We start from the raw sequence: 72,089 nt of genomic DNA, 5'->3' as shown, positions 1-72,089 counted from the left end.
GAAACCATCAACTCTCTTATTTTCATGAGCTTAATCTCGAGCACTTATCCATTCTCGTCACCTTCTTACTTGTCCTTTCTCATCCTTACTCCTGTCATAAAACTTCGTCACTTTACTATACTTTAGCTTGCGACCTCTACGTATCTATTTATACTATTCGCAACTTTCTTTCAACTTGCTTGCACCATGGATTTTCTTATGTTATTCCAGAACATCAAGTGAGACATCACATTATCTCAAACTCTTCTTTACTCTTTTAGCTAAACCTCTCGATATTTAAAAACCATAGGTTGGAATATATGCCACAGACGACGACGCTATCATTCCTGGATACTGAATCCTAGTGCTTCTAGCCTTTTATCCGAAGCATGAACTAGTCTCAACCTTCTGCTTTTGAGTATCTTGTACGTTATTCACCTTTACCATACTTACCTTAAAATCTCGCATCGTATCTTTTATCTCTTTCATGACCTCCCTTCCACATAGGTATAATTCATGTCCATAACTTGAAGCTCTATTATAACACTTGCACCTCTGGTGCCTATACAATCCTGTGGAAGCTTTATACTGACTTCTGATGAGGCTGGTACTCTTCTAACTAGCTTTATCGTAGAGCCGTTATAGAATATGGTTGTTGTACTATCTGTCTTGTACCTATAATATTAAGAGTGATTCTGCAATATTCTCAACCACGATTTCTATAATTTTCTGGGTCCAATTTTCAGACTCCTGGTTTACTTCGTTAATGTAACTCTTTAGTTTCCTCCTCCTTCTGATCAGCCTTTATGTAGGCTTAAGCTATCTTCCGATCTGCGACTCATGGTATTAGTTATTACTTTAGCCTTTCATGGATGCTATGGAATATCCATGATATAATCTTCTAACAATTCAATCCTTTGTCTATGACCTGGGCTCAATTCTTTCTTTTAACTTATACCGGAATCTTCTACGGCTGTATATGATGCATGTATAAAACTCCAAACTCTTAAGTGCGTTCATAACGTAACTAACTCTGGATCATGAATCGAATAATTCTTTTTGTTCTATCTCAGGTTTCTTCAAACGTAAGCAATTACTTTTTCTGGTCTTTCTGCCCCCTTTTTGCGTGCATACTTAGCTTATCTTGGTGCTCATGCATATTGGAATTCCATACAACTCATATGATCTTGAATATCACTTCTGATTTTACTCCCCGTTCATTAGCCACAATAGGTGTCATTTTCTTATGGAGTGCATACAATGTTGTTGTAAGACTGCTGTTATAAGACAATTTCCTCCTTAGGTCACCCAGCTTAGGTTGAAGCCTTCTTCCTTATTTCCTCAACTAGTCTTTTGTTGTAGTACTTAGAGAGAACCCTTGACTCTTGTAAAGCTGTGAGCTTATTACAGACCTTTTGATGTCCTTCCTTGCCTATAATTATCTGTAGTTGCTTACCTCCACGCCCTTGTGCTTGTAGGGTTGCTTCTAAACTGATATTTTGACTGTCTTCCCAGTGGCTTTCTCTTTTATTTCAGTAATACTCATATGGTACCTTTAACTACCCCAACTCCTATCTGAATATTTCTCAAGGATCACGATGTCATATCTGCGAGACTGAATTCACCATATTGGGTTTTACTATGTTTATCTTGGACGATCTACTAACTCGTCTGTAACCTCCTGTTTAGCCATAACTAGGCTCTTCCTAAATCAATTACTGACTACTCGTTGGCCCATTCTCATATCAATATTCCGCGTAATCTTTCTTGGGTTATTTCCTTTGTCTTAACTTATCTCTCGCAATGGCTCCTTATTAATCACTAACATCTCGGGCAGGAACCCTTACTTCCCCTCCTTGACGTCGTGTTTGCATAATGCTCTGGCATCGTAGCATATCTGTAGGCTTTGAATAAGTGCAATCTCATCCCTTTTTCATTATATCGCATTCTTCCTTTACCATTCCATAATTACTAGAATCACTTAATTCTGACTTAATGCCACCTCACTCCACATTCCCCCCTTTAGGGAAGTACTAATATTTAGCACTACAACGATCTACCTATAGATGTTTTACCTCTTCATCATTGGCGTCTTCTCGCATTATCGATAACCCTTACTCGCCTTGCGGTAATCTTTCTGTACCAAGGATAACGAAATTCCTTATTCGCGAGAGTGGCACTTAGTGTAACTGGCACACATAGTCCCTTAAGCTTAACTTTGCTCACATTTCTTGCGTTAGGGAGGCGTCTTCCTGAATGACCATTCTCTGAATTTCTCATGAATCTTCTTCTGCTGTCTATTCTATTATCGCCGAAACAAAATCTGAAACTCTCATAATGCCGAGTATTATCCAATCACTCAGTCCCTAATTCACCTTTAGTTTATCTTGTTCATCAGCCCATACTGATTTCTATTACTCTGGAGTCTAACTTTTCCTTTCGGTAGTTATGTTGGAGTCACGAACTTATTTCTCGAAGTGAGGATATGACTTTACGGTCTATACTCTTTTGTTGTCTCAAGGCCTGTCACCTCTCATCTTTTCCTTCACTTGACTATAGACTCTATAATACTGTCATCTTTTTGCCCTACCATTGTCATCCATGTATCACATCTTACTCTTAATACTTCATTAGCTCTCTTCTTATTTCCTGCTAACATTTCTATCTATCACTTTATTCTGAAAACTTCAACAAGATATTCTTTTTCTTTTAGCTCCCCTTTGCTCCATCCGCTGGCTTTTCGGGTTGCCTAGCATTATCTCTCTACTAGGGACGGGAGTCATACTAAGATAATATTTATCCTTTCCAAACTTCCAGTGCCGGTAGCACTCATATCTAGCTGTACTATTTTAGAGTGCACCATCTAGGTGTCTTACAAAGGGATCCATTACCACGTTTGCACTATCCTTCGGAAATGTCAACTAATTCTACCAATCCATCCCCTATTTTGGGTTACTCTAATCCCAGCCGGATCCTGATAACCCGTCCTTCTCTTAAACTATATCTATTAGCTCCCATAGGGCATAACTGAGATCGGTATGGCCGATTGTACGTACATCTGTCACTGTTGAAGGTAACTCAAAATGCTTATATCTCCCTTCTTGAATGGTAAATAATGATAATCTTTATTAACTGGGTACTTCGTACCCTCCTTCACCTTGCTTCTTTTACTTGCTGAAACTTGTGTTTACCTTCCGATTCTGTTATTCCTTTTAACCGTAAGAGTGGATAAGTATTATTGCTTTAAAACTCCTTGTCAAGAACCTTACACCTTTTAGTACACGTATGGTCTGCTGAAGATCTCACATTTACTCATCATAAGCATAATGCAAAAATCGAGTTCCTTTGACTCAACACTTCCACGGCTATATCTCCTACCGACCATCTTTCTGAATGTAGGCATCGTTGTATTACGAATAAGATAGAGTTTAGGAAAATGACTTCTTACAACTGAGCTCTACCACACGATCTAGAGTGACAGTCCTAAATGCCCTGTAGCCTCCTGCTTATAAGTGTGGTGCAGGACACACCCATAAACAAGACTCTACTAGACATGGCTTGTAGACTCCCTAGGACAGAATTTCTCTGATACCACTTTTGTCACGACCCAAACCGATAGGCCGCAACGGGCACCCAGTACCTTACTCAACCGAGTACCAACGTAACATATCTTTCTTATTACATCATCATATATGCATGACATACGGGTCTAATAGGCCAACATGATCATTTATAAACTCAAAACATAGGCCGGCAAGACCATACAAGTATTCGTATACATGACATCTGTCTACAAGCCTCTAAGAGTACATAAGTGTCATAAAGGTCGTGACTGAGCCTCGCCATACCAATCCATACATGTCCTAATTATACTGACCAAATAAGCAACTCCGGAGCAATGGAGCGCACCAACATCTTCCGCTGAGCTGATAGCCTACTTGGAGGACTCTCGACTTGTCTATCGGGACCTGCGGGCATGAAACACAGCATCCCCATGCTAAAGGGACGTCAATACAAATAATATACCGAGTATGTAAGGAATGAAAATCAGTAAATAATAGACATGAGTGAAACATGGAGTAAAAGACTCGACATGTAAGTCGGAATAACTCTGTAAATCATGCAATACTCATAGTGTCATGCATATGCGTATGAACGTCATGTCGTGCATAGGTACATGTGTTCATAACATCATCAAGCCTCTGAGGGCATCCCGTCATATCATCTCGTCATTTTAGGCAAAATCATCAACGTATACCAGTTGATCAGGTGGTGGTGCGTATATAACGCCGTAACCTTTTTTCATATCCCATATACATATAATATACACATATATATGCGTATATAACGACATCTGATCATGGGTCAATGTACATGTATAAATGCATGAAATGCATAAGAAATACGTTAATAAGATTTCTCGGAGTATCATAAAAATCAATATGACCTTCGGATAAACTTTATCAAATACATATTTTTCTGAGACCCATGAACAGACGATAGAACAATGAAACATATGGGAATTCAAGAACATAGGCATCTCTAATACTTCTATGATAAGAGTCATTTATGGGAATTGTGCATTTGCTCGTTTCGTTTGTGTCGTATAGATCATACCAAAAGAAACAAGGGATAGCCTTAACATACCTGAGTCGATTCTCTTGCCAATCCCTCTAACACACGTCAATTGCGACAATACGTAACGGCAAGATCAGAGTAGGAAAAAGTCCGTATGATATTCTTGAGAAAAATTGCACCGTACTCCATTATAATTGCAAAATCTCACTTTGATTTGAATTGTTGAAGATCTGATCTTACATAGGTGACTTAGGTTCGTGACTTATATTTGTAATATACAAACACTTATGTTTAAATGTATGTAAGAATGGGTATTTTGACTTATGTTTCTTAAGGGATGGTTATGACTCACGTACATGTGTCATTCCTTTATTAAAATGGAAATGACTTACTTCTTTAAGACTTGCCACCTATAGTGACTTATGAGTCACGATTTTTGAGTTAGTTTGCTGCCACGTGGGGATATTTTATCTCGACCACATTCTTTAATTAATCACCCATAACTCCTTAATTAACTAGGTAATGTCCCATTATCGAATAATTAATCAATTATCCACATAATTAAGAATTATCTCAAATTACTTAAAATATTACTCATTTTTAGCATACCTTATACACCTCACTATCATGGCCATGTGGTACCTTGTAAGGTACTAGTCCATAAATACCGGGTATTTTAGTTCGGGCCATATTTAATCACAAAATGTCAAACTTCGACGAAATTTATTTTTTTCGATTTGCTTACCCTCTCACCTTCACCAATTTACTCATCACTTGTTTAAAATAGCATAATGCTTATAATCACAAAATAATTTTATTCTCGAACTTGCGTCGATTAACCTATGACGAAACTTTAACATTCAAAAATACGATATGTAACATCTCATTTTCGAGCTTCCATTAATTTATTTATGGCATACTTTCATGTACGAAAATATGGGGTGTAATACGCACTTCCCACAGCTCAGCGCTGAACTTACACTCCAGGTATTCCGTCTTCGTCCTACTTAGCTTGAAACCCTTAGACTCAAGAGCCTGTCTCCAAACCTCCAGCCTCTCGTTAACACCGGCTCGCGACTCATCAATCAAAACTATGTCATCGGCGAATAGCATGCACCATGGCACCTCCCCTTGAATATGGTGTGTTAACGCGTCGATCACCGGGGTGAATAAGAACGGACTGAGCGCAGAACCTTGGTGTAACCCCACTACAACCGAAAAATACTCAGAGTCGCCTCCTCCTGTCCTAACCCGAGTCTTAGCCCCATCATACATGTTCTTAATCTCCATAATGTAGGGAACCGACACACATTTTGCCTCCAGGCATCTCCAGAGAACTTCTCTAGGAACCTTGTAATACGTTTTCTCTAGGTCAATAAAGACCATGTGCAGATCCATCTTTCTCTCTCTGTACAGTTCCACCAACCTCCTAACAAGGTGTATAGCTTTTGTAGTCGAACGACCCGGCATGAACCCGAACTGGTTGCTAAATACAGACACTGACATCCTCACCCTCGCTTTAACCACCCTCTCCCACACTTTCATGGTATGACTCAGTAATTTGATACCCCTATAATTGTTACAACTCTGGATATCACCTTTGTTCTTATACAATGGGACCGCCGTACTCCACCTTCACTCATCCGGCATCCTCTTTGCCTTAAAAATAATATTAAACAACCTAGTCAACCACTCCAAACCTACTCTCCCTACACACTTCCAAAATTCTACCGAAATCTCGTCTGGCCCGGTCGCTCTACCCCTACTCATCTTATGCATAGCTCCCACGACCTCTTCAACCTCGATACGCCTGCAGTACCCAAAGTCACGGTGACTCTCAGAATGCTCCAATTCGCCCATCACAATATCCCGATCCCTTTCTTCATTTAGAAGTTTATGAAAGTAAGTCTGTCATCTCATCTTAATATGTGCATCTTCCATCAATACTCTACCATCTTTTTCCTTGATGCATCTCACTTGGTCCAAATCCCGAGCCTTCCTCTCTCTCAACTTGTTGTTGTTGTTGTTTTTCGGGAGACGACAATCAGAGGCTTTGTGTCAAGCTTTTCGGCAATTGTAGCAGTTGCCATTGAATTTTTTCTTGTTCTGCTCCTTAGTCTATCCAGAAGACCTCTTTCTCTTCTTACTTTTTGGAGCAGTCTCCTCAACGATATTAGCTCCCATAATCGTTGAATTTTCACGAGACTTCTTCTCGGCTATTTTATTGTCTTCCTCAATCTTGAGACGAATCACAAGATCTTCCAACTTCATTTCTTTGCGCTTGTGCTTTAGATAGTTTTTGAAATCTCTTCACGAAAGAGGAAGTTTTTCAATCATTGCAGCCACTTGATATGCTTCATTCACTACCATACCTTCAGCAATAAGGTCGTGAAAACAAGTTGAAGCTCTTGAACTTGGGTTCCAACGGTTTTGCTGTCTATCATTTTATAGTCTAAAAAATTGGCAATCACAAACTTTTTCAAGCATGCATCTTCAGTCTTATACTTCTTCTCAAGTGTGTCCCATAATTCTTTCGAAGTTTTCATAGCATTGTAGACATTGTACAAGTCATCATCCAAAGCACTTAGGATGTAGCCTTTGCAAAGAAAGTTTGTCTGTTTCCACGCCTCAACAATCATATACTTCTCATTGTCCGGCATGTAGGCGACATGCACTAGAGGGTCTTCACTGGTGAACTTCTACATACCAAGCGTGGTAAGCCAGAAAAATACCCTTTGCTGCCATCCTTAGAAGCTGGCTCCAGAAAATTTCCTCGATTTTTCAGTCGGTGGCACACCAGTTCGGCTTGACGAGGCTATCGTCATTGCCACAACAGTCGCAGAAGGATTTTCATTATCAATTGCCATTTCTCACTGTCAAAAATAGAAGAGTTCAATTAATGGCAAAAAATAGTACAGTAAACAGTACTGTAATTAATGATAAAAATGTCACGAACCAAAATCCTAACCTGTCGTGATGACGCCTATCTCAATACTAGGCAAGCCGACACCATCAATAACCCATGATTTCCTTTAAGTTTGAAAATATAATATTTAAACACAATCCAAAAATCTCGCAAATATCGATACAAACACTCCCAAAACCTGATGTCACTGAGTACATGAGCATCTATACATTATAAGTCTGGAAAACACGATGTATAATGATTTGAGACCAAATACAATAAATAAGAGGATAGGGAAGGAGAGAGAAGGTCTGCGAAACATGACAGCTACCTTTGAATCTCCGAAAAATCAACTATGTGAAAGAATCAACACCCCTTGTGTCCGAAATAACATGGATGTGCACACGAAGTACAGTGTATAGTATGAGTACCACCAACTCAGCAAGTAACAATAATAAATAAGGAACTGAAAGTAGTGACGAGCTTCTCAGCTAAGTCCAAATACAATACTTTCCAACATAAAAGGGTAGGCATGCTTTCTAGTTCACCATTTAAAACTCCACAGTAATTTCATATCAAATTTGACTGAAACAGAAAATAATATTTTTCCAAAATTTCCAAAATAGTGATATATAACAGCTGAAGTGCAGCAAAAATGAAATCATTGCATCCTCCTAGAATAACAGTCACTCGGTCCTCACATTCATTCCAACCTCACAGTCACTCTTTCCTCAAAGTCACTCATTCCTCACAATCACTTATTCCTCTCAATCACTCAGCACTCGGCACTCGCACTCGCACTCAGTAGGTACATGCGCTCACTAGGTGTGTATAGACTCCGGAGGGGCTCCTTAAGCCCAAGCGCTATATCAAGCCAATCATGGCATATAACAATGAAATATGCTGCGGCGCGCAGCTCGATCCCATAAATATCCTTACAATTAGGCCCTCGGCCTCACTCAGTCATCAAACTCTCTAGTCTCTCGGGCTCAATATGTCATGAAAATCAGCCCAAAAATGATAATATGATGTATCAATAAATAGCAACAGAGATTGAAATATGATATGAAATGAATGAACATGACTGAGTGTGAAATTACAATTTGAACATATAATTCAACCATAGAAATGACCCCAGTGGGTACCAATAATAACAGCATATGTCTAAGCATGATTTTTAATACGAGTCTTAGCTCAATTTTCTCTAACACGTAGAGAATATACGGATATCAACAGATTATTCAACTACACAGTTTCATAGAATTTGACCAAGTCACAATTCCTACGGTGCACGCCCACACGCCCGTCACCTAGCATGTGTGTCACCTCAAAACCAATCATATAACACATAATCCGGGGTTTCATACCCTCAAGAACAAATTTAGAACTGTTACTTACCTCAAACTGTGTAATTCTTTATTCTACAATGCCTTTGCCTCGCGAATCGGCCTCCAAACGCCTCGAATCTAGCCACAAATAATCCGATTCAGTCAATAAAAATTATAGCAATTAATTCCATATGAAAATACAAATTTTCCATCAAAATCCAAAATTTTACCCAAAAATTGCCTGTGAGGCCCACGTCTCGAAATCCTACAAAAGTTACAAAATTCAAAAGCCCATTCAAACATGAGTCTACCCATATTAATTTTATCTAATTCTGACATCAACTCGAACCTCAAATCTCAAATTAAATCAAGAGGGTTTTCTAAATTTTTTAACTTAATTCACCAATTAAATGATAGAATCAAAGGAATAATCATGGAAATTAACCAAAACTAGATAGGAATCACTTTTCTCAAATACCCACGCAAGAATCTCGCCAAAAATTGCCTTTTACCGAGCTCCCAATTCGATTTTGTGTGATGAACTCAAAGACCCAATTTTGGAACTTTTAATTCTGCCCAGATATGCCTTCATCGCGAACGCGACCTCACCCTCGCGTTCGCATAGAACAATCTATCCGCCCCTCGAATTAACCCTTTGTGAACGCGTCCCAAGCCTCGCGAACGCGAAGCTTCGCTGACCCCTCCCTTCGCGAACGCGACAACCCCTACGCGAACGCGAAGGCCAACTGCATGGGGTCCCCAACTACCTTCTCTCTTCTTTGCGAACGCGTTTTCCTTCTTGCGTTTGTGATGCTTTCTCAGTCCAAACCTTCAAATCACATCAAATAACGCTAAAACCATGAATCGTACCCCAATTCAAGCCTAATGAACTTTGAAACTTTCAATTTCTACAAACGACGCCGGAACCTATTAAATCACGTACGATTGACCTCAAAATTTACACACAAGTCATAAATGACATAATAGACCTATTCAAATTTCCAGAATCGGATTCCGACCCCGGTATCAAAAAGTCAACCCCCCGGTCAAACTTCCCAAAAATTTAACTTTTGCCATTTCAAGCTTAATTCCACTCCGGACTTCCAAATAATTTTTCGGACATGCTCCTAAGTCCAAAATCACCATACAGAGCTATTAGAATCATCAGAATTCAAATCCGAGGTCGTTTACACATAAATCAATATCCTGTCAATGTTTTCCAACTTAAGTTTTCAATTATGAGACTAACTGTCTCATTTCACTCCGAAATTCTTCCGGACCCAAACCAACTAACCCGGTAAGTCATAAAATAACGGTAAAGCATAACTTGAGCAGTAAATAGGAGAACATGGTTATAATACTCAAAACGACCGACCGGGTCATTACATTCTCCTCCTCTTAAACAAACGTTCGACCCCGAACGAGTTTAGAATCATACTTGGAGTCTCAAATAGGTATGGATATTTGCTCCGCATCTCCTGTTCAATCTCCCAAGTAGCTTCTCCGACGGGATGGCCTCTCCATTGTACCTTCACTGATGCTATGTTCTTTGACCTCAACTTTCGAACCTGCCGGCCTAAAATAACCACCGACTCCACATCATAAGTCAAATTACCGTACAACTGCACTGTACTAAAATCCAATATATGAGACGGATCCACGACATACTTTCGGAGCACGGATACATAGAACACTGGATGAACACCTGATAGACTATGTGGCAAAGCAAGTTCATAAGCCACCTCTCCAATCTTCTTAAGTACCTCAAAAAGGCCCAATATACCGAGGGCTCAACTTTCCCTTCTTCCCGAACCTCAACACACCCTTCATAGGTGAAATCTTGAGCAGAACCTTCTCTCCAACCATGTAAGCAACATTACGGACCTTCTTGTTGGCATAACTCTTCTATCTAGACTGCGCCGTGCGAAGCCGCTCCTGAATCAATTTAGCCTTCTCTAAAGCATCCTGAACCAAGTCAGTACCCAATAGCCTAGCCTCACACGGCTCAAACCAACCCACCGGAGACCGACACTGTCTCCCATATAAAGCCTCATACAAAGCCATCTGAATGCTCTATTGGTAGTTGTTGTTGTAAGCAAACTCTATGAGTGGTAGAAATTGATCCCAAGAACCCCCCAAAATCAATGACGCAAGCACGTAGCATATCCTCAAATATCTGAATAGTGTGCTCGGATTGTCCTTCCGTCTGAGAGTGAAATGTTGTATTCAACTGAAGCTGTGTGCCCAATTCTCGCGACACTGCTCTCCAAAACTGTGGTGTAAAATGCGTGCCCCGATCTGAAATGATGGACACTGGCACACCGTGTAGGCGAACAATCTCGTGGATATAAATCTCAGCTAACCGCTCCGAAGAATAATTACTACCAACTAGAATAAAATGCGCGGATTTGGCCAACCGATCCACAATCACCCAAACAACATCAAACTTCCTCAAGGTCCGTTGAAGCCCAACTACAAAGTCCATGGTAATACACTCCCATTTCCACTCCGGAATTTCAAGTCTCGGAAGAAATCCTCCCGGTCTCTTATGCTCGTACTTCACTTGTTGACAATTTAAACACCGAGCTACAAACCCAACTATATCTTTCTTCATGCGCCTCCACCAATAGTGCTGCCTCAAATCCTGATACATCTTCGCGACACCTAGATGAATGGAGTACCACGAACAGTGAGCTTTCTGGAGAATCAACTTACGCAAACCATCTATATTAGGCACACATAGCCTGCCCTGCATCCGTAATACACCGCCATCCCCAATAGTGACTTTCTTGGCATCCTCGTGCTGAACCGTGTCCTTAAGGACAAGGAAATGGGGGTCATCATACTGACGTTCTCTGATACGATCATAAAGAGAAGACTGAGAAACCACACAAGCCAAAACTCGATTTGGCTCCGAAACATCCAATCTAACAAACTGGTTAGCCAAGGCTTGAACATCCAAGGCTAAAGGCCTTTCTGCTACCGGTAAGTATGCTAAGCTGCCCAAACTCTCTGCATTATGACTCAAGGCATCGGCCACTACATTGGCCTTTCCGGGATGATAGAGAATTGTGATATCATAATCCTTAAGCAACTCCAATCACCTTCGCTGCCACAAATTAAGATCCTTCTGTTTAAACAAATATTGTAGACTCTGATGATCGGTATATACCTCACAATGGACATAGTACAAGTAATGCCTCCAAATTTTCAAGGCATGAACAATAGCTTCTAACTCAAGGTCGTGGACCGGATAATTCTTCTCATGTACCTTCAATTGTCTGGACGCATAGGTAATCACCCTATCGTCTTGCATCAACATTGCGCCGAGACCAATACGTGACGCGTCACAATACACAGTATAAGGCCCTAAACCTATAGGCAACACCAATACTGGAGTTGTAGTCAAAGTTGTCTTGAGCTTCTGAAAGCTCTCTTCATACTCATCCGACCACCTGAACGGAGCACCTTTCTAGGTCAATTTGGTCAAAGGCGATGCAATAGATGAGAAACCCTCCACAAAGCAACGATAATAATCGGCCAAGCCGAGAAAACTCTGAATCTCAGTAGCTGAAGATGGCCTACGCCAGCTCTGAACTGCCTCTATTTTCTTCGGATCCACCTTAATTCTTTCACTGGACACTATGTATCCCAAGAATGCCACCGAACTAAGCCAGAATTCACACTTAGAGAATTTGGCATATAATTTCTCCTTTCTCAGCCTATGCAATACAATACACAAGTGTTGTGCATGCTCCTCCTGGCTACGTGAGTACACCAGGATATCATCAATAAATACCACGACAAATGAATCAAGATATGGCTGGAATACACTATTCATCAAGTGTATAAATGTTGTTGGGGCATTGGTTAACCTGAAAGACATCACAAGAAATTCATAGTGGCCATAACGAGTCCTGAATGTCGTCTTTAGAATATCTGAATCCCGAATTTTCAACTGGTGATACCCATATCTCAAATCAATTTTGGATAACACCCTCGCTCCCTGAAGCTGGTCAAATAAATCATCAATAAGCGGCAAAGGACATTCATTCTTGATTGTAACTTTGTTCAGCTGCCTGTAATTGATGCACGTCCTCATAGTACCATCTTTCTTTATCACAAACAAAATCGGTGCACCCCAAGGCGGCACACTAGTCCTAATATACCCCTTATCAAGAAGTTCTTGAAGTTGCTCTTTTAATTCTTTTAACTCAGCTGGTGCCATACGATACGGAGGAATAGAAATGTAATGAGTGCCCGGCACCAAGTCAATACCGAAATCAATATCCCTGTCAGGTGGCATACCTGGCAGGTATGCATGAAATATATCCGAAAAGTCTCGCACGACCGGTACTGAATCAATAGTAGGAGTATCTGCATCAACATCTCTTACAAAGGCCAAATATGACAAACACCCCTTCCCAACCATACATTGGGCTTTCAAATAAGAAATTACCCTGCTGGGAACATAATCTAGAGAACCTCTCCATTCGACCTTCGGCAACCCTGGCATTGCTAATGTCACAGTTTTTGCGTGACAGTCCAGAATAGCATAACATGGAGACAACCAATCCATACCCAAAATTACATCGAAATCAACCATACTGAGCAATAAAAGATCAACTATAGTCTCCAGCCCCCCAATAGTTACCACACACGACCGATACATACGGTCCACAGTAATAGTATTGCCCATCGGCGTAGATATACGAACAGGTGAAACAAAGGACTCACGGGGCATATCCAAATAATAAGCAAAATATGATGATACATATGAATAAGTGGAACCAGGGTCAAATAATATAGAAGCCTCCATGTGGCACACTGAAACGGTACCTGTGATTACTGCATCTGAAGCAACAATATCTGGCCTGGCAGGAAAAGCATAGAATCGGGCCTGACCACCACCTGATCGGCATCTCCCTCTTGGGTGACCCCTAGCTAACTGACCCCCACCCCGAGCTGGCTGGGCGGGTGGCGAACTAACTGGTGCTGAAGTCGTAGTTTGACTCCTCTGTTGCACTGGACCTCCCGAGCGATGAGGACATTGTCTCCACATATGCCCAAATTCCCCGCACTTAAAGCAACTCCTCGGTACTGGTGGTGATGCGGACTGAATCGGGCCCCGAGAACCAGAATAACTTCTATAATCACCCGGTGCAAATGATCCCTGAACTGAAGGGGCACGGGATGAACTCTGGGCTGGAAGGGCACTGAGAGATGACTGACCCTGATGAGAACTATATGAACCATGGCCGGATGATGCACCACGGTGAACTGGACGACCCGTCTAAGCGTGTCTGTAAGGATGACCCCTGTCGCGGTAAAACTGACCCCCTGAAGGAACACCGCTGAAATCACCTGGTCCACGAGGCCTCTTGGCCTCCCTCTCTCCATGCTCCTGGCTACGGACCATCTCTATCTGCCGAGCAATGTCAACTACCTCGTCAAAAGTAGCACCAGGTACCCTCTCCCGAGTCATAAGTAACCATAATTGATATGTGAGGCCATCAATGAACATCCTAATCCTCTCCCTATCAGAGGAAACCAACCAAACTGCGTGACGAGCCAACTCAAAAAATCTCATCTCGTACTGCGTCACAGACATGCCATCCTGATGTAACTGCTCAAACTGTATGCGCAGCTCCTCTCTGCGAGACTGTGGCACAAACTTCTCCAAAAGGAGAATGAAGAACTCTTGCCATGTAAGTGGCACTGCACCGACCGACCTGCATCTCTCGTAAGCCTCCCACCAACTGAAGGCAGCCCCAGAAAACTGAAAAGTAGTGAACGAGGCCCCACTGGTCTCCAGAATACCCGTTGTCCGAAGCATTCGCTAAAGCTTATCCAGAAAATCCTGAGCATCCTCTGACTCAGCACCGCTAAATGATGGAGGTTGAAGCCTCCCAAATCTCTCAAGTCTCCTCTGCTCATCATCTTCCATAACTGGAACTACCGGGGCCTGAGCAGCTGCAACCATCTGGGATGGTAGTGCCCCCGGTATCTGAAGTCCCCGTATTACCTGATCTGGAGTAAGGGCAATAGGGGTATGAGTACCTCCCCCGGCCTGAGAAGTGGCAGGTGCGGCCAGCAAGGCCAGTACAAACTGTCAATATCTGGGCCAACGCCTTTTAAAGTCCTGGAATAACAATAGGCACAGCTGGTGCCTAAGCTGGACCTGTCGGCTCCGCTGTATCTGGAATCTGAACCTGAGCTGGAGCAACTGGTAGTGCTACAGGTGTTGCTCCAACTATTGTATGAGCTACACCTCGACCTCTACCTCGGCCCTGGCCTCTACCACGACCCCGACCTCTCGTGGACCTAACTGGTCGGACTGGTGGCTGACCGTCTGATTCGGTAGTACGTGTCCTCACCATCTACAAGAGAATAAAATAACAGAAATTTAGTTTTCGGAATCAACAAATTCACACAATGGAATGCAAGAAGGTGAAATTTTCCTAAGGGTTCGGCAGCCTCTCGAAGATAAGTACAGACGTCTCCGTACCGATCCGCAAGACTCTACTAAACCTGCTCATGATTCGTAAGACATATATAACTTAGGCTCTAATACCAACATGTCACGACCCAAAATCCTAATCTGTCGTGGTGGCGCCTATCTCAATACTAGGCAAGCCGACACCATCAATAATCCACGATTTCCTTTAAATTTGAAAATATAATGCTTAAACACAATCCAAAATTTTTGCAAATACCGATACAAACACTCCCAAAACCTGATGTCACTGAGTACATGAGTATCTATACATTACAAGTCTGGAAAACACGATTTATAATGATTTGAGACCAAATACAGTAAACAAGAGAATAGGAAAGAAGAGACAAGGTCTACGAAACATGGCAGCTACCTCTGAATCTCCGAAAAATCAACTATGTGAAAGAATCAACACCCCCTGTGCCCGGAATCACCTGGATCTGCACACGAAGTGCAGGATGTAGTATGAGTACAACCAACTCAGTAAGTAACAATAATAAATAAGGAACTGAAAGTAGTGACGAGCTTCTCAGCTAAGTCCAAATACAGTACTTTCCAACATAAAATGGTAGGCATGCTTTCTAGTTCAACATTTAAAACTTCACAGTAATTTCATATCAAATTTGACTGAAACAGAAAATAATATTTTTCCGAAATTTCCAAAATAGTGATATATGAAAACTGAAGTGCAGCAATAATGAAATCAATGCATCCTCTCAGAATAACAGTCACTCGGTCCTCCCATTCACCCCAATCTCACAGTCAATCTTTCCTCACAGTCACTTATTCCTCTCAATCACTCAACACTCGGCACTCGCACTCGCACTCAGTAGGTACATGCGCTCACTGGGGGTGTGTACATACTCTGGAGGGGCTCCTTCAACCCAAACGCTATATCAAGCCAATCATGGTATATAACAATGAAACATGTTGCGGCGCGCAACTCAATCCCATAAATATCCTCACAATTAGGCCCTCGGCCTCACTCAGTCATCAACCTCTCCAGTCTCTCGGGCTCAAGATGTCATGAAAATCAACCCAAAAATAATAATATGATGTATCAATAAATAGCAACAGAGATTGAAATATGATATGAAATGAATGAACATGACTGAGTGTGAAATTACAATTTGAACATATAATTCAACCATAGAAATGACCTCAGTGGGTACCAATAATAACAACATATGTCTAAGCATGATTTTTAATACGAGTCTCAGCTCAATTTTCTCTAACACGTAGAGAATATACGGATATCAACAGATTATTCAACTACACAGTTCCATAGAATTTGACCAAGTCACAATTCCTACGGTGCACGCCCACACGCCCGTCACCTAGCATGTGTGTCACCTAAAAATCAATCACATAACACATAATCCGGGGTTTCATACCCTCAAGAACAAATTTAGAACTGTTACTTACCTCAAACCGTGTAATTCTTTATTCTGCAATGCCTTTGCCTCGCGAATCGACCTCCAAACGCCTCGAATCTAGCCACAAATAATCCGATTCAGTCAATAAAAATTATAGCAATTAATTCCATCTGAAAATACAAATTTTTCATAAAAATCCGAAAATTCACCCAAAAATCGCCCATGGGGCCCACGTCTCGGAACCCGACAAAAGTTACAAAATCCGAAGCCCATTCAACCACGAGTCTATCCATACCAATTTTACCTAATTCCGACATTAACTCGACCCTTAAATCTTCAAATTAAACCAAGAGGGTTTTCTAAATTTTTCAACTTCATTCACCAATTAAATGATGGAATCAAAGGCATAATCATGGAAATTAACCAAAACTAGATAGGAATCACTTACCCCAAACATCCACGCAAGAATCTCTCCCAATTCGATTTTGTGTTATGAACTCAAAGCCCCCGTTTTGGAACTTTTAATTCTGCTCAGATATGCCTTCATCGCGAACGCGACCTCACCCTCGCGTTCGCGTAGAACAATCTGACTGCCCCTCGAATTAACCCTTTGCGAACGCGTCCCTAGCCTCGCAAACGCGAAGCTTCGCTGACCCCTCCCTTCGTGAATGCGACAACCCTACACGAACGTGAAGGCCAAATGCACGGGGTCCCCAGCTGCCTTCTCTCTTCTTCGCGGACGCATCTGGCTACTCACGTTCGCGATGCTTTCTCAGTTCAAACCTTCAAATCACAACAAACAACGCTAAAATCACCAATCATACCCCAATTCAAGCCTAATGAACTTTAAAACTTCCAATTTCTACAAACGACGCCGAAACCTATCAAATCATGTCCGATTGACCTCAAAATTTGCACACAAGTCATAAATGACATAACAAACCTATTCAAATTTCCAGAATCGGATTCCGACCTCGATATCAAAAGTCAAACCCCCGGTCAAACTTCTCAAAAATTAACTCTTGTCATTTTAAGCCTAATTACACTATGAACTTCCAAATAATTTTTTGGACACGCTCCTAAGTCCAAAATCACCATACGGAGCTATTGGAATCATCAGAATTCAAATTCGAGGTCGTTTACACATAAATCAACATCCGGTCAACTTTTTCCAACTTAAGTTTTCAATTATGAGACTAAGTGTCTCATTTCACTCCGAAATCCTTTCGGACCCGACCAAACTAACCCGGTAAGTCATAAAATAACTGTAAAGCATGACTTGAGCAGTAAATAGGGGAATGAGGTTATAATACTTAAAAAGACCGGCCGAGCCGTTACAAAACAGTACGTATAATAAATATAAAACTGAAGTTTTTATATACTGTTTCACAGAAAACGATGAAGTTTTTATGTTCTTCAAATCGTTTCTCAATTTTAATACTCCGATGAAGTTTTTATATCTTCAAATCAGAATAGAAAAATTTAGAAGGAGTAGAAGACCACACAAGTTTTAATCTCTAAAAACAGAATACCGATTATAATATAAGAAATAATTTTCTTACGATTGTTAGCCAATCTGTATTAATATAATGAATAATGAAACAGTAAACTTTCTGAAACAGAAAGTTAGTAGCAACAGAATGTCGAAATAATATTTGAAAATAATTTTGGAATAAATCGAGCCCACTGAATGCACAGTGTGTCCTTAAGGAAATTATTCCCCTAAAGTACCCGAGGTGCCGGAATATTATCCTCCCAGGATAGAACGGTTTTAACTCACCAGTGTATTGGTACCAAAAACTCTGATGAACTTCGAACAACTCAATGGTTGTAAAACACACTGGAAAATTTTGTGCAGAAAAAGAAGAAATAATATTCCGGGAAAAAAGGATTTAAAATAATCCGAAAAAAGAAACGGACCGGGTCGCGTCGCGGGTCCTGGGTTATTTCGGGTTGAATTTTCGTTAATTAATTAAATAATTGAAAGAAATTTTGTCTAAAAAGATTAATCAATCAATCTTTGACCAAACCCGAAGCCGAGCGAGCAACGACGACGACAGCGCGAGGCTTACTTTCTTTCCAACCCATTTAACACCAAGAGAAGTGTTTTCTCAATATAAGTGCATTCACTTTTCTTTGCACCACCAATGAGGGACACTTGCTCTTTCCAAAGCAAAATGGAACTCACTTTCCCTCCACTTTCTTCCCTCTATTTTTCATTCACCAATCTTTTAATCCCAACAAGATATGGGCAGACCCTAAGCCCAGAAGCGTTTGCTCAAACATTATATTTGTGTCAAAAATTTATTAAATTTGTACAAAAAATAAATTTACAACTCAAATATTATTTCGTCGTTCTAAAATCCATAACTTTAAAATCTCGACCTCTACTCACTTAAGTATTTCCTTTTGTATTCGCATTTTATGGGAACTTGTTTTACCTTTCTTGCTTTTTCTTAATTCGAACTTTAATTCGGAAAAACTGTAGTTATACTCTTAGCATAATCAAAACACTTTGTAAATGGACGATTAAGCAACCTCAAATCTTCCTTTCTGTACTTAAGTAAGCTTTCAGGTTATTTTAGCTCTTTTTTGTCAATTACAACCTCCCAATTTAAAAAAAAAAAAATCAATTTATTACGTTTTAATTTCAAATTAGTTAGACTTGTCATACGAACTCTATGTATTCGTTTATGTTATAGTATTAAAGTCCAATTTATTCAAATACCATATAATTCATCTTCAAGAAAATTTGGAATTATCTAATATCAAAGGTTCTCATAGTTACTCGTACAAACATATGCGAAGAAAAATGTTAATTAGGCCTGCTCTTAATTAGGGATGGGACAATGAAGCATGGCGATTGGCGTCGTGGCGAGTGGGTCGGTTCGGGCCTGCGGGCTAAGAGGGTTGGGACCATTAGGACCATTAGAGGTGAGCTCGTGCTGGTCTCGTGGGCCGGTTCTTAACTAGGAATCGTTAGGACCGAACCCGTTTGGCTATTGGCGGGCCAAACGGGCCAATGGTTTTTTTTTTTTAAATAGTCGTTTGGCTTTTGAAAAAAAAAGCTGTTAGGGGTTTAAAAAATAGTCGTTGGCTATTTAAAAAATAGCCTTTTAACCCCCCTAACTTAGTTTTAACCCCTTTTTATAATTACACTTTTTTTTTTTTTTCTGTTTTCAACTATAAATACTCCCTCATTCTTTCATTTTCTACAAAATTAATATCAATCTATCATAATTTCTCTATAATTTTCTTTTATACTTGCTATTATTGCTTACTTTATTCCAAAAAATAGTCAAAAGATATTGAGGTTGTTACAATTTGTGAAGGTGGTGGTATTAACACCTTGTTGTGTTCATTCCATAGGAGGGAGAAAGAATAAGAAAGATATTGCCATGTTTTTTATTGCTATAATAAAATTACAAGGCATTGCTTTGAATATCTTTTTACAATTGTTTTGTCTTTAAATTTGAATTAAAAAATTAGGTCATAATAAATTTACAAGACATTGCCTTAGATATTTTTTTAAGATCTTTTTGTCTCTAATTTCTATTAATTTTTTTTAAAATCACTACTTAGTCGTTGGGCCCACTTAGCCCACGGGGCCGACTCGCTTAGCCCGGAATCGTGAGTTCGCGGGCCCGATTCCGGATCGGTTCCTACAAAAAGACCGTTTAGCCTGTTTATTTAAGGCCCGGGACCGACCCGGGACCGCGGCCCACTTGCCACCCCTAGCGTTTGTACGTAGCAAGTAGGGGTGGCAAACATGCGGGTCGGATCGGATATGAGACATGTCAAAAACGGGTAATAAAAAAATAGATAAATTATCCGGCCTGACCCATATTTAATACGGATAAAAAATAGGTTAACCGACGGGTAATATGGGTCATGACTTTTTGAATATGATCACTTTTGGGAGAATTCCTAGTCTCTCAAACTTGAGGAACCCCCAATTTGAGGCTTTACAAATGTAAAAGTTAAACCCATTAGTTATCCAATGGTTATCCATTAATTATTCATTTTTTAAATGGATAGTATGGTTCTTATCCATATTTGACCCGTTTTTAAAAAGTTCATTATCCAACCCACTTTTTAATGAATAATATGGGTGGTTAATTATTTTCTTTTAACCATTTTGCCACCCCTAATAGCAAGGACATGGATTTTCTAAGAAGCTCATTAATTGAAGCATGGTGATTATTTACTAGTGTCTTGCCGACACGTGAATGATAACAAATTTAGTCACACTGATCAGTATATACATTAAATTATATTAATTTATCTTCGGAAATAGATTATAGTTAACTTTCAAATACTATCTTTTAACATCGATTTCACATTCTCCTCTCTTTTTTCAACTTCAATCAATGTCCAAACGCCTAGTATTTTATGATTTTGGACAATATTTAAATTGAAGTTGAAAAAGTTTGTGTATTTGTGAAAGTTCTAAGTTCAAAATTTGAAAATCACATTAGTCATTAGGGAATTTACAATTGAAACTAATTCCAATTCACTTTTTTTATCAATTATTTGATCTTGACATTACTTAATTTTTAAAAGTGATTATTAACCTTCATTTTTTGGCTACGTTTTTAATAGCATCTCCAAGTGTGTATTTTTGTTTAATCTTTCTTTTCACAGTTATTGTTGATGATGAAGACTAAAAGTGCTTACTTTTGGCAACTTTAAGGGATCAAACCTGCTCAAGAGTATATATAAGGGACTATTTTATACCATTCCCAAAGGTAAGGGACCATTTTTGTATATTGTTCTGCAAAAAAATAGTAAAGATATCTACTGCAAAACCCCCAAAATTTGAAAAGACCCGGCAGCAATTCTTGAATTCAAAATTTGAGTAAAGCAAGCAAACAACAAGGAGACGCCAATTAGCCATGGATTTGGATGATTGGGAATTGAGCGTAGAGGAACTGGACAATCTCGAAAGAGATGCCCTAAAACAAATAGCTGAGCGCAACGCATCTTCTTCTGCTGCTACTACTAGTGCCGCTTCTCTGCAATCTACATTCCCTTCTGCTTTTCCAGCTACATATAAAAGAGTCAGTTTCATTTCTACTTCGTTTTTAATCAATACCCATTTGGGAATTTTTCCGCCTTTGTTTGATTTTAATTTCTGCTAGGCATTTCTTCAAGCACATTATCTGCACCCTTTAAAATATATTTGTGATTTCTTTTGCTGCTGCTACTAGTGCCGCTTCTCTACAATCTACACTCCCTTCTACGTTTCCAGCTACATATAAAAGAGTCAGTTTCATTTCTACTTCGTTTTTAATCAATACCCAATTGGGAATTTTCACCTTTGTTTGATTTTAATTTCTGCTAGGCATTTCTTCAAGCACATTATCTGCACCCTGTAAAGTATATTTGTGATTTCTGTGGGTGATACGATTCAAGTTGATTTTATTTTCAGAATTAAACCAACTAAATAAATTGTTTGCTCGGGGTTTCTTCCTGTCTTTCATACTGTTGCAGCCCTAAAATTAAAGGGATTTATAAAAAAAATGGTTACTCCACTAATTGTATGTGCTGAATTGTGTGACCAGATCATCTAAAAGCTTAAGCGGCTAGATACACCACTCATTTATTTAATTAGTTAGGTCCTTTTTTTATGAGGTGTCCGGTGCACCTCGACTATTCCGTAGGGCACCTGCTACCTCCGACCAACGTAGGCCGGGCAACTCATTCCATCAAGGCTTAAGAAGACGCGAAGAAATCACCTAGCGCTTCTTTTGCCTTCACTTGGATTTGAATCTCCTCCCACTTTATTGACTTAATTAGTTGTCTTAAACACGCACAGATGAGGAATTGATTCTTTTTGATGGGCCAAGAATGTGAAGACCTTTTTTTTGAAGGGTGGTTGTGAGACTTTAACTCGGGACTTCTGGAAGCTCTATTACCATATTTAACTGTGAAATGCTTTACTAGAGGGCACATCTCTTACTTAATTATGTCTTCAATAGTTTTAGTATTTTGGGCATAATTGTTGCTATAACACCGCACCTCTCAACAAAATATTTGTACAGGCTTTGCTTGACCAAGGAAAAGAATGAGACCTGCAATGTGTTTTTGGTCTACTCCAGCTATGGTGTTAAGGTTTTAGATTGAATAAGACTGTTTGACTCATTAGGTTACAGATATTTGCATGTTTTAGTCTGTGTTTTCTTGCATCTTTGGAGAATTTAGCTGTGCTGTCCATGTTATGTAACTGTCTGTATATGTGCATTGCTGGTGAGCCTTTAGCTAAAACGGTTGCTTAATATCATTGGTGTTCTGGTGATTTTTCTTGACATTATTTGTATATTTTGCCAACTAAATTGTTAGTATTTCTTTTTTGATAGTAACTAACTTATTAGAATCAGCAGACTTAACGAGAGACAAGACACAATACAACAACAACAAACCCAGTGATTTCCCACAAGTGGGGTCTGAGGAGAGTAAGATGTACGCGGCCTTACACCCTTACCCCTACCCTGGAAGGGCAGAGAGGCTGTTTCCGATAGACCCTCGACCGGAAAAAGGATGAAAAAAAGTAATGGCAACAAGTAAGAACAACAACAAGACAAGACACAATAGAAGAAAAATATTTATATAGGCGATAGCGATACCAATTAGTTGGGAATATTTTTTAATCATTTTGATACATCTATGTTAGGTCCTATACTTTCTAGGAGTCTTTTAGCTCTATTAGAGATTCTTATGCCAGTAGGAAATCTAGAGAATTTCTAGTACTTCTCAATTTTTTTTTATTTTTTTTTTGTATGATGGCCTGTGATGTATTTTAATGGGAAATATGATTAGTGAGAATTCATATAGCCTACTCAACTTGTTTGCAACTTAGTAGTAGTAGTTGTAACTGAATTAATAGCTTATTGGGTACTCCCCGTTACTGCCTTTTTCTGTTGCAGGAAGAATCGTCATCTGCTGCACCTACAATAAAGCCTTCATCAGGGGAAGATAAGGTCTCTGGTGAGTGTTTTGCATCTCCCATCTTAAGGTGGTTATATCTGATTTTCAGATATTCCTGACTCCTGTATGCCTGTCCTCCAAACACCCTTGACAAAACAAAGGAAAAAGCTCTGCTGGAAATTCTGGGCCTCATGATGCCAATCATGTGAAACAGCTAAAAGAAAAGCGCTATGTTAAATTTTTCCTTCATGCAAGTGGAAATATTGCAGCAAAGTTTTCATATGACCAGGTAGCTGTTGGCCTACTTGCATCATGTCATTCTGATTTCCTTTTTGGCTTTTTGATACAACGTGGATCTTATCTTTACCAGATACTTGTTGAAGCTTGCCGTAAAATCCCTAAAGCCAGTTGGAGTGCTAAAGAGAGGTATTCTTGACCCATTTCCTTTTCCTTTCAAATATTTTTTTTCCTTTTCTTTTCAAATATAGTCGAATCAGGCAACGAAACTGCTGCTACGCAATACCCCCTCCCCACAACAACAACACCTCAGTCCCAAGCTAATTGGAGTTGGCAACACCAATCCTCATTTCCAATAAACCCCGAAAAAGAGGAGATATGGGAATTAAAAGTCTAAAAGTAACAAAAATCACTCCTGTTCTCTGCGACTAGATTTCACCCAAGTAGACAAACTGATAGCAAATGACATTTCAATTGTATCCTTTTCTCTCATGACCAAAGACAACCATTGTGTGGATGTCAAATATATTTGTATTCTGTGTTACCAAAAGAAAGGGAAAATGGAAAAATGTTTTCTTTTCCTTGGAAGAACTATTCTCTTATCTCTTGAACAACACCATCCTTATCACTCACATTTTTTTCTTTTTGTTGGAGATATAATTAAGTAAATAAAAGCATACCCTCTCTAAGCGCTTAAGCTTTTAGCTGAGATGATTATACAATTCAACATGTTATTAGAGCAGGCAGAGGTCTTGAGTGCGAGTCTCACCGCCAGCCATAATCAAAAAGAATTTTCATGTGCTCATGAAAAACGATCAGGCCCACACGTGAGGGGGTGTGTTGGAGATTTAATTAAATAATTAAAAGTGTACTCTCTCTAACAGCTTAAACTTTTAGCTAAGATGGTCACACAATTTAGCACTTTTCTTTTTGGCTCTGTTGTGTTATCAACCGTTAGATTGTCAGTTGGCCAAGTATCTTAAATCATGTTGGCCAGGGTTGATTTCGAAATTCAAATGCAGTGAGTCCCTCTATATATATTGTGAGAAGGCACGGGAGAAAATATGTTATTGATATTGGATGATAAATACAATATAAGAGGTCCCTATTTATAGCTATACACTACAAGGAGATATTACTCCTCTTCCAATGTGGGACAAGACTACACTATACATATCTATAAACTAACACTCCCCCTCAAGCCGGTGCATACACATCATATGTACCGAGCTTGTTACACATGTAACTAATACGAGAACCAGTAAGAGACTTAGTGAAAATATCTGCTAGTTGATCATTCGACTTTACAAACTTTGTAACAATATCTCCTGAAAGTATTTTTTCTCTGACAAAGTGACAGTCGATATTAATGTGTTTAGTCCTCTCATGGAACACCGGATTTGATGCAATATGAAGAGCAGCTTGGTTATCACACACTAGTTCCATCTTGCTGATTTCTCCGAACTTTAACTCCTTGAGCAACTGCTCGACCCAAACTAACTCACACGTCGCCATAGCCATGGCCCGATATTCGGCTTCGGCGCTAGATCGAGCAACTACATTCTGTTTCTTGCTCTTCCACGAGACCAAATTACCTCATACTAGAACACAATATCCAGACGTAGAACGTCTATCAAAAGGTGATCCTGCCCAATCAGCATCTGTGTACCCAACAATCTGATCGTGGCCTTGATCCTCGAATAGTAATCCTTTGCCTGGAGCTGACTTTATATACCGAAGAATGCGAACAACTGCATCCCAGTGACTATCACAGGGAGAATCCATAAACTGACTTACAACACTCACCGGAAAAGAAATGTCAGGTCTAGTCACTGTGAGGTAATTCAATTTGCCAACCAACCTCCTATATCTCGTAGGGTCTCTAAAAGGCTCCCCTGTCCAGACAGAAGCTTAGCATTCAGATCCATAAGAGAGTCAATAGGTTTGCAACCCATCATTCCAGTCTTCTCAAGAATGTCTAAGGCATACTTCCGCTGTGAAATAACAATACCTGAGCTAGACTGAGCGACCTCAATACCTAGAAAATACTTCAATCTGCCCAGATCCTTAGTCTGGAAGTGCTGAAAGAGATGTTGCTTCAGATTAGTAATACCATCCTGATCATTACCAGTAATAACAATATCATCAACATAAACCACTAGATAAATACACAGATTAGGAGCAGAATGCCGATAAAACACACAGTGATCAGCCTCACTACGAGTCATGCCGAACTCTTGAATAATTGTGCTGAACTTACCAAACCAAGCTCGAGGGGACTGTTTCAAACCATATAGTGACTTGCGCAATCTGCACACACAACCATTAAACCCCCCCTGAGCAACAAAACCAGGTGGTTGCTCCATATAAACTTCTTCCTCAAGATCACCGTGGAGAAAAGCATTCTTAATGTCTAACTGATAAAGAGGCCAATGACGTACAACAGCCATGGACAAAAAGAGACGAACAGATGCTACTTTAGCCACGAGAGAGAAAGTATCACTATAATATTAGGAGCAGAATGCCGATTTTTAGCTAAGATGGTCACACAATTTAACACTTTTTTTTTGGCTCTGTTGTGTTATCAACCCTTAGATTGTCAGTTGGCCAAGTATCTTAAATCATGTTGGCCAGGGTTGATTTCGAAATTCAAATGCAGTGAGTCCCTCTATATATATGTTGCAGGTTATGGATGTTTCCTTTGTCATCGTTGTCCATAGCAGAAAAAGTTCTTCGTGAAATTTCAGGCTCCAATTTGGAGGTGAGGAGTTGAAAATTCTTTTGCTCTCCTCATATCACTTTCCCAACTTCTGATGAGAATACAATAAAAATTAGGAGTTAGCTTTGGTGGACCTTGTGCATATGTTTTTTTCCATAGAATCGGGTACTTAAATATCTTGAATCTTCTTTGGCTCCATTTAATTAAGCTAATGTTGGTTCATCTTTAACATGTAAGTTGGAGAATTTAGATCCTCTGGTACAATGTGCCGTTGCTGCTGCTTCTACGATGCCTGACCTTCGAGGTAAATTTATCACTGCTGCTCTGCTAGACTACTGCCATGGAGATTCCATGGCGATGCTTATCATGAAATAGATTATCAAGAAATAACAGAAATGAGTTGGATTTTTAATGCAATTTTCTATTAGGTGCTTGCTTTGAGATTATTGTGCAGAGTAGATAGTAAATTCAAGAATTAGACAATGTTTAAGTTGAACAGCTGGTTCAACGCCACCTTGAACAAATTCTTTTATGCTGGTTCTTGTGTCATTTTAGGCCCATGTATTGCCGTCAATACCTATTAGACATTCATTTCTCATGGTATGTATTGAATTTGAGCATCCAATCCAAAATCTTAAGGCAATGGGTGGAGTATGTCAAGACCTTTATACACCTTTGTGATCCCTTACCCAATTAATTTGAGACAATTATGTAACTGAACACCTTTCCACATATACTGACTTTTGGGTTTACAGGTGAAATTTAACAAGACTTACGAGTGTGAGAAATGGCTTAGCACACATTTTTGTACCGCGTGAAAGAATATGAATATCTAATCCAATATCTGAATGCAACGAGTCGAATAGTCTTAGTCCTTCATAAACACCTTTGGTAGCTCTTATACAATTCGTATTAGAAGGGTCATGTTAGCATATTTTCTGTCTATTTCCTAGAATTGATAGGACATCTTATCCTCATCTATGTAGCACCTGCTTTTGTATATCAATAAAACATTCATTTTGTATAAAAGAGCAGTTCGTCTAGCTTTGTATGCATATTTAGTTTTTCTCTTTTCACCAGATCATTATGAATTTATTCCAAATAATATTGAATCAAAGCTGATGCCTTTTCAGCGTGAAGGGGTCAGGTATGTTATACAAAGTTTTTGAGCTTTTCCTTTATTAGTCAATTTGATCTGTAGGAAGGGCATGCTGTTCTTTGTTCTTTGACTAAAAAAGGAGGTATAACATTTTTCTGTTTAGATTTGCATTACAGCATGGAGGGCGTATCCTATTGGCCGATGAGATGGGACTTGGAAAGACTCTTCAGGTTTTGGCTAAAACTATGTCAAATTGAATGTTAGTTTAGAGTCATTTACCTGCTACATGCTGATATTTTCATATAACAGCAATATCAAGTTAGTAGTAAATTTAATGGTTATTCATTCAGGGTACAGCATTTTACTGGTTATGGTATTGTATTTTTTTTTTCCTATGATGTCATACTTTAGGCCCTAAGTTCTAGCTTGATAGCTTGTTAGCTTGTTGAGTTATTAATTGTCCGGCATGGATGATATAAAGGGTTCTAATGGACCCCACCTTGCCTTAAAAATTGGTTTGGACGTTCATATTCTTTTACATAGTAACAGAGCCAACCTATGGTAAGCCGTTCTCGTACCTGTAAGGCCGTGTTAAAAATCACGCGTAAACCCCAAAATGAGGTTATAAGCGCTGGAGGGTTGAATTGTTTAAGGGCTTCCAAAATGGTTTATAAAGGTCTTGGACCAATGCACCCATTGTCTTAAGGTTTTGGGTTTAATGCTTATATTCTTTCATATATCTAATAATATTTAATTCCGGTGGGGTATTGGTTTTATTGGTATCCTTACGTCCGTATGAGCATTTGCATTACATTTATCAAACAATAAGAGATACCTTATGATGCCACAACTGCATCCGTATAACTAGATCTAACTCCACAACCGCTACTGCAATCATTATCGTATAGTAATAGTTAAATAATTTAGCTTTTCAACCAATTTCATTATCTTCCAGGATTATCTAGCAGATCATCTTAATCAAGAACTGATTTTATCTTCCGATCCACCAGAGTGTTTAGGGTTTCAAGATCAAACTTTATCCTTTGTATAAGATTTCCTATGAGCAATATTTGCAAAAGCGCATAATTTGTCGAAGCATAACGAGTCAATGGGTCGCTTTTTAGGATTAGACCTGTGTGCTTTAGCGAAGTGACTGTTTCAGGCTCAAAAGCACAATGTCATGGCATCAAATATGTGCGTGTTGAACTGTTGGAAAAAAAATTCTCTTTTAAAGAAAAAATAGTGAATAGGACGAGAATTTACTCAAATTTGAGTCAACAATTGTGGCTCATCTGCAAGCTTCGACATTCATGTACTTCTTCTTCTACTGCTGCTATTTATATTTGGATTTCCGCTTTAGTTCTCCTGTCTTTGGGTTATGATTATGTTGTTATTTTGCTCCTTCCTTCTATTAGTACTTATTTATACACAATAAGATAATTCTGTGGATTGTTTAACTTAAAAATAGTACCACTTGGCTTCTCGTTTAAACCCTCATCTGGAAGTAAAATTAAAAGGCATTTGGTATTAGTGAATTTCAGCACATTGTAGGCCCAAGAATCCTAAAATAGGGCCACGATGAAATAACATTGTGAAGAAAAATTGGAAGGCTTTTCAGCATTAGAGAAATTCAGCTCATTGTAGGCCCAAGTAGGAAACAAACCTTTTAACTCTTTCCTAGTGCAATTGAAGTGTCACCTTCCTCCTGTTGCTTGTAATGCATTGTTCTTGGTAATATTTCTATTTCTATCTGAGAAAAAAGGAAATAGCAAATAAGAGCTTTACAAAATTATGGTTACCTAGGTCTTACTCTTACCTATAGATATCTTCTGCCAGAAGACTCCAAAACGTCGCCATCTATCGCTGTTTCAATATGTTGTCCCTGTTTTAAAATATCTATTGCCGTTGTGTAATGACTAGTCAGACCTTGTTCTTGCATTACAACCCAAAATCACTTTGTCAGATCTTTTTTTGCCTTCAACTATGAACTTAAGCTGATTGAGAGTCAGTGTTGACAGTTGATAGCCGACCTAAATATGCCTTATCAAAAGTGATCATTTTTGTTTCTCTCAACTATATTTGACATAGATGATTTTTGATTTTCAGCTAGCATGTGTTTTACACACCTCAATCCGTAACTGATACGCATAATTATATGACCAAATGTGTGACATACTTATAATCAAGTTTTTTTTTGGTTGGGATTTTCTTTGACATGGATCTTTGGTTGCCCTATCTCTATGTATCATACATGCTTTATTTCTTTTCACATTTGCAGGCTATCGCTGTGGTTTCATGCATCCGCGAATCATGGCCAGTTCTTGTTCTTGCTCCATCTTCCTTACGGCTTCACTGGGCTTCTGTAAGTCATGGTAATTTTTGTGTATTATCAGGAGTTTTTGCCTTACACTCACTGTTTTTGGTGCTTAATGCAGATGATTCAACAGTGGCTGGATATTCCATCATCGGAAATACTTGTATGGTTCAATAACTTTTTTCCTTTTTTTCTTTTATAGAGAAGTAAGTTGCTGATGATTGGGCTGTGAAATTTGGAACAGTAAGAATGAAATTAATGTTTCTTGATGTTTAGCATTGTTCGATAGCTTGAGATCTAAATATGATGATTTCACAAATATGTATAGTAGTATCATGTCGGTTGCTGCCTTAGTATTTTACAATTCAATTTGTGGAGTTGGTTATACTTCAAATTTAGCTCTATGCACTCCTTGTTTTTACATGAAAGAATTCACCCGAGCTCTTAAATCCTCAATTTCACTTCAAGTAGAAGTTTCACATTTTTGGATATTACACAAGGAAATAAGGTGTAAATATCATAATAAAGTTAATTTAGTCTGGTATTATAGATATTTACTATATTGCACTAGATTTTGGGATAATTAAAGATGTTAGATAATTAGTATTTCTTGTTCCTGTACTTAAAATTTGAACTTTCTTCATATATGATTAAATTGGTTAATCACTTAAAGAGAAGTTGTATTTACTAGACAACAACTATGCCTCAATCCCAACCAAGTTGGGGTCGGCAAGCTGTAATTACTAGAAAATGAAAAAAAATCATAAAGGTTTTTGGTGAAAGTCAAGGATGGGCCCGAGGTGCCAATCTGAAAAATTAATGTTGGTTAACCTAATTAATATGGTTTAATTTGTTGTATTTCCGCCTAATAATTTGAGTATTCCTTTGTATTCTTAAAATCAAGTTATACACAAATTAGTTCTCTTCATCAATAAATCTGACATTGTTCCTCATTTCTCAAACTTTCATCATAAAAACTATTCTGTGAACTGGCTTTGCTTTTTCTACCTCACTCCATAGCTTTTTGATTCAACTTTCAAATTACTTTGTAAATATTTCTACTGCAGTTTCTTGTTAATGGATACTGAATAAAATACCCTCAACAATAAGTAAAAGAAAGCTTTCAAATTACTCTGGCCAAATTTCACGAATCTCTATCGCTGAGGCAACAACAGTGGCCAAAGGGTTTCCACGTGGAAGACAATGGCTCGCAGGGTCAGACCCCCATGTTTGGTTCTCCATTTCCAGCAATAGCCATGCTCTCCCCTTTTTTTGACACCTACTTTCAGTTCAATCTCCTCTGTGAATCAGTAGTCAGTGATCTGGACTGCAGACTTCATCAATGCTTTCTTCATTTGGTATTAAGAGCAATCTTTTGTCTTGGCAAATTTCTGTAAGGCCATAGGTGCCTTCTGTTCTTTTAAGTTCATTCTACAAACTGGACTGCAAATATCATTGTTCCCTCCAATAGAAATATTTGTCGTGCCCTATCTTCTTTGTCTACCACAATGTTATAGAAGTAAGAAGGCTAGTTTCTAATGGGCCATCTTTTTAACTCTGGTTCAAAATTTTCTAATGTTGCACCTTAAATTATCGCAGAATCTAATTATGTTACTGCCTACTTTGAGGTAACGTATGAGAAGCTTTTCATTGCTATTTAATTACTAGGTTAGTATAAGTTGATTAACATTTCTATGTTTACGTGCAGTGGAACCTTAAAGAGAAAGTGCCTCTAGAGAGTGCATTCAATGTAATGTTACAAACAAGTTGCATTTCAAGTTCCCAGATAATTAATATTTTTCTATTACACAGGTGGTTTTATCTCAATGGGGTGGTTCAAATAAGGCAGGATTTAAAATAGTGCCTTCAAACACTAAGAAGTCCGTTCACCTTGATGGTGTGTTCAACATAGTATCGTACGACATAGTCCCTAAGCTTCAAGATCCACTTATGGCATCAACTTTTAAGGTAAGTCCAGTACATTATCTACAGGATCTGACATCTGCTGTAATTCAATTCCCTAATACCTGAACAATATGAATCCTTAGTAACTTATCTTTTGATGGACCTTGACGCTATACTCGACATGGCTCTGTATATGTGAGTGATATAACATGACTGAAAAGTTAAAACACCTTTTTTTGTTATCTGGATTTTATTCCATTCTTATTTGCTTGGATACCCTTTTGTTATATAACGGTTGCACACCAGTTGAAATAAATTGCCGTTTCATTTGCTAAGATAATGCTCTATAAAGTGTATTAGAGGTGGCTCCTCTTTATGATCTGTGGAGTACTTAGAGGAAATGACAGATGGCTTCTTGAAGGGCTGAAAAACCTATCCAGGAAATCAATGAACCTTTCTGTTATCTGGATTTTCTTCCATTCTTATTTGCTTGGATACACTTTTATTTGCTTCAACGAGAATACTTAATTGGTTCACTTTCTTGTGCTGCTTTTATACCTTTCTTTTAACAACTTTGAAAATTTTTGAGCTATCGAAAAGACAATTCGAAAAGAATGATAGGAAATACAAGAGGCTTAAGATCTTCAGTCTTTGGATGTTGATACTTCTCTAACCTCTTGATTATTGTGTTTATAACTTTATATTAAGTGCTTTGTGTTGGATATCCCCTAATGGTTGGCATTTTCATGCTACTTAATGACTGTTATCCGTGATGATATGTTTATTCAGGTTGTTATTGCAGATGAATCACACTTCTTGAAAAATGCCCAAGCAAAAAGAACCGGTGCTTCACTTCCCTTATTACAGGTCTGCTTCCTTTCTTTTATAAAGAAAAGGTCTGTGTGCATTCTCACTGTGTTCAGGTGTGGGTTTATTCTATAGAGTTCTTACTCAATGGTAATGAATGTATTACTTTTTTCCAAAAAAAAGGAAAAAAAGAAGATGGATATATCACTGTAGTTACTTGTGCTCGATACATGGAGGCATCTCTTGATACTTTTTTACAGTAACCTTCATCCATCTAAAAAAAAGTAAATGGAAAAGAGGCACACATCAATTAGTCCAGTGCACCACCCTGAACTGTATGCAATATATATATATCAAGATACAGTTCACAACAGAGAAGCTCAACTCATGGTTATCAAGTTGACAAAATTTAGGTGAAATTTCAAATCTTCTTTTGTCTAAATCTTTCTGCAGTATTAAACATATCGAAATGAACAAGAAAGAAAAGAAACAAAAGTATCAGTTGGCCTCTGAACAAATGGCTCTTTGAAAACTTGGTGGAAAATTGGTTGAATACTCCCATCCAAGTTGATGAGCATGGAAGAGAGATTAAGTGGAACAGAATTGACTGGGTGGTAGGGTTGTGGAAACGCTTGTTTCTTCCATATATTGGACCTTAGCTCCAACATTTTTTACCAAATCTATAAATGGAAAGGAGTGGTTCTGATAAACTTACATTTTAACCACTGCAGAAAGCTCAGTATGTGATATTGCTCAGTGGAACTCCTGCTTTATCAAGGCCAATTGAACTATTCAAACAGGTATACAATATATTGATCAATTTTTTTTTTATTGGTACTCTGCGTACAGGTCTTAACTGCTATCAAGTTTCAAATAGAAGGGAAAAAAATTATTTATTGGGGGTTTGTGATCTAAAACTGTGTGCTTGACAGCTGGAGGCCTTGTATCCTAATGTATATAAGAATGTGCATGAATATGGCAACCGCTATTGCAAGGGTGTAAGTCAAAACTCCCCTGCATCAGAAGCCTTTTCTGACATCTTACAGCAATAAAGAAGTGCTCTAACAGGTTTGCTGACATTCTAGGGCATCTTTGGAGTTTATCAAGGTGCAAGTAATCACGAAGAGCTGCACAGTCTAATGAAAGCAACGCTGATGATTCGGCGACTGAAAAAAGATGTTCTTTCTGAGCTCCCTCAGAAGCGGAGGCAACAAGTATAAACTTTGGACTTACATTTTGGTGGTTCTGGCCATATGACTTCATCTCATTCTCTCTCACTTCGTTACAGGTTTTCCTAGACTTGGGGGAGAAGGAGATGAGACATGTTAATAGTCTATTTCGTGAGGTATTCTTGTATACCTTTGTGATTATACTTTATTGGCCCCTTCACACCCAATAACTTGAAGGGGACTTTGAACCAGAAATGCTGTTTTTTCTGTTTTTTATTATCTAAGTTTATGCATTTAATGACCTTTAATTATTCCAGTTAACCTCCTTTTGACTTTTCAGCTATGAATACTTTAACGTCTCTTGTGGTACTTCTCACTGGAAACTTATTATTATTCTTGAAACTTCCTTTTTCTAATTTGAATTTAAAGAAATGGATTTAGAGAAATATGTGATGCTTGATAGTCCGGTTCAAAGAATGTAAAGAACTGTCTTTGATAATGATGCCTGACGGTCCTTGATCTCTGAGGAAGCGTAGTTACTTAATCTAATGTTGCATCATGTAGTTGGAGGTCATTAAGGGGAAACATAAATTAGCTCAGTCCGAGGAGGAGGCTAAATCTCTTAAGTTTGCAGAGAAGAGCCTCATCACTAAGGTACATCTGCAAAATTTGGATCATGATTACTTATTTATTTCTTTTTTATCAGTTGGAGAGTTGAGTGCTATATCAAGGATTCTTGAAAATTATACTGATCTTATCCTGGTTTTACTACATGATATGCTTCTCTTTGCCTCTTGCACCTTGAGCACTTGGCTCACAATATATATCCATTTTCTCCGAAAACTTCTGCTGTCAGAATAGTGCTCCTGTGTGCAGGCCGATTGAAAAACTTTTCCTCTTTGTAGGTAAGTAGACCACAAATAAATTAGGAGTTTATAAGAGAAATTTGCAGTTAGAACTCAAGTCAAATTGGGGGACGGCAACAATATTCTGTTCTGGTATGACGCGCTGCTTGGGGCACACACCTAAGTGTTTTTGTGTAAAATGAGCGGTGTGATTGATGTAGAAAGCATAATGAGCTTCCTCAGTCTCCTAGAGTAATAGGAGCTGAGTTTTTGTGACCTTGTTGTCAAATCCATGCACAATTGTCCTATAAAAAAGTGACAACTACTAAAAGGTAATGCTAGAAGAACAGACCATCCAAGAAAATAATGGTAAAACCACCTAAGAATTATCTGCGGTCTCAAAGATCTTCATAGTATCTGGTACATAGAAAGTGTTGTTTGAAAAAAATTCATGTTCATGTTGGCTAAGTTTTATTTGATCAACTGGAATACCCACAGATTAATACAATATGAGCTGAATTGCTGTTGGCCCGATAGGATAGAATAATGCGCATGAAACTTTTATTTGGAGAAGTAAATGTTATAGTTTACAGAGAGCATGTACTGGAATAAACCTGAAAACCTTCCATTAGTATTAAATTACTCTGTCACCTTGTGTTAACAGTGCCTAATCTCAGACATCTTTTACCTGCATGCTGCCCATACTTCTGGGGCTACGTTAGATTTCTCTGGGCACCCTATTTCTTTAATTGCTGGTGCGTAATAATTAAATCTGACAAATTTGATCTAGGTTTCTTACATTGCTCACTGCCATTTTTTTTTGTTTTTTGTTTTTGTTTCTAAATACTTGATTTGGCTGCATTGTGTTTACTTTTTACCAAAGTTTTAAACCCTATACTTTGCTTGTTGGGCTGCAGATTTACACTGCCTCTGCTGAGGCCAAAATTCCAGCCGTTTTGGATTACCTAGGAACCATGGTTGAGGTATGGCCTTGGTTTCTTCTACATCCTATGTATTCAGAATACAAAGCGAAAGCATCTCCAGCTGCTTTGGAATGTTCTTTCTTTACCTTTTTCATCACGTTGGATTAAAAAACAATACCATCTGTAAGGGAGTGCAAAAGGAAAAGGAAAAGGAAGCACTATTCTCATGTTGAAGAGCAAAAAAGGAAGATAAAATCAGAAAATATTGGCCTTTGAATTTCTTTGGAAATTAGAAAGATATTGCCTTTCCATTATGTGAGAAGGCACGGGAGAAAATATGTTATTGATATTGGATGAACAATACAATACAAGAGGTCCTTATTTATAGCTATACTATACAAGGACATACTACTCTTCTACCAATGTGGGACAATACTACACTATATGCATGCTGTAAACTAACACTCCCCCTCAAGCAGGTGCATACAAATTATATGTACCGAGCTTGTTACATATATAACCAATACGAGGACCAGTGAGGGACTTGGTAAAAATATCTGCAAGTTGATCATTCGACCTCACAAACTTTGTAGCAATCTCTCCTGAAAGTATCTTTTCTCTGACGAAGTGACAATCAATCTCAATGTGTTTAGTTCTCTCATGCAACACCGGATTTGATGCAATATGAAGGGCAGCTTGATTATCGCACACAAGTTCCATCCGACTGATTTCACCAAATTTCAACTCCTTGAGCAATTGTTTGGTCCAGACTAGCTCATATGTTGCCATAGCCATTGCTCGATATTCTACTTCTGCACTAAGACCGAGCAACTACATTCTGTTTCTTGCTCTTCCAGGACACCAAATTTCCTCCTACTAAAACACAATATCCAGACGTAGAACGTCTATCAGAAGGTGATCCTGCCCAATCAGCATCTGAGTATCCAATGATCTGCTCGTGACCTCGATCCTCAAAGAGTAACCCTTTGCCTGGAGCCGATTTTATATATCGAATAATGCGGACAACTGCATCCCAATGACTATCACAGGGAGAATTCATAAACTGACTTACAACACTCACAGGATAAGAAATGTCAGGTCTAGTCACTGTGAGATAATTTAATTTTCCAACCAGCCGCCTATAGCTTGCAGGATCGCTAAGCGGCTCCCCCTGTCCTGGCATAAGTTTAGAATTCGGATCCATCTGAGTGTCAACAAGTCTGCAACCTATCATCCCCATCTCCTCAAGAATGTCTAAAGCATATTTTCTTTGAGAAATAACAATACCTGAGCTAGACTGGACAACCTCAATACCTAGAAAGTACTTCAATCTGCCTAGATCCTTAGTTTGGAAGTGCTGGAAGAGATGCTGCTTCAGATTGGTAATACCATCCTGATCATTGCCAGTAATAACAATATCATCAACATAGACTACCAGATAAATACAGAGACTTGAAGCAGAGTGCCGATAAAACACAGAGTGATCAGCTTCATTATGAATCATGCCAAACTCCTGGATAACTGTGCTGAACTTACCAAACCAGGCTCGAGGAGACTGCTTTAGATCATAAAGTGACCGACGCAAGCGACATACAAGGCCACGAGACTCCCCCTGAGCAACAAAACCAGGTGGTTGCTCCATATAAACCTCATCCTCAAGATCACCGTGAAGAAAGGCATTTTTAATGTCCAGCTGATAGAGGGGCCAATGACGAACCGCAGCCATGGATAGAAAAAGGCGGACTGAAGCCACTTTAGCCACGGGAGAGAAGGTATCACTGTAATCGAGCCCAAATATCTGAGTATATCCTTTGGCAACAAGACGGGCCTTAAGTCGATCAATTTGTCCATTGGGACCAACTTTGACTGCATAAACCAAACGACAACCAACAGTAGATTTACCTGAGGGAAGAGGAACAAGCTCCCAAGTACCACTTGTATGTAAAGCAGACATCTTGTCACTCATAGCCTGTCGCCATCCTAGATGAGACAACGCTTCACCTGTAGACTTAGAGATGGAAACCAAGGACAAAGAAGATATAAAAGCATAATGGGGAGATGACAGACGATGATAGCTCAAACCGACATAATGAGGATTAGGGTTAAGTGTGGTCCGTATACCTTTCCGAAGTGCAATCGGTGTACTAGGAGCAGGGTCCGCAGCAGGAGCAGGGTCAGGTGCAGGACGAGAACCAGTTGGGCCTGATGGAAGACGCAAACGACGATGATAAGTCAAGAGTGGTGTTCCTGTGGCTGGGGAACTAGGGGGAACAACACTAGACTCCTCAACGGTTGGTATGGATGAAACCTCTATGGTCGAAGGTGGAGGAGGAGCTATAGTAAACTCCTCAAAGATCAGTATAGGTAAGACCTCAGATATATCATGGTGGTCAGCAGAGGTAAAGAAAGGTTTAGACTCAAAAAATGTGACGTCAGCTGACATAAGGTACCTACGAAGATCTGGAGAATAACAACGATATCCCTTCTGAACACGAGAATACACACTTGAGAGCACGAGGAGCTAACTTATCTTTCTCAGGGGCTAAGTTATGAACAAAACACGTGCTCCCAAAAACACGAGGTGGAAGAGAGTATAAGGGTGACTGGGGAAACAATACTGAATGCGGAATCTGATTCTTGATGGGAGATGAAGGCATCCGATTAATCAAATAACAAGCTGTGAGAACTGCATCGCCCCAAAAACGCAACGGAACACGAGATTCAATTAGAAGTGTGCGAGCAGTCTCAATAAGGTGCCTATTCTTTCTCTCAGCAACCCCATTTTGCTGAGGGGTATAAGGATAAGATGTCTGATGAATAATTCCCTGAGAAGTCATAAACTGCTGAAATTGAGAAGATAAATATTCTAAGGCATTATCACTGCGAAAAATGCGAATAGAAACACCAAATTGGTTTTTGATTTCAGCACAGAAACTCTGGAATAAAGAAAATAACTCAGAACGATCTTTCATTAAGAAAAGCCAAGTACATCTTGAATAATCATCAATGAAACTGACAAAATAACGAAATCCCAAGGATGAACTGACTCTACTAGGACCTCATATATCAGAATGAACTAAGGAGAAGACAGACTCTGCATGACTCTCAACACTACGCGAAAAGGAGGCTCGGGTATGTTTCCCAAGTTGACACGACTCACAATCTAATGTAGACAAACTAGATAAACTAGGCACCATCTTCTGAAGTTTGGATAAACTCGGATGTCCTAAACGTCTGTGGATTAGATCTGGAGGATCTGTAACTAGACATGTTGTGGAAGGACTGAGTGAGTTAAGGTAGTAAAGGTCTTCTGATTCACGTCCTGTACCAATTGTCTGTCCCGTACTGCGGTCCTGCATAATAAAAGAATCGTCAATAAAATATATACCACAATGGAGGGCACGAGTCAAACGACTAACAGATGCAAGACTAAAAGGACAGCCAGGGACATAAAGAACGGAATCTAGGGTGATAGAAGACAAGGGATTAGCTTGTCCAACTCCTTTTGCCTTAGTTTGACATCCATTGGCTAAAGTAACAGTGGGAAGAGACTGTGAATATACAATATTTGACAAAAGTGATATATTACCAGAGATGTGATCAGAAGCGCCGGAGTCCATGACCCATGGGCCAAGAGTGCTAGACTGGGAAACACAAGCAAAAGAATTACCAGTAACAGAAGTATCAGTCTGAGCAACTGAGGCTACTTGTGGAGATGTCTGCTTACTTGCTCGATACTGAAGGAGCTCATTATATTCTTCTTTAGATAAAGAAAATCCTTGGTTACCTGGAGTCTCGGTCTGAGCAATGTAAGCATTTTTGGGTGGACGACCATGTAAGGAATAACACATTTCACGAGTGTGTCCAAGTTTGTGACAATAAGAACACTTGGGTCTAGATCTTCCAAAACGACCTCCTCCTCGTCTATGCTCCATAGTTTGAGATGCCCGAACATCCATTGTCTGGGATGCAAGAACAGAGGAATCAAGTATCTGTGATGAGATCACTGGTGGACTTGGTGCTGCAGCAAGGCGGAGTAATCGAGAGAATAATTCATCAACTGTCGCGACAGACGGACTAGCCAAAATCTGGTCGCGTACTGAATCAAGATCATTAGGAAGTCCAGCGAGGGTAAGAACGAGAAACATCTTCTGTCGTTGCTCTTGTTGTTTTTCCACACTAGCAGAAACTGGCATCAACTTCTCAAATTCCTCCATGACTGCCTGTACTTGACCCAAGTAAGTAGACATATCCAATTCCTGCTTCTTTAAGTTTGTCATCCGTGATATCACATCATAGAAGCGAGATATGTCATTAGTGTATAAGGTGCGTGCCTTTGCCCAAACCAAATAACATGTCTGGAATGGACGAAACAAGGGCATCAACTTGGAATCAATAGATCGCCACAAGATGCTACATAACTGAGCATCGATTTTTGCCCAAAGTGCTATTGCCTTTTCATCTCCATCGCTAGACTGTTTGATTAGATGATCTTGAACACCTTGACCTCTACACCATAACTCGACAGATGAAGCCCAAGCTAAGTAGTTTGAACCTCCCATTAAAGCTAAGTAGCTGTCGGAAAAAACTCAAAGTTGTCGGAATGAAATGAAAACAGTAGGAGTAGTATCGGAATTACCAGGCGACCCAACTGTTCTGAAGGAAGATTTTCAAAAAAATGGCCGGAAGTGGTCGTACGCGCCGGCGCGTGGAGGCGCGTGAGCTTCTGGTGGCGCGTGGAGGCGTGTGAGGAGGCTGCTGCCGGAGTTTTTCACTGGGGTTTGGTCGCCGGACAGTGACGACTTTTGTGGTAGTGTTGGATTTTGCACAACACTGACAGAAATGAAGCAGATAGAAAACAGCCTTAAAAAATTCTGATTTCTCTTTCCCGGAATCGCTGGAATTTATGCATAGCGATTTCTCTTTCCCGGAATCGCTGGAATTTATGCACAGCGATAAGTCTCTCACAATTGCTCTGATACCATGTGAGAAGGCACGGGAGAAAATATGTTATTGATATTGGATGAACAATAAAATACAAGAGATCCTTATTTATAGCTATACTATACAAGGACATACTACTCTTCTACCAATGTGGGACAATACTACACTATATACATGCTGTACACTAACACATTAGATAGAAGAAAGGAAACTACAGTATCAGATACACATCCTACAGATAAATAAGGATATTGGAAGCGCTGTTCTAACTCGACTGTTCTAACTCGACGTGAGTTTACTCAAAACAACCAAGTTGCAACTTGAGGTCTAGGTGTTTGAGACCTTACTAATGACAACACAGGTCAATTAAAACTTGTCTGATGTACAACTTCTCATATAAACTAATTTTCGAGTCAAGTGCGAGTTTCAAGTTGTTAAGTGATGCTCGTAAGGTCCTTGCATCAGTTCCATTATTTACACCAAAGAGTGCTCTGTCACGCAAAAAGTGGCTGTCGTTTTATCTGACACAGTGATTTATGTTTTGTCTATAGAGCAGTTGCATGTCTTCTCCAATATGCCAACTTCTTGCTTCTTCATATAAGCTTAGATATTCTTCTTGTTCTTCTTGGTGTAGTAACTGTAGTTTTTTCAAACATACAGGCAGACTGCAAGTTCCTGATATTTGCGCATCATCAACCAATGATTGAGTCGATACACAACTATTTACTTGTAAGATTTGCATGTTTTAGTTGATTTTCGAGAATTGTAGACTATTTGAACGCTCCCCTTGTTTTGCAGAAGAAGAAGGTTGGTTGTATTAGGATTGATGGCAGTACTCCATCAGCATTACGACAAGCACTGGTAACGGATTTTCAGGAAAAAGAAACAATTAAGGCTGCAGTGGTAATGCCATGATCTATTATAATTAGTCAAAGAAACTGTGTAATTTGACCATAGGACTGGTTTCCTGGTTGATCTATAAATAAAGTGAGAAAGTGAGATTATGCAAAATGGGAAATGATATTGTTATAACTGTTGTATTATAGCTATCCATCAAAGCTGGGGGTGTCGGGTTAACATTAACAGCAGCAAGCACAGTGATATTTGCAGAATTATCATGGACACCAGGTGACCTCATTCAAGCCGAGGATAGAGCTCACAGAATTGGCCAGGTGAGCAACATAATGTTAGATAACTTTTTGAAGATATTTTTCGTTCCTGAATTATTTTCAAATCCGCAAGTATACCTGGGTTGGTTTGTTGGGTGTTAAAGCAAGCTGCTGTGATTCATTAGCACTTAATGCAACCAAAAATAGGAATATAAAAGGAGTATAAGCTGGAAGACACTGATTCGTTTGCAGTATTTCGCTATTTCCTGTCTGTATTCCAGTAATTTTGGTTTAAATAACGACTACATTATGGATGTCTCTGCATGTTAAGTTAGCAGACTGCAGAGCGTTAATTCTATAAGAAATCAATATATTCAGGAGTCAGAACTTTAACGGATGTGCTTCCTTTCTAGGTGTCCTCTGTCAATGTGTGTTATCTGCTGGCAAATGACACTGTTGATGACATTATTTGGTACGTTCCCTTAATTACTAATAGAGCTTTCTAATTTATTTGACAGTGAACATGCTAAGGTAGAAGTTCTGATGTAATGGCTATTCTTATGACTTTTGTACAGGGATGTTGTTCAGAGCAAGCTGGAAAATCTCGGACAGGTCTTCTATTTAATTCTCTATTGAATACTTGAGGTACAAAACTAGCACCCTGGCTTATAAATTTACAAATGTATATGCAGATGCTTGATGGCCACGAGAAGTCCTTGGAAGTTTCGACTAATCAGTCCTACAGCAGCCCTTCAAAACAGAAGACCCTCGACTCCTTCATAAAGCGGTGTAATTACTCACCACCTCATGAGCCCAGGAAAAAACATTGTCATCAGTGAGCAATGAGCACTCAAGAACAAATATTAAATCCCCGTCTCGTATACACATTTGAGGATATCGGGGGTATGTATATTCGACGTAAGTCTGTGAATACTTGTTTAGCAGTAGTATGGAGCATTGCCTCAATTTGTTTAATAGATGTAGAGCCGTTAAAGATGCAGCTGAGGATAGTAATATGCTTTGTTTCCTTTTTGGGCTATAAAACACGTTTTCAATTTTGTCAACTATGTTATTACCTTACTGTCTCCATCTCTCGGATATACAATGTATGTACATTCAATATCAATCAATCAACTACGCCTTAATCCCTAGCCTGAGATGTGTTTTTGATCTCTTATCCCCCTCCCCCCCTTATTTTGTTAGCTATATCGATTCTTCTGACATGCATAAATTAAGTCAATGGTAAGAGATGATGTTACCAACTCTCTGTATGCTTTAAACATGGTGAAACATTGCTATAAGCTGTTCTTACAGGAAGCCATGCCTCACGAATAGTCGAAATAACATGGTTGCATGTTCACGTCATGTTTTGGCAAGACAGTACTTTTTTCTTCTAACAGTGTAAATAACTAGTGCCCTTGGCATTACAATATGTTTACAGCCTGATATTTTGCTCTGGCAATCTATTGTAATAACTCAATCTTTCAATGGTTTGGTTGTGTGTTTTCTTCGATGTAGAAGATGCTGTATCTTTTGAATCCATGAAGTAGATTAAACTTCGCATGATTATTAATCTGTAGATCTTGTGATCTGTATACGGTCGAAATAGATTTCGGCCTTGGCACGTCCGATCGAGTTCGAACGGTGATTTATCGAAGTAAGATCCCGAAGGGGGAACAAACTAACCTCGAACCCGGGGAGTCCGATCTGTGTCGAGTTCGATATCATTATCAAGCTCGAATAAGAATCGAACCATGATGCAGAGTAGACCTATCATGCTGATAATCTAGAGACCAACCAACATTGACCTCGAATCAATTCGAGGGCTCGAACCAGGATCGGGCTCGAACCAAGATCATAAGTTCGAGCTGAAATCAAGCTCAAACCAAAATCGAGGGTTCTAAGCAAGATTGAGCTCGCAGACAAAAGTCGTTGCAATCCCACTAGAGAGAATCTTGGCAGAAATTATGGAAAAACTGACTTATCATGGGTCTCCCACTGAATGTTTATTTTATTATGCTTAGAGCCAAATCCCTCCACTATAAAAGGGCTTGGTTATCATTTCTGTAGGACAAGTTTTTTCTGAGGCTTACATTGTAATAAAGGTGCTATATTCTTCTACAATAAAAAATCGCTCTTTCAGACTCCTTAGATTGATTCTATTTGTTGAATCCTAAGATTCATTGTTCCTGATAACCTTATCTATTTTGCATTCTCTCCAATCTACATTTACATTTTTATTTATCCTTACATTTTGTATTAAGTTACGCCACATATCCTCGGAACTGCGTATAAATTCAACTCTATCCATTTTTCGGGTAAGCAGTTTGGCGCCCACCGTGGGATCGAGGATAACAGTGGTCATTTGATACAAATCTGAAAAAACACGCCATTGTGCTTTGCACTTATTTCCGAAAACATCTTGAATTTCGAATTAGCTACGAATAACCACCAATCAAATGGCTTCACCGATCGATTACGAAGTCGGCCTTCAAGATGAAACCAACAACTTGGCACCCGAGGCTCAAATCGAAGTACCCGAAATTAGAGCCGAAATACCATTGGATGTCAATTCACAAATAGCTTTGGAGGCGAACCAGCGTTCCGAACCGGAAAGAAGCATTCAGGGCGGTACTCGATCCGTAGCCCGAGACACCTAAAACGCGGGGGGAATCGGGGCCAGCTTACGTATGATCTTCGAGATGCTACAAGCCCAACAAGTAGCGATAGCTCAGCTACAGAGCCAAACTCGCGCACAAAGCAGGCCGGATTCCAATCCATTTCGAGAAGTCGCCCCCAGAATAGAGCCCGCCATAGTGAAATCTAACGAGCAAGAATCGGGGACTACTCCCGGAATTACTAAATTGCTCGAGGAACTCACAAAACGAGTCGAAGCCAACGACAAGAGGGTGGAAACGTACAATGCCAGGGTCGATCAAATTCCGGGGGCTCCACCAATGATAAAGGGGCTTGATTCAAAAAAATTCATACAAAAGCCTTTTCCGCTGAGTGCGGCACCGAAGCCAATCCCCAAAATATTCCGTATGCCCGAAATTCCCAAATATAACAGTACGACCAATCTTAACGAACATGTCACCTCTTACACATGTGCCATAAAAAGGCAACGATTTGGAGGACGATGAGATCGAATCCGTGTTGTTGAAAAAGTTTGAGGAGACCCTCTCGAATGGAGCGATGATCTGGTACCACAATTTACCGCCGAATTCCATCGATTCTTTTGCCATGTTAGCAGATTCGTTCGTAAAGGCACATGCTGGTGCCATAAAGGTTACAACGAGGAAATCAGACCTCTTCAAAGTAAAGCAAAGGTAGGATGAAATTCTAAGGGAATTCGTATCCCGATTTCAAATGGAACGCATGGAATTACCCCCGGTCACAGACGATTGGGCCGTACAAGCCTTCACCCAATGGTTGAACGAGCTAAGTTCGACACCATCATATCGGCTGAAACAAAATTTGATCGAGTATCCAGCGATAACTTGGGCAGATGTACACAACCGATATCAATCGAAATTAGGGTCGAGGATGATCAGTTGGGAGCCCCGTACGGACCCATTCATCAGAACAGGACAGTTATTAAAAACCAAAAGGAGATCGACAGAGAACAAAGGTCGAACAGAGACTGATATCGACCGTACGTCGCAGATCGGGTGAACAACGGTTCAGCACGCAACGCAGTTCGGAACAATCGAAGGATTGACCGAGGACAAAATTCTCAGGGGGTTATGAGTAATAGCGGCTTCGATAAATATGCCGATCCTATAGAAGCACCTCGATTATCAGAATATAACTTCAGCGTTGGTGCATCCGCTCTCGTGTCAGCCATCGGACGCATCAAAGACACTAAATGGCCTTGACCAATGCAGACCGATCCTGCCCGAAGAAATCCCAATCAAACATGCGAATATCATGGTACCCATGGCCACAGAACAGAAGATTGCAAGCAACTAAGAGAGGAAATAGCTCGCTTATTTAACAAAGGGCACCTTCGGGAATTTCTGAGGGATAGGGCGAAGAACCATTTTAAAAGCAGGGATTTCAGCAAGCAAAACGAGCAAGAAGAACCGCAGCACGTCATCCACATGATCATCGACGGCATCGATACCCCTCAGGGACCAATGCTTAAACGCACTAAAACATCGATGGTGAGGGAAAAGCGATCTCGGACTCAAGATTACGCACCCATGAGGACTCTGTCCTTTGATGATGAAGATGCAGAGGGGGTCATCCAACCTCATAACGACGCAATGGTAATATCCGTACTCATGAATAAAACTAAAATTAAGCATGTGTTAATCGATCCAGGTTGCTCGGCCAACATCATCCGATTGAAGGTAGTAGAGCAGCTCGGCCTACAGGATCAGATCGTACCCGCAACTCTGGTCCTAAACGGGTTCAATATGGCATGCGAAACCACCAAAGGTGAGATAGTCCTACCAATAAACGTGGCCGGAACCATCCAGGAAACAAAGTTTCACGTGATCGAAGGCGATATGAGATATAACGCCCTTTTTGGAAGGCCATGGATCCACAACATGAGAGCTGTGCCTTCGACCCTACACCAGGCGCTCAAATTCCCAATGTCGGGAGGTGTCAAAACGGTGTACGGAGAACAACCAGCCGCAAAGGAAATGTTCGTCGTCGACGAAGCTAAACCAATGTCCTCACTTTCGCCGATAAAAGGATCGGGCCCGGAAGGAGAACGGGACACCAAATAACAATCACAGACATCGGCTTCAACCCAGCCAGACAACCAAAAAATCGAAGAGGATGATGATCAAAGGGTCCCTCGATCTTTCGTGATTCCCGATGACTCCGACTCCACCAAATCAATAATCGAGGAGCTAGAGCAAGTCATATTAATCGAGCATTGGCCCGAGCGAAAGGTATACTTGGGAACGGGGTTGAGCCCCGAACTCAGGAAGAAACTCGTTCAATTTCTTATCGATAACATCGATTATTTTGCCTGGTCCCATTTAGATATAACATGGATCCCGCCGGACATAACGACGCATCGGCTAAGTTTGGACCCCAGGTTCAGACCGGTGAAGCAAAAGAGAAGACCCCAGTCCGAGAGAAAGCACACATTCATAAAGGACGAGGTAACCAAGCTTCTCAAAGTAGGGTCCATTCGGGAGGTGAAATATCCCGAATGGCTAGCCAACGTAGTTGCAGTCCCTAAAAAAGGAAACAAACTTAGAATGTGTGTGGACTATAAGGATTTACACAAAGCATGCCCCAAAGATTCCTTTTCGCTGCCCAACATCGATCGCATGATCGATGCCACGGCCGGCAACGGGATCCTCACTTTTCTCGATGCCTATTCCGGGTATAATCAAATCCAGATGAACCCGGAGGACCAGGAAAATGCTTCATTTATCACCAAATATGGAACGTATTGTTATAATGCGATGCCCTTCGGACTGAAAAACGCAGGGGCTACTTACCAACGCCTAGTAAATAAAATGTTCGAAGAACAAATAGGAAAATCAATGAAAGTTTATATTGACGACATGTTAGTTAAGTCCCTGCGCGCAGAAAACCATTTGACTCATTTGCAGGAAACGTTCGAGATTTTAAAGAAATATAACATGAAGCTCAACCCCGAGAAATGTGCTTTCGGGGTCGGGTCGGGCAAGTTCCTCGGCTTCATGGTGTCACATCGGGGAATAGAGATTAACCCTGATAAAATTAAGGACATCGAAGACATCGTCGTTGTGGACAGCGTGAAGGCCGTACAAAGGCTAACGGGTCGGATTGCAGCCTTAAGTCGATTCATCTCAAGATCATCTGACCGAAGTCACAAATTTTTTTCTCTCCTAAAAAAGAAGAACGATTTTGCTTGGACCCCGGAGTGCCAATAAGCATTAGAGGAACTAAAGCGATATCTATCAAGCCCACCACTACTTCACACTCCAAAAACAGACGAAAAACTTTATTTGTACTTGGCAGTATCGGAAGTCGCCGTAAGTGGTGTCCTAGTTCGAGAAGAGCAAGGTACGCAGTTCCCCGTTTATTATACGAGTCGAACCTTAGGAGAAGCGGAAACTAGATATCCGCTCCTAGAAAAATTGGCGCTTGCGCTGATAAGCGCCTCAAGAAAGTTAAGGTCGTACTTTCAATGTCATCCCATATGTGTGTTAACCACTTACCCGTTTCGTAATATTTTGCACAAACCCGAGTTATCAGGCCGACTGGCCAAATGGGCCGTCGAACTCAGTGGGTACGATATCGAAAATCAACCCCGCACGGCCATCAAGTCTCAAATTTTAGCAGACTTCGTGGCCGATTTCATGCCAACCCTCGTACCCGAAGTCGAAAAAGAACTGTTGAAATCAGGTACATCATCGGGGGTATGGATCCTTTTTACGGACGGGGCTTCGAACGTAAAAGGGTCCGGGCTGGGTATAGTTTTGAAACCACCCACGGGTAGCACTATTAGGCAATCTATTAAAACTATCAGGTTGACTAACAACGAGGCCGAGTATGAAGCCATGATTATAGGTCTCGATCTAGCTAGAAACTTGGGAGCAGAAGTCATTGAAGCCAATTGCGACTTCTTGCTGGTGGTGAGTCAAGTAGATAAACTGCTTGTCACTTTGCACCATTTCAAACAATGGACTTTACGGCATGTACCACGGGAACAGAATAATGAGGCCGATGCGCTTGCGAATTTGGGGTCGTCGGTCGAGGTAGATGATACGGGCTTGGGGAATGTTGTTTAACTTTCGAGATCGGTAATCGAAGAAGGTCACGCCGAGATAATTCTACAAGCTTAACCTGGGATTGGAGAAACAAGTATATTGAATACTTGAAAAGCGAAAAACTCCCATCGGACCCAAAAGATTCCAGAACCCTATGGACTAAAGCTGCTCGATTCACATTGGCTTCGGACGGAACGTTGTACCGAAGAACGTTCAATGGACCGTTGGCAGTATGCTTGGGTTCGGGGGATACCGATTACGTCATACGGGAAGTGCATGAGGGTACTTGCGGGAATCACTCTGGAGCCGATACATTAGTCCGAAAAATAATCAGAGCAGGGTATTATTGGATCGATATGGGCAAAGATGCGAAGGAATTTGTTCGTAAATGTGACAAATGTCAAAGGTACGCACCGATGATCCACCAGCCCGGAGAGCAACTCCACTCAGTCCTATCCCCGTGGCCATTCATGAAATGGGGAATGGATATCGTCGGCCCTCTGCCATCGATCCCAAGTAAAGCCAAATTCATTTTATTTATGACTGACTATTTTTCTAAATGGTTTGAAGCGCAGGCATTCGAGAAAATAAGAGAGAAAGAAGTTATAGACTTTATTTGGGATCATATCATATGCCGATTTGGGATACCCGCCGAAATAGTATGTGACAATGGAAAATAATTCGTTGGCGGTAAAGTAACAAGATTCCTCGAAGACCACAAGATAAGAAGGATACTGTCGATGCCATACCACCCCAGTGGGAATGGGCAGGCCGAATCAACAAACAAAACTGTCATCCAAAACTTAAAGAAGAGGTTGAACGACGCTAAAGGGAGATGGAGAGAAATCCTGCCCGAAGTCCTTTGGGCATATCGGATAACGTCAAAATCCAGTATGGGGGCGACCCCATTCTCCTTAGTATATGGGTCTGAAGCATTGATACCAGTCGAAGTTGATGAACCCAGTGCCAGATTTCGATTCGCAAGGGAAGAATCAAATAACGAGGCTATGAATACAAGCCTCGAACTATCAGACGAAAGACGAGAAGCTGCTCTCGTCCAATTGGCCTCCCAAAAGCAGCGAATCGAAAGATATTATAATCGAAGAACCAAGCTCCGCTATTTCAAGCCTGGGGACTTAGTGTTGAGAAAAATTACCATCAATACCCGAAATCCGAATGAAGGGAAACTAGGACCGAATTGGGAAGGACTATATCAGGTGCTTGAGAACATCGGAAAGGGATCGTACATGCTCGGCATTATAAACGACAAACAGCTATCAAGCAGCTGGAATGTATCACATCTAAAATGGTACTACTGCTAAGGTACAACCTTTCCATATTCGTTTATATCTCAAAACTGACCCTTGCAGAAGTCCGAACAAGGGCTAAGACAAATATCTCTCTTGAAAGCACGCGTTACACTCTTTTTCCCTTAGACCGGTTTTATCCCAAATGGGTTTTTCGGCAAGGTTTTTAATGAGGCAACCATTGATCGTGCAACATTTACAACAATATCCGAGATCTCGCAAGAAAGTTATTTCACAACAACAGGGTCCCAATAGGAAAAATTGTAAGAGCCAAATGGTCGAAGCGAACCATGCTCATATAGATTGGCCCGAACCCAGGCGTGTAATAACGTGCGAAGAAAGTTCTCTTCTTTATCGGCATCTTATATCCAATGAAAATTCCTCTATTTTGAGATTTATTATGCAATCAGAATTAAGATACACTCGACCATTAAGCCTACGGGCTACATTACTTCGAGTTCGAATCATTCACTCGACTAAGCCTACGGGCTATTTTTATTTCGAGTTCGAGCAAACACTCAGTCGACCATTACGCCTACGGGCTACACTACTTCGAGTTCGAATCATTCACTCGACTAAGCCTACGGGCTATTTTTATTTCGAGTTCGAGCAAACACTCACTCGACCATTACGCCTACAGGCTACACTACTTCGAGTTTGAATCATTCACTCGACTAAGCCTACGGGCTATTTTTATTTCGAGTTCGAGCAAACACTCACTCGACCATTAAGCCTACGGGCTACATTACTTCGAGTTCGAATCATTCACTCGACTAAGCCTACGAGCTATTTGTATTTCGAGTTCGAGCAAACACTCACTCGACGACTAAGCCTACTTCTATATTACTTCGAGTTCGAATCATTCACTCGACTAAGCCTACGGGCTACTTTTATTTTGAGTTCGAGCTAACATTCACTATTTTATTTTCGAGTTCGAGCAAATACTCACTCGATCATTACGCTTACAGGCTATATTTCTTCAAGATCGAATCATTGACAACTAATAAGCCTAAAGGGCTACATTGCCCCAAGTTTGAGTAAACGCTCGCTCGGTTACAGAGGCTACGAGGTCCAAATTTGATTAAGTTGTTTAAATCATTGTGGAAACATTCATAAGGCATGAATAAAGTCCTCGCAAGACGGGAAAAAAAAACAGAAGCAAGTCGGCAAAATGGGAGATATGTTTATATACAAATTTATCTGCATGGGTGATTACAACGTAAAAACTAAGAACTAAACTTCTCGACCAGGAGCGGTCTCTTCTTTATCAGGTCCCCCCCATTTTCGGATCCGCTCTTGCTCCCATCGTCATCGTCATCGCCATCAGAAACCAGAGCTTCAGCATCGGCTTCGAGTTCTTTGGCCCTTTTTATCTCTTCAGCGAGATCGAAGTCACGAGCATGAATCTCCTCGAGAGTTTCCCTTCTAGATCGGCACTTAGCAAGTTTGGCGACCCAATGCGCTCGAGTATCGGCGGACTCGGCTGCCTCTCTTGCCTGGACTTGGGCAGCTTCAACATCGGCCCGATAGACGGCCACGAGCGCATCGGCCTTTGCCTTTTCGGCATCAGATTCGGCCTTGGCAAGTACAGAGGCCAACCGAGCCTCAAGCTCCTCAATTCTTCTTGCTTGAACCATGCCTTTTCCTTCATTTTCTGAAGTTGGGTTTTAGACGATGATAACTGGGCTCGAGCTGTCTCTTTTTCTGCAGCAAAGCGGTCCATACCTTCTTTCCACCACAAGGACTCCGTTCTTATCACGTCGACCTCCTCACGAAGCTTCCCGATCATCTCGATTTTTTGCTACAACTGTGAGACCGCAATGTTAGCTATCGTTCCGGTATCAAGCCCATAGGCTTTCAAAAGCATCATTACCTACTCAGAAAAATCGGTCTGATCTCGATAAGCCTTGGCCAGCTCAGCTCAGAGGTCTTTTATTTCCTCCTCTCTCTGCCCTAAGGAAAGTCTAAGGGAGTTCCTCTCGTCAGTAGCACGTTGTAGGTCGGCCGCGTATCGATGCAGCTCATTCTGGGACCGAGAACATTGTTCTCGATGAACTGCCGCTGCCTACAAAGAAACAAGAAGCGAAGTCAACGAAAAACGAACATAAAGATAGTACCGACAAAATAATTTTAAAAGCTCGCCTGATTCAAAGCCTGCCGCAATCCGTGAAAAAGATCTGATTCATCACCGGCACCGGCACCGGCAACGTCCTCAATGCCGGTAAACAGGTCACGAAACGGATCTTCTTCATCGTGAGGCATGTCTAGATCGAGGGCTCCCAGAGCTTGAGCTTCCCGAATCACCCCTGCGGAAAAAGCGGGAAAGGTAGGCGAATCCTCGATCGCTGCTGCCCCAAATGACTCGCTTGGAGCGTTCCCCTCGGTTCGGAGGGGTTCGAGGGGCTCTTCGATCACCTGTCGGTTGACTCCGATGAGATGCGTCTTCGATATCCGATAGTTCGGGGACTCTACCCGAATCTTTCTCCGGTATATCTTCAATTCGAGGCGGAGCCTCATAGAGCATCATCGATCCAACCGGCGATGAGGCATCAGTGGTTCTCTTCGTTCGGACCGCCAGCGCGGACTCATTGTTCTCTTCTTCTTCTTCTTCTTCATCTTCATCCCTTAGATGCAGAACGGATTCCACGGTCAAAGGAATGGCATTCTTGTTCGGCTTATGAGCCGTCCTCTTCTTCAGTTTTGGATATTCGGGAACCAAGGCTCTCTTCCTTTTATTTTCCTTCACCGGCTTTTGGACAGAGGCCGAAATTTCCTCCTCATTGGACAAGGGCCTCAAGACCGCGTCTTTACCCAAACCTGCATATGGGAAACCTTATAAAAAATATTTTGAAAAACGCCTAGTTCGGATCATCAGAGTCCGAGAAATGAGCTCACCGTGATTTTTGGCCTCCCACCGACCCTTTGACAAATCACGCCATGAGCGCTCGGCGTATGTGGAGGTTGAAACAAGGGCTCGTACCCAGTTCTTGAGATCGATAAGAGAATAAATGAAAGAACAAAATAGAAGCAACAACAAGATCACACTTACGTTTCATATTCCACTCCTCGGGAAAGGGCATCTTTTCAGTCGGAATCAGGTCCTAAGTCCTTACTCGAATGAACCTGCCTATCCAACCCCGGTCCATGTCCTCGTCAATACTCGAGAACAGAGCCTTGGTAGCCCGACGCTGGAGTTTTATTAACCCTCCTCGAAAAAGTCAAGGACGATACAATCGGATAAGATGATCGAGGGTGAACGACATCCCCTCGATTTTACTCACAAAATATCGGATCAGGATAACGATCCGCCACAAAGAAGGATGGACCTGGCCTAGGGTTACCTGATATTGTCGACAGAAGTCAATAATGACGGAATCGAGGGGACCCAAAGTGAAAGGGTAAGTATACACCTTCAAAAACCCTTTCACGTAAGAAGTGATATCTTCGTTAGGGGTAGGAATTATTATTTCTTTTTCACCCCAATTGCAATCCTTCTTTAGCTGATCGAGGTGCTTCTCGGTTATCGAACACATGTACCTCGATACCGGATCACACCGGCCAGGGACCGATGAACCTTTATCAACCTTAAAATCTGAAGTAAGGACACACGCCCCGGGAACACACTCCTCAGGCCGTGGTTCTGCCGGTGTCTCATCGGCGGCACACTGTGAACATGAAGCCTTCCCTTTCTGAGGAATGGTTTGCGATGTTTTCGACATTTTTGAATTCAAAGGTAAGGAATAGAAGAAAGTGATAGAGATTTGGTAGAATTGAAGAGGGGTTTTTTGCGGAAAGAAATCACAGATTTACTGGTAAGTTAGAGAGTACGAAGAAGAACTTGGGAAATTTTGGAAGATAGAAGATGTAAAAGTGGTAAAAGATAAAAGTAAGGGTTATTTATAGGTTCAAGCGATGGCGGTTCAGTATCAGCAGTGGCCGATCGCCGCCTGACATGCATTAAATGCCTTGAAAGACTAAACCGACGGGACAGCTACCAGATGCGTCATGGTCGAACCCGATGGAAACGACAGGATATAATCCGATCGAGTTGTTAAAAATCATATCGTTTCTCGCCACATTCTTTCTGAGAAACGAGGGGACTATCTGTATACGGTCGAAATAGATTTCGGCCTTGGCACTTCCGATCGAGTTCGAACGGTGATTTATCGAAGTAAGATCCCGAAGGGGGAACAAACTAACCTCGAACACGGGGAGGCTGATCCGTGTCGAGTTCGATATCATTATCAAGCTCGAATAAGAATCGAACCATGATGCAGAGTAGACCTATCATGCTAATAATCCAGAGACCAACCAACATTGACCTCGAATCAATTCGAGGGCTCGAACCAAGATCACAAGTTCGAGCCGAAATCAAGCTCAAACCAAAATCGAGGGTTCTAAGCAAGATCGAGCTCGCAGACAAAAGCCATTGCAATCCCACTAAAGAGAATCTTGGCAGAAATTATGAAAAAGCTGACTTATCATGGGTCTCCCACTGAATGTTTATTTTATTATGCTTAGAGCCAAATCCCTCCACTATAAAAGGGTTTGGTTATCATTTCTGTAGGACAAGTTTTTTCTAAGGCTTACATTGTAATAAAAGTGCTATATTCTTCTACAGTAAAAAATCGCTCTTTCAGACTCCTTAAATTGATTCTATTTGTTGAATCCTAAGATTCATTGTTCCTGATAACCTTATCTATTTTTGCATTCTCTCCAATCTACATTTACATTTTTATTTATCCTTGTATTTTGTATTAAGTTACGCCACATATTCTCGAAACTGCGTATAAATTGAACTCTATCCATTTTTCGTCTAAACATGATCATACAAAGTAATTATAATAAGTGCATTAGACTTCACCTCACAAGTCTGAATGTTATATAATTAATAAAGAAAACGATGATCGCTAATGGTGTCAACGAGCTAGGTAAAAGTTAGTCCGTATATTTTATTTTAGATGATAGCGTTCGACTGAACAAGACAAACTATAAGTTAGTCCTTGACAACAGTGTTCGATGGAACTCAATATTAAGAAAAACGACTTTTGCCATATCAACTACTAGTAGTAAATAATAGTGCCAAAAGACTAAAAAATAAGTTATAGTGCTACAACGTATCAAAAAGAAGGTGCAATGTAAAATGAAATCACCAAAGTACAGTATAGTATGACATATACGCCCATTACAAATTACTCACTAAAATTCTCAGTAAATAATGATAATATTTACAAAGGAATTTAGTCAATAATGATAATATTTACATTATCAAAAAGCAATTCAAACCCATTGCTAATCCTAAAAATCACTTCATATCCTACCTAATACATGCAGTGAAAAAACTAATGAAAGAAAAGAACATCTTAAGGCACAGCGTTGGCTAGCCCTACTTCTGGATATCTACCAAGCAAATTGGCTGCAATCAAACTCACATCCTCTAAACCAACTCCAATACACAAAGAATTATTACTGCTAGGAGCAGAGTTAACAGAGACAGAATCACCGGCTTGGAACGCGTCGAAGCAACTGTCACTACTCACTGAAACCCTGACATTTGGACCATCCTTGCATTTTCCCATGCATTTGCACCCCGAAACTGCAGCTTCAATCCCAACCATCTGCTGAAATTTCTCTAATATCGCCCCAGCGCCTGATCTCTTGCATTTACCGCCCATACATACTTCAATCTTCTTCGTACCCGCTGTTGTTGTTGTAGCAGCTACAGCTGCATTAGGGCTGCTGCCTACATTGCCAATGTAGCGGTCACTAGCTTCCAAGCAGCGTTCCTCATTTTGATCTAAAATAGTAGGGACTGGAACTACTAGACTCGTCTTCCCCTCTATTGAGTCCTCGTTGGAAATTGATGATTTGCTTGAGATCTCTACTGATGTATCCACTTCCGGATTTTGAGTCCGAGGCTCAATCATATGATTCTCTATTGTTGATGTTGCATTCTCGAGTGCACGTTCACATGCCTCGGGTATTGTTTGGGCAAGAGATTCTATTTTTAGGCTTTTCATGTCAACCAAATTTTGACATTCATCATCACTTGATTCCGAAGAAGAGCTTGAAGATGATGACATTTCACGGTTCGTTATACCTTGTACTAGACTTGCTCCTTTCATTTTCACGAGTGCTTTTTCTTCTTTTCTTTTCCTCTTCAACTCCTTCTCCTCTGCCTTTAGCTGTTGAAGTTGTCCTAACAATAGCTCCGCTGTTTCCTGAATAGAGAAGAAACGCAACATAAATAAACTTGAAAATAAATTTGCCATATAGTTCTAACTTATTTACTACCAAGAATAGAAATGAAAGAAATTGTATTAATATATGGTTAATCATCTATTTGCACTTCCATCTAACTCAGTGCATGCAATTTGTGTGCCCATTAACTAGTCTAAATCTAATCTAATGAAACTAAACTGGTCGATTCGAGCAATTGATTGAGCAGAATTATATTTTGGGGTATTAAACTATGAAGATCAATATCTAACAGAATTATATATGTTAGATATTGAATCTAACTTAGTTTTTCGCGTGTTTACTTTTTTCATTTTTTGAATCCCTTTGATGAAAATACCACTTATGTCGTTGGGTGTCAAGTACCAAATGAGTAAGCTAAATCTACAATTTTAGATTTGTAGATCCAGAGACAACATAGGTGCAAAACTAGGTTTGAACTTACTAAAATTATATATTTGTATACTAATATATATTGCTCAAACCTGAACACCAACAAAAAAATGATCATCTCACAAGATCAGTTAACTTCTGATTTGCTACAACAAACAAGACAATAACTATACACAGATTGAATAATTGCACTAACTTAATTTAAACAAATAAGACAATAACAACACAATTCAAATTTGAGAAATACAGAAAATTAAATCATTAAATACTTACCGAAATAGTCTTCCCTTGAACTTGATCAACCAAACCAATATCAGAACCAAAACCAAATCCCATCTTAGTCAAATTAGACAAATCCCTAGACAAACCCTTAAGCAATTTCATCTTCTTCTTCGTCTTTTTCAACGCCACGTCATTCTCTTTGTTCTTCTCTTTCTTCCCACACCTAATAATCCTACTACTACCTCTACCAGAAGAATTATAATACTCCAAATAACCCTCATCTTTAAACCCAGAAACCATTAACTTTTTCGATTTCAAACTTCCCCTAATTTCTGTAAAACTTAACATGGACAGTTTTGAACTAGAAGAGTTATGGTGAAAACGGTTGATGTTAACTCCGGCACCGGCGCCGGTGACGGAAGGAAATCGGCGCAAAACTCCGGTAGAGGTTTCCATTTTGATATAGACGCTGAAGTTCTTTTGATTGAGCTTCACCGTCAAACCGAACAAAGATTTTGGTTTTTATATACAAAAGAATTGTTCCTTGTTCGAAGAAATAAAGGAGAAGTTTCACTAACTGTATTTATGACACGCGGAAGATATTGGTTGGTTGATGCTTACGTGGCAGCAAATTTGTGCTTTGCGCAGGTGAGCTTGCTAACATTTTCGGTTACCCACGTTTTTCCTTCTTCCCGCCACGCTTTTTTCTTATGTTTAGGACCGTCAGATTGTTTTTATTAAAATCTACGGCTACGATTATGCCTTGTGTAAGACACGTGGAATGCTTGATGATTTACGTGGCAATTGCTATTTTTACTTCTTTTCTTTTTCTTTTTCTTTTTCTTTTTCTTGCTTCTTTGGTTGTGATATTAATAACAAGAAATTGTAAAGTGGGAACATAAGTTTAACTATAATTTCTTAATAGTGAGACGTAGTGATAAATATGATTCAAACTTTGAAAGATTAATAATATGATTAAAATTATTAATAAAATATATTTAAAAGGAAATAGAGATATGGTATTTTTTTTTATTTTGAGTGTCCAAAAAGTAGTTTTGTGTCAAGCTTTATTGGGGATTGAAATTTCAAACAATAACCATATTAACTTATTAAATTCTTTTATTTTCTAAAATAAGATACGCTCTTATATATACTTTGTCGACTTCGAAAAGTGATCCACATCTCACATAGATGGTAATGAGTCTCCTGTTTCAACTTTCGTAAGAGAAACACGGCTTAATCCCGATCTCTACCTCAAAAATAGGAGGCAATAATAGAGTGAATTCATCATAGAGTACTCCACCACGAACAGCTAAAGCACGCTTACTCAATCGTCAATCTTCAGCCCAAAGCTTACATATACAACCAAGTGTCTTTTAGCATCTGCCAAGTCACTGAATTGTGGCTTCAGGTAGTCCTTTTTCCCAACTTCAATCAACACACACAAAAAAAAAAAACAAAAAAAAAAACGTTACTTTAGAAGCAAGAAAATAATCTCTCTCTTTTTCTTTTTCTTTTCTTTTAAGTTTAGGTTAGTATTTCATATCCTCATCAGTTGTCATCCCTTCTTACGAAATCTTTGCTTGGACGACTTAAGAATTCCCCAAATTTGGAAAGAATTAGTCTTTTCCTTAATCAAAATTTAAAATTATTACATTTTTTTCTTTAATTAGTTTCCTTAACTATTTTAAGAAAAATAAATATTACTTTTACAATTAAAAACTAAAATAGGAGTGAGGTTAAAGTTGTGAAGAATTAATCCAAATAACCAACCACTTAATCTTTTAAACTAAAAATAACTGGTAAATATATAACGGCTAGAAAAGGTAAACAATTAATTTGACCGGCTATTGGTATAACAATCTAAAAGGTCCCAGAAACATAGAAAATAAATAGCACCACAGAAGCAATAACGACTGATAGGAGGGATTGGAAATAGAGTCTGAGGATTGTAATTTCATTTGAATTTAGGTTTTGTGTACTAACAATATTTAGATTCGTTTACACTATCAGGTTACATTAGTAAACAATAACAAATAATTCTCCATATCATGTCGGATCTAGTGACCTGAAAAGATAGAATGATAACAAAAAATTTCAATGTCAAAAAAGAATTGACATTGTTACTATTAAATACATACATCCTTCGTTTCAATTTATGTGTCACACTTTCCTTATTACTTTGTTCTTAAAAGAACGACACGCTTCTATATTCAAAAAAATAATTTAATTTACCCATTTTACCCTTAATGAGAAGCTTTTTATAGTCATACAAATATTATGGCTCTACCAACTTTTACCTTTTAAGTTTTTGAGACCACAAATTTTAAAAGCTTTCTTCTTTTTTTTTCCTCTGAAACTCGGTGTCAAGTCAAACTACGTCACATAAATTGAGAGGGAGAATCATTTGAAGTACAAGGTTGTAGCCCTGTCTTCTACCTTCCATTCTCCTACTAGTCAAAGGTCCAAGCAATCCCAAAAGCTATTATAACAGAAAAGAGAGAAGGATTGATGCTTCATTCCTCCATGAGAAAGAAAGAATATGGAATACTCCATTAATAATAGCACAATATGTCAAACAAAGGAGAGAATGAAAGAGATTAAGAAATTGTAGTTCCCTTGTCCAACATTACATTTCCAACTACCTTAGTACTGCTTTGTTAGAAATAGCAGGTGCGTGATGAAATAGTCGATGTAGGCATAAACTAGACTAGATACCATTGAGCAGTCTGGTGCACGAAGCATCCCGCGTTCACATAGGATTCGGGGAAGGGCCGCACCCCAACGGGTTATGATGTAGGTAGCCTACCTTGATACATACAAGCATCAATGGCTGATTTCACGGCTCGAACCCGTAACCTATAGGTCACACGAAGACAACTTTACCGTTGTTGCAAGCTCCCTTATGGTCTAGACACCATTATTATATTAAAAACATGTACTACTTCATAGTGCTAGTAGACTTTGATACTAGAGAAGCATAAATACCATCCTCTCTATTAACCAAAGTTTCATGATTTCCTTTTTCAACAATGGCACCATCTTTCATTACTGCAATAACATCAGCTCCTTTAATTGTGGAAAGCCTATGAGCCACCACAACTGTAGTTCTGCCTTCCCTTACTCTATCAAGTGCATCTTGAACCACTTTCTCAGACTCAGAATCAAGTGCACTTGTGGCCTCATCTAGTAGTAGTATCTTTGGACACTTCACTATTGCTCTTGCAATTGCAACTCTCTGCTTTTGTCCACCAGATAGTTGTATTCCTCTTTCACCAACTAATGTGTCATAGCCCTACAAATCAAGGCAAAGAAGAGAACAACTTACTAGAGTTGTTAAGAGTCAAAGGACATAGATAAAGTCTATGTTACATGATTCTTTTATATGTCTTGACATACGCGAGTTGAACGGCTGTGACTTAAGATATTCGTGCAAATTCTTCAAAATACACTTAAAGCTAGAAAAACTCCATGTATTCGTATTTTATTTATACAGGTAACGAATCCATGTAACATAGGATAGAATGCAATGTCGTATGCAGGATTTTGCAGAAGCAATGTCGGCCTATTGTCACAATTAATCTTGTAAGTAGGTTTGGTCTAGAACTATGATGGTTTTAAAGTTCTACTTCATGTCCAAGATTGATATTCAGTCTATTATATATATATATATATATATATATATATATATATATATATACACATATAATGTATAAAAAATAAATATAATGTCATATGACATAATGCAATGTCGTATGCAGGATTTTGCAAAAGCAGTGTCGGCCTATTGTCACAATTCATCTTGTAAGTAGGTTTGGTCTAGAACTATGATGGTTTAAAGTTCTACGTCATGTCCAAGATTAATATTCGGTCTATTGTATATATACATATTATTTTTTGAATTTTTTTTTATTTACACACACACAAAAATCGAACCAATATCGGATGACACCCCTTAGGGTGTATGTGAACTTACACACAAGAAAGGTGACCAAGAACCTATTTAGTGAATCTTATCAAGAAAAAAGGACATCCCGGCGCACGAAGCTCCCGCTATACGCGGGATCTGCAAGAGACTGTTTTCACCGCTCGAATCTGTGACCTCCTGTCTCATGGCAGAAACTTTACTAGCTACACCAAGACTCCCCTTGTAACAAGCTAGAATTTCATTCCATAAAAAGTTACCTGTTGTAAGCCACTGATGAAGTTGTGAGCATTGGCTAACTCAGCAGCAGCTAATATTTCTGCTTCAGTGGCATCACCTTCCTTTCCATATGCTATGTTAGCTCTGATTGTGTCATTGAACAATATAGGCTCCTGACTTACCAGTCCCATTTGCTGTCTCAGCCATTTCACCTTCAGCTTTTGAATTTCTATTCCATCTAATGTGATTAGGCCTGAATCAGGATCATAAAATCTTTGCAACAAAGATATAACTGTTGATTTTCCACTCCCACTTTCTCCTACTAGCGCAACCGTCTAGCATAAAAAAATACATTTTTTACATCAGAATCATTGACAAATCGCGTCATAAGACCGCAAAAAAATGATTATGAGAATAATGCATTAGAATTTACCTCTCCAGAGCTAATGATTAGGCATAGATCTTTTAGAACTTGAGCCTCAGGTCTACTTGGATAATTAAAACTGACATGTTGAAACTCAATATTTCCCTTCACATTGTCTAATATCATTCCTGAGTTATCACTTGAGTCTATCTTGGATTGTCTGTCAAGAAGTGCAAAGATAGAAGATGCACCACTTTTGGCTTTGGTGGAATCAGGAGCGAGTCCACCTGATTGAGAAATCGCGGTTGCTGTCAAGCTAAGACCATAGAAAACCTGAAACTCAGAACTAGGAAAATTAAAACAACAAAGAGAAGAAACTTAAAATACAAATCTTATCTTTAGCTCACAAGACTTACCCGAAAAACCTCAGCAAATGTAACCTTACCGGACTCAATCAATCGAGCACCAGCATAAAAGCTGGCAGCATAGACAGAATACAAGCAGAACATTGAAAAACCAAATCCTGCACCACTCAATAATCCTTCTTTTATTCCAGCTCTAACCGGTTCTTCACATTTTCTTTTGTATAATTGCACCACTTTCTCTTCAGCAGAGAAAGAAGCCACTGTTCTGATACTTCCAACTGCTTCACTGGCAACTCGACTTGCATCCTCGTATAATTTCTGCGAAATATTTCACTTACATTAAGAAAACTGATGTTGTAACTTTTCGTTAGTACAGAAGTTTGGAGCTAACCTTAGCATCAGCACCGAAACCACTAACGTATTTCATGTGAAGATATCCATTTAATCCAATTAGAGGCACCATAACTATCATTATGAGTGCCAATTGCCAGCTTGCTTCAAGTCCTATAACTAAACCAGCTATAGCTGTTGACGTATTCTGCACAACCAAAGCAAGTGATTCTCCAACCATACCTCGCACAGATGCTGCATCTGTAGATAGTCGGGTGCCAATTGCTCCAATGGAGTTCTCCTTTCTGTCGAACCAACTTATATCCATGTAAACTACTTTCTCGAAGCACATTAAGCGAATCCGCTTAATTAACTTACATCCTGCTACAGCAAACAAGAATGTCCTCAAGGGTGTTGCTAGTAAAGAAGCCAATCCTAGACCGACAAATATCAATGACCAAAATCTTGAATGCTTTCTGAGTTCATGAGCTGGCTCATAGAAAGTCTTGATAACATTAGAAAGAAGTACACCAAAAATAGGTAGTATTATAGCATTGACCACTGCAGCTATACAACCAAGTAATAATTCTGGAATCTCTGGTTTGTTCATAAATGCCAAGCGACAAAGTGCGTTGTCTTTACCCTTTTTCAGTACGGCTGTTGTTGAATTAAGATCATGGCATTCCCTAACTTCTTTCTCTGCTGCACTAACTGGAATGGACAATGAATGATGGCTACTATTCTCGATCCTGAACGAGCCTCCACTTACTGATCGTGTTAGGATATTCTGCTTATTTGGTTTCTTTTCAGGTGTTAGGACTATCTCTTCCTTGTCCAGTTCATTTGAATCTTGTTCTCCTGAATATTTGCTAAGCTCTTGCAACTGTATAAGCTGAACATATGCTCCTTCCCTATTTTGCAGCAGTTCCTTGTGGGAACCTGAAAGTTTGAAAAGGATAAGAAATTAGTAATCATACATATTTTGCTATCATTTCTGTTCCGTACCGTTGGTTTTAGGGTTAGTCTGTTAGTTTTTCTTGTCTTAGGTTGCTAGTAGTTCATGTTGTTTTCCTATTTATCTTTCGCCTCGGTTTCTTAGTATTTTGTTGTTGTTACAGCTTGTTGCTACTGTTTCCTTTTGTTGTTATTATCTTTCTGGCCCTCTTTGTTGATATTGCTTGTTTCTACTGTTTCTTTTAATTTTCTTGAGCCGAGGGTCTATCGAAAACAGTTTTTCTACCTTTCCAAGGTAGGGGTAAGGCCTGCGCACACACTACCCTCCCCAGACCCTACTTGTGGGATTTCACTGGGTGGTTGTTGTTGTACATTTTTGCTATCATCTTTATAATTACATTCATTTAAATGAACTAGCTAATAATCTTGAATCCGGTGTACTGGAAAAGATAGTATATGTGACACAAACCTTTTTCAATGATCTTTCCCTCTTGGATTACAGCTATTGTGTCTGCATTCTTTACTGTACTCAGGCGATGCGCAACAATAACTGTAGTTCGGTTAATCATGACATTGTCCAATGTCTCTTGAACAATCCTCTCAGATTCTGCATCAAGAGCACTTGTAGCTTCATCCAAAAGTAGAATTTTGGGATCCTTTAGTATTGCTCTTGCAATAGCAATTCTTTGCTTTTGGCCTCCCGACAGCTGACTTCCGTGATCGCCAACTCTGGTGTCTAGTCCCTGAATTAGAAGAAACAATGGACAAAGCTAATCTTTCTAAGTAGCAAGAAGAAAATTAGATCTCAAAGTAGAGACTGAAATAAAACAACTCCAAAGTCTAAAGCCTGACCTGAGGTAAATTATCAATAAACTTGGAAGCATTGGCAAGTTGAACAGCAGCTTTAATTTCTGCAAGAGTTGCATCGTCCTTCCCATAGGCGATATTATCCTTTATTGTTGAACCAAACAGCACAGGTTCTTGGCTAACAAGCCCGATCTTTCCCCTGATCCACCTAAGCTGAAATTCTTTGATATTTATACTGTCAATCAGAACTTCACCAGCCTGTGGATCATAGAACCTCACTATTAGACTTATCACTGTCGATTTTCCACTTCCACTTCGCCCTACTAGAGCTGTTGTTGTTCCCTTTGGTATCGACAGAGAAAAACCGCTAAATATGCTCTCCTGTGGTCTTGCTGGATAACAGAAATAAATGTCCTTAAGTTCAATGTCACCACTAATGTCATGAAGTTTCTGTCCATTCATATCATAAGGATCTATAGCCGGCTTTCTGTTTATCGTCTCAAACATTTTAAATGCTGCAGCCTTTCCAGCAGCAAATGCGCGCAAGCATGGAGAAGCATATCCTAAAGAACTGAGATTAAGAGAAGAAAAAGGAACAAAGGAGTTAAAAAGACAAATGACATTAAGGCTTAGTAATATCGGTGTCATCAATACATGTGGAACTGTGTGGTTTCGTATGCCATATGTGCCATTCGTTTGCAAAGAGTTTTGGATGTTAGATGAAGAAAGCTCCAAGTAAAAGAAGCGAAACATACAAAGAAAAGGCAGAACGGAACCTACAAGGAGCCAGTTAGTGTAGCCATAATGACATTCATTACATCTCCTCCAGTATAGTTATGGTCCAAAATCATTTTTGCACCATACCATATAGCTAAAGCATAACTTGTATAGAAGACAAACATAAAAACACCGAATCCGAGCCCTGAAGCCAAACCCTCTTGTACACCAGAATGATAAGCTTTGTTTAGAGAACTTTGATATTCAGAAATAGCTCTTCTCTCTCCCGTATACGATGCAACCTGAATAAAAAATCAAGCCGGTTGGTGAATAAAAACTTATGAAACAGTTGAAAAGTAAATAAGAAAAATGATTCTTCCCAACTTTTCATACAGTTTTAATTGAGCTTATTGTCTGTTCAACCACAGTTGCAGCTTCTGAATAATGAGTCTGTGCGCGTGATGCTAGCTTTGCCAGAAGGATAGTCAAGACAGCAGAAGAGATGACAAGTGGAGGAACTGAAGATAACATGACCAACGATAGACGCCACCCCTTAATAAAAGCTATTACAAATCCTCCAAAGAATGTAGCTGATACCTGAATAAATTTGCCAACCTGCAGTTTAATGTGAATAGAGTTCATGCTAAATCTTCTAGATATATCAAATGGTAATGATGTACATAGCTTTTTCTTTCAGAATACCTTTTCGCCGATGGCGTCTTGTATAGTAAGAGTATCACTACACAGGCTTTCAATAATCACACCAGTGTTAGTCTTCTGATCAAAAAAGCCAATATCTTGTCTTAGTACTGTTCTCAGGTACAAGTATCTAATTCGAGCAGCCTGTCTTTCGCTTGTGACTGTCCAGCAAGACACCTCTGAAAAGATGCTAACGTAAGTACTGAGTTATTTCACTTAAAGAGAAACTAAACCACTTTAACAATGGCATGCAAAATAGAAACAGGTATATCAGTCTGGTAGTTAAAAATACTTACGCGTAAATGTAGCAAGACCTGAACCGAAAGCCAGATACATGAATTTAAGGGCTACCTGAAAAAAGCATGACACAAGAGGAAGCAATAAAATGATATACCACTCTGAAATAGTACTCTATGGTAGTGGCGTAGCCAACCCTTCATCGAAAAACTGTACAGTGTATATAGAAACTTATATATTGTGTATAAAGGTCAAAAGTTATTTTTCATGTGTGTATATCAAATTTTGAACACCCTTCGCGAAATTACTGGCTTCGCGCCTATGGTTGAGCTTAAAAAAGGTATAACAAAGCTTGTACCTTAGAAACTTTACTAACAATTTTTCCGTTATCCACGGTCATTCCAAAGGAATCAACTATCTCCCCAAAAAATACAGCCATCAGGGGAAAGCAGATTCCACTACCAACAGCTGTGATCATACCGATAACCATCAATGCATGATCTATGGTGTCCGCAAAGGCGAACAGCTTATAGTATGGAACTTCTTCAGCAGCAGCAGCAGCCTCTTTCTGCTTTTTAGTCTTGTCCGATTCTCGTGTAAAAGTAGAACCTTCTGAGGATTCTAAGACTCTAGTTTCCCTGTTATCGATGCCTGTTTCGATAGAATTCTCTTCTGCCATCACTCAACTGCAGCCTGATTTTCCAACTATTTACTACCCTGTAAGCAAGAATCAGCAACTGCTATAGTCGACACGGGAATTTATTCAAATGAAGAGAGATTGATATGTAGATCAGAAAAACTGCAATCTGTTGAACTACACATCTGAAAGCTTAAAACATTAGCAAGTGACTAATGAGCAATCAGAATTATCAACATTACTACATAAACTGTGACTCTAGAATTATTGTCAATACTCCTGAAAAAACTGAAAAGAATGCCTTACTAGTTTTTACTCATGCAACTTGCTGCTGCTGATCAGTCAGGAAAAAGACATAGAGAACAATAACCACTCTCTTGTATTAATAGGCATTCAGGTGGACTTCAGATAATGCCATAGAAAATGATGCTTTTAGATATACAAAGATATATCATTCCCTACTGTTCAGACATAATATAATTAATTAAGTCAAAAGTACGTTATATCTAATAGTTTAAGCTTTTGAATGAGATAGTAAACATGGTATTCACATATTGCCAGCAAGTTAAGAAAAAAAAGAAGAAGAAATGTCTTCACGTATTTGATTCATGAAAAAGAATCAGGCACAAACATGAGGATGTGTGTTGAGAGTTAATATATAATATAATTACCACTAAAGGATGTGGTGCAACAGATGGAGCTGCTCTTCCCTTAACTAGAGTTCTCGAGTTCGAGCCCTAGGTATGGAAAAATCTTTGGTAGGGAGCGCTTTCCTCCGAATGGGGCCTTACGCGGCGCGAATCCGGATATAGTCGGGCTCCGATGCGGGTACCAGACACCGGGTGAGAAAAATATATATAATATAATTAAGTTAATTAAAAGTGTGCTCATCGCAAACTTCAACATGATATCAAAGCAAGCAAAATGTCTTTAAGTTCATATTTCACTGCCACAAAAAGATAATATTTCCACGTGTTCGACCCCGAAAAAGAGTCAGTCCAACACATGAGGGGGCGTGTTGATACATACTAATATAATTAAATTAAAAGTTTGTTATCTCTAACATCTTAAACTTATGAATGAGATTGTCGCACACTTAATCACCTACAAGGGATAAATGCAAAACTATTAAATAATCCACACTGATATCAAGTCAAATAGCTTTTGGAACTTAAAAAAATACTTTGGTAGCGCCACAATGACGCTCAAATCATCTGCAGATGGCATAAAATCCGTTTATATATCCTCCAAAATGATTTAATTCCTTAGACAAATCGTCACAAAAAGTACCAATCATTCAGTTATTTAATTAAACACTTGTACGGAGTTCTAATTCTTAATTAAAATTCAAGCTCAAAGCGTCATTCTTGAACAGCTTCCGAATGTTTTTTCTGCTAATTAAACACATCATAGTAATTGTTGACAAATACTAAAGACAAATCAGCATCTGGGGTTTCAGTAAACGATGTTGTCAGTCTGCTTTCAATGATTTAATATCGTACAAAAATAAAAACATAACAATTCTTGATGTTTCTAGATGGAAGTACTTTCGAATTGATTAATGTTATAAAGAATATGTCCCATTCAAAAATTCCAATTATGCTTTAAATAACTTCTTAATTAGTATTAGTATATGAAACTTCTTAGTATTAGTATATACTAGGGTTAATTTCACTGATATTCATTGAACTATCTTTCAATTTCACTAAAGTCATATAATTATTTTTTGTCACTTAAAAGTAACTAAACTTTATCATTGTCACTTAAAAGTCATTTTGCCTCAAACCCTTACCATAAATATGACATGGCATTAAATTTTATGATATAAATCCAAAAATAAATGCCACATAAGCTAATATGGGTCATACCCATTTTAGATCTATTTATCCTTTAATGTGATTTGATCCATAATCCAAATGAATTTCGATAAAAAAATATATTAATTCCACATTAGTTTAAAATGATTATCCTATACTACAAAGTTGTGCCTTTTCTGTCACATCACATTCATAATTATTCTATACTAAAATAATCTATGCTAGAACATTCTTATTTTGTTTGTATGCCCCATCCGAGTCATTCATAATTATTCTATACTAAAATAATTATGCTAGAAAATTCTTATTTTGTTTGTATGCCCCATCCGAGTCATTTTAAAATACTATTGTATACAATATTATTTTAGCTTCAGTAGAGTTATAAAATGATTCAGATGGGCATACAAACAAGATATAAATTTTCTAGCATAGATTATTTTAATATAGAATAATTATGAATGTGATGTAACAAAAAAGGCAAAACTTTGTAGTATAGGATAATCATTTTAAACTAATGTGGAATTAATATATTTTTTTATCTAAGTGTCAAGGCATCCATAACGTTGGGATCAATAATGTCGACCGATAAATTAGGATAGCAATTGAAGTATACCGGACTATCAATGAGGTTACTATGAAGGGCACCTAAGAGGGAATCGTCTAACCTTTGTTTACGACTATCTTTATGGGGATATGATGACTCCGAGGTTTAATAGAAGTGATAACCATTATACCGGGAGTTTTGGGGGTTGAGGCTCCTTTACCTATGAAGCTTAAGTCAGTTGATTCAGCTAAATGATTATTATTGGGGAGGGCTTCTTCTTTTAGAGAAAGTTCGTCGTGTGACTTATTATCATAGGAATTAGCCTGCTTGAGGACTTGGTCTATAAGAACATCAAGTTCGACTTTTCCAAGTCTAGATTTTATGTCTCTGATTTCTCTTTTGAGTTCTGCAACCTCATGTCTTAGATCTGAGATTGAAGGCTCAGAAGGTTTATCAAAACGAGACATAATTTATTTCATGCTAATAGGTTAAGATTTTTGAGTTCTAGAAGATAACGTTGTTTGGATTCTTCATCATTAATATGCTGAATGACATTGAAGAGAGCTTCTTTTGAGTCATTAGTTAAAACTCTGACTGTAGATGAGTTATCGCAAGTGCAGAAGGCTTCAGTGCAAATGCATTCACCACCAGATTGACTAGAATCTGAATTATAGGTGACATATTCGTCTGAGGAATGATGGGGTGAGGAATCAGAATAATCTTCTTCAAGGAAAGAGTGAAGCTCCTTTTTTGTATCATCGCTTATTTCAAGAAGATTGATTTTCGTTTTCTTCTTTCTTGATTTTCATTCATTGGCTCTTTGACCAATTTTTCCGTAGTTCCAACACATATCATTGTTAGAATTCTTAGAAGGTCTGCGGAACTCAAGGACATGTTCGGCCTTCCAAATCATATCGAACTGATCCCGGCTGGTGAGGATGTGGTGCAGGTTCATCGCCCTGGATACTGCACTCTATATGCTTATCCCTTCCTCATAGGCTATTTTTCCCCCTCCTTCCATTGGTAGAGGAATTCTACCATCACTACGATGTCTGCTCTACTCAGCTTATGCCATAATTCAAAACAATTATTAGAATATTGACCAAATTTTCCGAGTTGACCGGGGTCGTGCTGACGCTGCATGATTTTGTTCATATCTTCGCCCATAGCTTCTATAGGGGAACGATACTGAATCTTCGCCATCGTGGAGGCAAATATTTGATGTTTAAGACGGACGATAAGGCCAGTCGATAGTTCTTGCTCAAATTTTTCTACGTCAGGACCGAGGACGTGGTGGATAATGTCGATGGCTTTCTCGAAGTGTGGAAATTACAGACGTAAGTGCTCGTTGTGTTTGAATTCTTTTACTTTCTCGGAATTAATTAAAGTAGTTTTCCTTGCCTTGTACCCAACAATCAGCCTCCCCTATTGATCACATGCATTTCTGACTAGGTCGAGCAAATCCCCTCCCCCCCTCCCCCACTCGTAGGGATCCACGACTGGGCGAGCTTCATTAAGAAGTTCATACCGGCTTTTCCTTCGAGAGGTAACTTTTTATATTTGCCCGTGGTCGTTTCATTTTTTGTTATATGCATATTCATTTTGTTGACTTCAATGTTTGTTCCTTTCCCAAATAGGGGGTCTTCTCGTAGGAGCCTGACATCGGTGCCATCCTTTCAGAGGAAGGCTTCTGCCCCTACTATGACTACTGCCGCTTCTGTGCCGACCCCTCTCTCGGTTGCCGCAGTCCAAGATCCCTCCTTCTTTCCGTCCGCTTCTTCCGCTCCTCAACTTTATATTTGCCCGTGGTCGTTTCATTTTTTGTTATACACATATTCATTTTGTTAACTTCAATGTTTGTTCCTTTCCCAAATAGGGGATCTTCTCGTAGGAGCCTGACATCGGTACCATCCTTTCAGAGGAAAGCTTATGCCCCTACTATGACTACTTCCACTTCTGTGCCGACCCCTCCCTATGCTGCCGCAGTCCAAGAGCCCTCCTTCATTCCGTCCGCTTCTTTCGCTCCTAAACTCTTCTCCCCGATTGATGAGTACAACGATATCTCTCCTGAGGATGGTAGTCTAATGCCTCACAAGAGGAGGGTTATGGATGCGGGAGGAGCAAGGCCAGTAGTCGTCGACTTGGAGCAATGCGAACTTATTCTTTGAGAGATGACCACAATGCATATTGGAGAGAGCCGTGGAGTGGGATCCGAGGTCCCATACTTGAAGGAGATGAATGTGAGTGCATCGATGCGTCCCGCGTGGGAGACAGTCGAAGGCGCGATGCGTGACGACGACCTCGTCTTCTAGGGCTATCATAGATGTCCATTCATCTGCTAATGGCAGAGAGAAGGTCGTTGCTGAATAGGACGTAGATTCTGATTCCGATATAGATTTGGACGAGTTGAAGGGACTTACTCAACTCGAGGTGACGTTGGAAGAGGGCTCCAGAACTATTACGAACCCGATGGATCGTAATCTTCTTGTAAATACCAAGGAAGTAGTCCCTGCCCTCGGTCTTCTTTGTTATGAGGTTGAGGGTACGACCCTCAAGACTATGAACGACAACACACTGTCGAATAACATTATTGGTCTTGCTCTCCGGGTAAATACAACTATCGTATGTTCTTTTTGTTATGCTTTGGTTTCTTTGTTTGTTCTAACTCGTTTTCTTTATTTTGCAAACGATTATTCTAGAGATTGAGAGTGCTTGACGGGATATGAGACGTAAAGACATTTATGTGAAGCTGAAAGAAAAGTTGAAAGAGTGCTCCGATGGTAGCTTCGCGAAGGCGGCGATGTGCGGGTCCTGAGGGAGGACTTAAAGAAGAGGGACGAGGAGCTAATGCAGGAAGAGGAGAAATACAACGTCATTGAAGGGTCGTTGAGGATCAAAATGAGGAGCTTGATCTTAGCAGGGGCGTAGAGGTCCAATGCAACGATCTCCAAGCCTAAGTGGTCCAGTTGCGAGGCCAACTTGAAGAGTGTCAGTTCAAGGCATAGGCTCTCAATGGTGAGGTCACCGAGAAGTAGGAGGATCTTGATAAGGTAGAGTCGGTTAGTTCAAAGGCTAGAGGAGGGTGGAGTTCCTTGAATTGGCAAACCAAACACTTCTTTCTGAGCGAGAAAATGACTTATCGACAACGAGGGCTAAAGAAGAATGGCTCGATGAAAGGATTGAGGAGTTGAAAACAGAGACCTCCGATCTTTATGATCGAGTTGCTACTCTGGAGGCCGCGAAGGCAAAAATTTTGGCATGACCTTCTTCATCTATGGCTTCTGGCTTCCCCGACGTTCCCTGTGAGCTGTATGAAGAATGGATTCATGCGAAGCTCGAATGGATGTGATTCGTGAGTTGCATGTGATGGGCTCTGTTCCTACCACAAACTTTGAGGATGCTCACATCAAGGCTCGCGAGCCTCGGGTTGCTTGTAGCTATGACCCGCTACGCCTTGCCCACGAGGACGGAGAGGATGTTATATATCACCTTGAGGATGAGGCCTGGTACAATTCAATTCACCCTCCGGGCAAGGATGGAGGGGGCATTGATGATGTTGAAGACCGAACTAGTGAAGACGATTTGGGTCGTGATGGCGATGGCTAGTAGTAGTTTGTTTTTATAATTTTGTGCATTTTTGCTGGCATCTTTAAGAGCATTTGTAAGAAACCTTTGTCTATTAATATCAAAGTTGGCTTTTTCTTTCATTTGCGCCTTTCTTATTTGCTGTGATTTGTTCCTGTACTTTGCATGTTTTTCTCCTTCATATTTTGCTGTCATTCTTTGACTGGTCGTAGTCTTTAGGATGAATAACTATGGGCTGAATTACCTCTTTGTCCGCATAGATCGAGTATGTCTGTGGATCGATTGGTTAGGTTTGAACTTGGTCGGACTTAGCTTCTTGTTCGGTTAAGTTTAACCTTCTATCGA

General features: G+C 39.6%; 3 protein-coding genes across 7 annotated transcripts; 1 reads left to right on the top strand and 2 right to left on the bottom strand.

Moving 5' to 3' along the window:
- The first annotated feature begins 21,470 nt into the window (after positions 1 to 21,470).
- Positions 21,471 to 42,811, top strand: LOC104108604 (uncharacterized). 2 transcript variants are annotated; one of them, XM_070191876.1, is made up of 24 exons: positions 21,472 to 21,722; positions 23,589 to 23,649; positions 23,751 to 23,878; positions 23,960 to 24,015; positions 26,512 to 26,587; positions 26,783 to 26,849; positions 27,626 to 27,692; positions 27,808 to 27,874; positions 29,923 to 30,006; positions 30,080 to 30,121; positions 31,771 to 31,926; positions 32,653 to 32,730; positions 33,402 to 33,470; positions 33,603 to 33,668; positions 33,756 to 33,884; positions 33,959 to 34,015; positions 34,404 to 34,493; positions 35,602 to 35,667; positions 41,212 to 41,280; positions 41,350 to 41,454; positions 41,598 to 41,723; positions 42,074 to 42,132; positions 42,236 to 42,272; positions 42,353 to 42,811. In XM_070191876.1, exons 1-24 carry the CDS (start codon positions 21,558 to 21,560, stop codon positions 42,497 to 42,499), a joined length of 2,067 nt encoding a protein of 688 aa, XP_070047977.1. In that variant the 5' UTR covers positions 21,472 to 21,557; the 3' UTR covers positions 42,500 to 42,811. The 2 variants fall into 2 exon arrangements, 1 of the variants encoding a protein (XP_070047977.1); XR_011412792.1 differs by lacking the exons at positions 42,236 to 42,272; positions 42,353 to 42,811 and having other exon boundaries at positions 21,471 to 21,722; positions 41,650 to 41,723; positions 42,074 to 42,133.
- Positions 42,812 to 54,877: 12,066 nt separating this feature from the next.
- Positions 54,878 to 57,119, bottom strand: LOC104120609 (diacylglycerol O-acyltransferase 3). Its single transcript, XM_009632414.4, has 2 exons — positions 56,596 to 57,119; positions 54,878 to 55,913 (listed from the first exon to the last, which is right to left on the bottom strand). The coding sequence occupies exons 1-2, from the start codon at positions 56,998 to 57,000 to the stop codon at positions 55,056 to 55,058; spliced, it is 1,263 nt and encodes a 420-aa protein (XP_009630709.1). The 5' UTR covers positions 57,001 to 57,119; the 3' UTR covers positions 54,878 to 55,055.
- A 1,933-nt stretch (positions 57,120 to 59,052) lies between these two features.
- LOC104120608 (ABC transporter B family member 4-like) lies at positions 59,053 to 66,205 on the bottom strand. 4 transcript variants are annotated; one of them, XM_009632408.3, is made up of 13 exons: positions 66,105 to 66,205; positions 65,520 to 65,878; positions 65,221 to 65,275; positions 64,928 to 65,103; positions 64,619 to 64,840; positions 64,289 to 64,527; positions 63,554 to 64,079; positions 63,171 to 63,444; positions 61,809 to 62,686; positions 61,469 to 61,735; positions 61,122 to 61,385; positions 60,730 to 61,023; positions 59,053 to 59,839 (listed from the first exon to the last, which is right to left on the bottom strand). In XM_009632408.3, the coding sequence occupies exons 2-13, from the start codon at positions 65,838 to 65,840 to the stop codon at positions 59,486 to 59,488; spliced, it is 3,870 nt and encodes a 1,289-aa protein (XP_009630703.1). In that variant the 5' UTR covers positions 65,841 to 65,878; positions 66,105 to 66,205; the 3' UTR covers positions 59,053 to 59,485. The 4 variants fall into 4 exon arrangements, with proteins under 4 accessions (XP_009630703.1, XP_070048185.1, XP_070048184.1 ...); XM_070192084.1 differs by having other exon boundaries at positions 64,619 to 64,822; XM_070192083.1 differs by lacking the exon at positions 66,105 to 66,205 and having other exon boundaries at positions 65,520 to 66,084.
- Positions 66,206 to 72,089: the final 5,884 nt, after the last annotated feature.

The sequence above is a fragment of the Nicotiana tomentosiformis genome, chromosome 12 (assembly GCF_000390325.3).
Source record: "Nicotiana tomentosiformis chromosome 12, ASM39032v3, whole genome shotgun sequence".
Classification (NCBI taxonomy): Eukaryota; Viridiplantae; Streptophyta; class Magnoliopsida; order Solanales; family Solanaceae; genus Nicotiana; species Nicotiana tomentosiformis.
This window is presented reverse-complemented; position numbering and strand designations above follow the sequence as displayed.

Coding starts and splice junctions, on each gene's coding strand:
- LOC104108604 (XM_070191876.1), top strand. CDS start 21,558: ATGGATTTGGATGATTGGGAATTGAGCGTAGAGGAACTGGACAATCTC. Junction 21,723..23,588: donor TTCCAGCTACATATAAAAGA/GTCAGTTTCATT, acceptor TTTCTGTTGCAG/GAAGAATCGTCATCTGCTGC. Junction 41,281..41,349: donor CGATACACAACTATTTACTT/GTAAGATTTGCA, acceptor CTTGTTTTGCAG/AAGAAGAAGGTTGGTTGTAT.
- LOC104120609 (XM_009632414.4), bottom strand. CDS start 57,000: ATGGAAACCTCTACCGGAGTTTTGCGCCGATTTCCTTCCGTCACCGGC. Junction 55,914..56,595: donor TTCAAGGGAAGACTATTTCG/GTAAGTATTTAA, acceptor TTCTCTATTCAG/GAAACAGCGGAGCTATTGTT.
- LOC104120608 (XM_009632408.3), bottom strand. CDS start 65,840: ATGGCAGAAGAGAATTCTATCGAAACAGGCATCGATAACAGGGAAACT. Junction 61,386..61,468: donor CATTTGCTGAGGTTTTTCGG/GTAAGTCTTGTG, acceptor TCTGAGTTTCAG/GTTTTCTATGGTCTTAGCTT. Junction 59,840..60,729: donor TCATCAGTGGCTTACAACAG/GTAACTTTTTAT, acceptor CTTGATTTGTAG/GGCTATGACACATTAGTTGG.